Genomic DNA, 72,089 nt, shown 5'->3' with positions numbered 1-72,089 from the left:
AGGAGCAAGTTTCACCAATCCAAAATCGGAAACTTTTGCTCTGAAATCATCACCAAGTAAGATGTTTGAAGATTTAAGATCTCTGTGTATGAAGCTCCGGTGAGCCAAATTATGAAGATATTCCATTCCTCTAGCAACATCCAATGCAATATTTAGCCTCCTCTTCCAAGAAAGAGGCTCCAACTTCGAGCTCTTCCAGTGGAAAAGATGCTTGCTTAAAGCTCCTTGAGGCATGTACTCATAAACAAGGATTCTTTCATAGCCTTCAACAGAGTAGCCCAAAAGTGAAACCAAATGACGGTGCCGTACCTTTGAAAGAACTGCAATCTCAGCTTGGAATTCATCTATAGCTTTGCTGCTGATCACGCCAGACTCCATTCTTTTAACAGCTATTTTTGTTCCATCATCAAGTTCTCCTTTATAAACCACCCCAAAGCCACCACGGCCAAGCTCATTCTCCGAGGCAAAATTCTTAGTCACATTTCGAAGAACTTGAACTGATATGACCAAATTTCCTGCTTCAATGACATGAGACTCGCCAACGCCACTGCTATTCCTGCTTGCAGAACCACTCCCTGTTATTGTAGATGCGCTTCCGTTGGTGTTACTGGCAACCACAATCTTAACTGTGTTGTCTGAATCAGATGGATCTCTTGGATGAATGACAAGGGAACTTGGAGCCTGGAAGGTATCTTTCCTCTTCTTGTAACAATAGATAGACAGAGGAATGGCCAGAAGAGCAACAACTACAACACTAGCAACCGGGGCTATAATTGCAACTAAAGTGGACCGCTTGGGTTTCACTGGTTCTGAAGAATCCCCGGGACTAGAACCTGTGCCTTTGGTTGGTGATGAGGGGTTGCTGGGTGGAGAACCTGAACTTCCGGATCCAGGAGAGGGGTTTGGATTGGACGGACTACCACCAGTAAGTAGAGGATTGCCCACAGTGACAACATTCACAGTGTCAGCAAATTTTGGTAATGGGGGGGAAATGTTGTTGGTACTGAGATCTAATGTTTTCAAAGATGTCAAGCTAGTCCAGTTTTCTGGAACTTGACCGCTTAGATTGTTACTCCCGAGTTTGATTTGAATAAGAGAACCTAGCCTTGCAACTGAAGGACTCAAGGTACCACTAAGATTACTGCTAGGCAAAGCAATGGAATTAACATTACCATTGTGACAAGCCAATCCCAGCCATGAACACGGGTCATTACCGGTCCATGAAGAAACTAATCTTGAGGGGTAATTCAGCGAACCGAGAAACTCTAGAAGCGCCATAACTTCTGGTGCACAAGGGACACCTGGAGTGGATTGACAAAATGCATTTGAAGCATACGACACTTCAGTTGCTTTAAAATTTGGAATTGGACCCATTAACTGATTATTGTTCAAATCCAAATGCTCTAATGGCATTTTTGCCAGGCTATCCGGAACGAATCCAACAAGTTTGTTACCATTAAGATTGAGATCCTGCAAAACAGTCAAATTACCAATGCTCTCTGGAATTGTACCTGTGAACTGGTTCCCATGAAGCCAAAGAACATTAACTGAATCCATTGTTGTCACCACGTCAAGAGTGCCACTCAACCCACCTCCATTCTGATCATTTAACCACAGATTCTGTAAAGACGTGCTTCGTTTGAAGCTCGCGGGAATCTCACCAGATAAATTATTGCCCGAAAGTCTCAAGTTCTGTAGAGATGACAAGGCCCCTAGAAAATAAGGCAAGGGACCGGCCAAATTACAAAACATACAAGAAAGATTGGTCAATTGTGCAGAATCTTGCAAACCCTCAGGGAATGACCACCCTGTACTCGCATTGAAATTATTTTTATCCAATGCCAGGGATTGCAAGCTCACCAAACGATCAAAACAATCAGAAGGAATTGAATCAAACTGATTGAAATCCAAATAAACAGACTGTAGCTCCGATAGCCCACTTAAGGATGGTAAAGCTCCAGTGAATTGGTTCCTTTGAAGGCCTAACCTTTGGAGTTTTGTAAGCTGGTTGAGGTTTTGAGGCAAAGTACCTTTCAAGCTCATATTCTGAACCTGGATTTGTGTGACCCTAGAACCAGAACAGAAAACATGTTTCCAAGATTGACCACATGGGTCATCATCACCATCAGCAGGCCACTCTAAAAGTTCAGGGTTCTCTAACCCTTCTCTGAATGCTTTGATAATTGCAAAGTCATTGGGGTCAGTGGCACTAAAAACCACTGTAAAAAGAGAGAAGAGTGCCAAAACAAGCTTTTTGTGGTGTTTTCTCATGGCAGATCTATAAAGTTGCAATCTTTTGCTTCATGAAGAACCATTGCAACCAAGAAAGAGATACAAAAGAAGCTTCATTTCATCATTAAAGACTGGCACTTGAATCGCCCATCTCAAATCTTGCATGAAAAAAGTGGCAAAAAAACAGAAATTCAGAATTAAGACTGCATGATATGAAATGAAAAAAGGGGTGTATAGAGGGCAGAGAAACAAAACAAACTTCAGAACCAACAAGGTACCATTAAAGGTGGATCTATGAAGAATGAAGAGAATTATTCAAAAACAAAAAATAAAAATGTGGGAATTTTATTTTAGACTAATTCACTAGTAAAAAAGAAAAGAAAGAGGAGAGCACCTTCTTCTGAGAATCTACGAGGTGATCTCATCTAATCTAGAACTATCCAGGGAAGTAGATTAATGAATGCCACACAAACAGACAACGCCTTGCAGCTACTTTCCTCTCTGTTCTCTCCTCTCTCTTCTCTCCTCTCTCTTCTCGTAGTAATTAAAAGACTATGAAGGGCAATCTTGTCTTTGGACTGACAGTTATTTGTCAGAAAGGAAGAGATATGGTGTGAAGATGGGGATTGATTTGGTTTATCTTACAATGTGTGATTCAATAGTGAACATGTGGATTTTTGTCAGTGTTGAGTGGTCTAGTGATGCCCCTGAGGGCTGAGGCTCTATCCTCTCGATCGCATGACCCATGCTCTAGATATCGCGATAATCCCGCGGAAGACAGATAATCCCGGATGTTACTATGAGCCATGGAAACCTAACTCAAGCACCCAAATGAGCTTGGACAAAAAAAAAAAAAAAAAAAAAGTTATGATTTTAAAATAATAAATTTAAAAAATATTTGTATAATTAAAAATACTGTAAGATAGATTTTTGCATATAAAATAAATAAATTTCTATAAAATTAATGTTTGAAACACAATTATGTGTATAAAATAACAAAAATTATTTGACTGGTTAAATGATATTTTCTTTTTGATTATAAAAAAAATAAAAGTTATTTTCTCTAAAATTAAGATAATTGATTGTAACCTCTAGAAGCTTTAATGATTCAACAAGTCTACAACATGTATTATCAATTGAGATTCAGGTGTCTCTTCGTGAACCCAAGCAAGATAATCCTTGAACATAAAACATTGAGATCCTATGTAAGCTTAATTTTGAATTGGGTGGACCACTATCTTACATACATTTTCTCTTATTCAAAATTGATATTCTCACTACCAACCACCAGTACAAAATATACAAGCATTAAACGCATTAAAAGCATATTTGTTTTAGTTTTTATAGTTGAGGTTGAAATTAGATATAATTCAATTATGCACAAAACTCAACCATAAAAACTAATTTTTCTTGTTTTTTTTTAGTTTTTCTTGTAAATCTCACACAAAACTCAATATTATCATATTATTAATACACAACTTATAAAATCCAGAACGAGAGTAATTTTTATAAAGATTTGTTGTTTTTTTATATCGTTGTCTCTAAATGGTCCAAAATTAATGGCGGTATACATATTGATCATCCAATCCAATCTTTGCATGGCATAGACACACCCACTTTGATTCAAGTTTATATAAACAACCTTCAATCTCATGGTAAGACAAGATCTCCTTCCTCATTGTAATGTTATATATTATCATCTTCTTTCTCCTTAAGCTTTGCTTCACTCTCTGCAAACACTTATAACACAGTCTCTTGAAGTTATTTTCCACTATCATCGGTGTTAACTTGAGCATTAAAGAGTTAGTTTGCTAAACATAAAAGATGACGTGTTTTGCAGGTGTTCTTAGTTCTTCAAGACCAACACCTTATAATATTGTCCAGGCAACCATCCAGCTTTGGAGAAAAAAACTTGATATTTTATCTACGATCTGATCGAAGAGAATGGATCGTTCATCTTACAGAAATATGGATACGAGGGGATCTCATGTTTTTATTCTAGCATGAATAAACCATTGAGTATTCAACACAGAAGAAAGCAAATATTACATGAATTAAAACAGGATGCTGATAGAATGTAATAAAATCTAACTAGTTTGACATTCTCTATGAAACATGGAATCATCGTTAATAACCTGTATTAAGTGCTAAAATCAACCATAGAAGGTGCGTATAAATGTTTTTTTTTTTTTTTTTTATGATCAGAACACAGATATATACAGTGTGTTGGATAAACAAAAAGATGCCTATGTCGGTTGCATGCCATAAACATGTTTCCTTGGCACTATGTCAATAAAAAAATATATTCTCTTTTTTAATTTCTTGAATTGGGACTTTAAGCTTGATATCATAAAAAATTATTTTTATGATATACCTGAAACTGATTAAAAAATATTTAATATCGATGTTTATAAATAAAAAATAAAAGTAAATTTGAAATGAAATAAATATAATAATATAATAAGGTTCAAAATAAGTATTTTCTAGCAGTTCTCAGTTTGAATTGTTTAAATTAAAAAATGATAACTACAAAAAAATCCTCCTACCAACTAGGAGTTTTTTTTTTAATTATTTCAATTAAAAAATATTTTAAATTTCTACACTCAAAATGTAGACTTTTCACGTGACTCCAAAGTTCGTTCTAATATATTAGTGTGTGTTTGGTGATTATTTTTAAAAAATAAATTTTAAAAAATTACAAATTATGGTTTTTTTAACTATTTTTTTAATAAAACTCATACAAAACTATGATATATATATATATATGAATAAATAATTTTAAAATTATTATTACAGCAAAACATGATTTTAACATATCATACCCTTTGATCTTTAGAAATTTTTTTGCGATGTATTTAAAACGTTGTTTATTTAAAATTAATTTTTTTAATGTTTTTTATCTTTTGAATGAGTTAATATAAAAAATAAATTTTATTATTTTAATATATTTTAAAATATAACCCTGCTCTCCCAAAAAGTTCTTTAATGTATAAAAAAATAAATAATGAATAAAAAAAGAAGAGGTAGTGCGTGGAAAATCACGACGGCTTTTAAAAAAAGTAAAAGCATGATTGATAAGATTTGAATGGCAGTGTTGTAAATACGAGGTAAAATATGGAATGTGACCACATGTATGGGGAAATTACGGATTGCAGTGAGGTGAGTGGCGGAGGCACTACCTGCCCCAGCCCCCCAACATTTGACGTGTTCACTTTGTGAAATTACCAAAATGACATCCAATTTTATTTATTCACACGTAACCCTAAGGCCAGTTTAGTTATAGAAATGAATTTTTAAATTTTCATATATTTGTTTATTATTTAAAAAATTAATTAATAAAAAATATTTTTATTTAAATAACTTAATTTTCAAGAAAGTGTTTTTTTTAATGAAAAATAATTTATAGAAGTTATAAAAAATTTAAAAATATTTTGTTATTTATTGACTATATCAAATTTGATCATCAATCTTTTCATTGCTATATATTTTGTTTTGAATTATTTCTTTTAATTTTATCCATTAAAATCTAATTTTATTTTATTTTTATATAAACTTTGATCTTATTTTTTTATTATTATTTTTATCTTATTATATTTTTAATTGAAAATTTTTATCTATTATATTTGATCTCTATTTTTTTATTGCTATTTATTTTTATTTAAGATAATTTTTGTAATTATATTTTTTTAATTTCATCATCTTTCAACTTTTTTATTTATTAGATTTGGTTTTTATTATTTTAATTGTTATTTATTTTATTTTAAATAATTTATAAAATTATATTTTTTTAATTTCATCATCCAACTTTTTTATCTGCAAGATTTGATCCTTATTCTTTTAATAAATTTAAAAAATATTCATAGGTTATTTTTAACTTATTTTCCATAACTTAACCAAATACTAAAGAGTTTTTTCTAATTTATTTTTTATGATACTATCAAATATATAAAAAAATTATTTTTTAAAAAAAATTAAAAAAAAAATATTCTTCACCAAAAAAAAACAATAAACCGTGAATAAAATTATTTAAAGGTGCAATAAAATCAACTACTATCATTTCTACATGCACCTGTCAATCACCCAAATATCTTTTCATGAGATTAATCACAGAGAAGCTGCAAGAAAACCCTTAATATCTTGATGAATAATATTAATATTTTCACAATGAAATGATAATATCGTTTTAACATCGAATCTGCTACTTTTTTTTAAACATGACCACATTTACATAAAGTTACAATTATAGTTATTGAAACCAATTCGTGGTTAACCTGGTTAAAAAATCAGGTTGCGAGTTATACGGGTCAACTTGAAAAATAAAAAAAATATATTTTAAATTTTAATATTTTATATGAAAAATTAAAAAACAATTCATGTAAATATAGATTATACATGTTGTAAATAATAAAATTTAAAAAAAATATATCAAAAAGTTTTTTTATTTCACATTGAAAGATATTATGTTATCCTTTTAAGTTGAAGTATTTAAACCAAAAAAGTTTTTTATCTTATATTTAAAAAACATAATTTTTTTCTTGTGAACATAAAATATATATACTAAAAGGCTTCAAATCTCATATTGAAAAAATAATTTTTTTATTGGGAACATAAAATATATATACTAAAAGATTTCAAATCCCACATTGAAAAAATAAAACATTCTCCTAGTATTTATATAATGAACTTTGAAAAGAGTTAATAACCAACTAAAACATATGAAAAAAGAGGGGTTTAGGAGAAAAACCACATTTGAAAAAAAAAAAGAGTCTCGCCCGTGTCGCCTGGGTCATGGGTCGACCCGCCAGCTCGACCGGGTTTTGCCGGGTTTTTACACTGGCCAATATTTTGCCTTACTCGAACTAGTCCAGCCACCGGGTCCCGAGTCGACCAACCAGGTCAGTCCGGGTTTAATAACTATGGTTATAATGATATCTATCCCAAAACAAATTGTTCAGAATTTGTATTTTTTTTCCCTCGTCAGTTTGATTAATTATGCACAGAATGGGAGAAAATCACAATCAATCAGAATCATTGAATTGTAGTATTCATAATTTGTTTCGGTTTGTTTTTTATGGGGTTATCACAATCTCAAATAAACATCCTGATATTTGGTTGATAATCAATTTTGCGAGTTCTATTTTTTTTTAATCATATCATTAAGTAAAAAATAATTAAAAAATAAAATTATTAAATTCATTGAATTCCATGATCCAAGTTGTATGATTGACAAGTTAAATAATGAAGTTCAAGTTGATCTAATACGTTGTTGTCTCAATATTAAAAAAAAATATTATTTTAAGATTTTTTTAAAGTCAAACCACACTTTTAACAGGTCATTAAAGTTATTTTTGGACTCATCAAGTCGGGTTAATCATATCAAAACAACTTTTACATGATTTAATTTGAAACTTAAGTTAAACAAGAGAAATCATGTTGGGAGTTTTTAATATTTACCGACTACAACTATATTTAGTTTTATAACAAGGTCAAAATATTCCCACAACCTAAATATTTTATTTATGTATTTTTTTTTTATCCAATGTAGCGTGTACTAGAAAACTAGTATATTCTATAGCTTTTTTAAATCGTCCATGAAATGGTTTCGTAAAGGAAAATTTTGCTCCATTCCTATAAAACAACACAAGGACCAGATTACTTGCTTCTTACATGACACGATTTTGTTTTGTTAGAATTCTTTTATTACTCAAGAAGGTGGGCGATAACATCGCAAGAAATATAGGTCATCGCTGTATTCGAACAGGGAAATGGATTTTACATCGATATTCGAAACAAGTCAACGTTTGTTGGTGGAAAATTTGCCACAAATGCACTGATTTCATTGCAAGGTTTTCTAAATTCTGGTTTCTCTCAACTAAGTAGATACAGTCCAGGAATCAAAGCTGCTTCTTTTCTTGTCCTAACTGATGAGGTCTGAAAAACTTCAGAGTTGATGTAGCTATTGTCATGGCTCATTGGATACAATGTGGTGGCTTTCAGCAGTTGATGTGGTTGGAAAACCCGCAAAGCAAATCTCTCTAGGAAGCCGGATGACCCTCCAATAATTAATCCAGTGCATGAAATAGGGAATGGCATCTTTAAAATATATATATATATATATATATATATATATATATATATATATATATATATATATATATATATATGCAATACAAATATTAGAAGGTAAAATGCAATATAAGGTAGAAGAAGAAGAAAGTATTTATCCCCTTAAATCCTAGGTATTAAACTTATTTATACAGTTACACGTTTTGTTTTGTTATATGATAAGAGAGCTAAAGTTGTCTATTTTCATTAGCTGTAACCAAGAAAACATGGACCTAAAACATGGTTTGGTTTAGTCGTCAGTTGAACCTAAGGTGATATGAACTGGATGAGATGTTAGGCTCAACTTGCTTGATTTATCTATTAATTGAACCCAAGGTAACATGAATTTGACGAGATACCCGACCCAACATACTTGAATTCACTCGTTAGCTGAACCCAAAATAACGTGAACCTAAATAAGCATCTAAACTAAAAGTGAATCATGTTGGATGAATTACCATCATGCTCTTTAACCTAGGTCAGGTTACATCTCATGTCTTGAGTATTTAAGATAAGAAACATTGCTTCTAGAACGATTATATGAGTTATTCATATATAAGATAATGTTTTCTTTATATTTATAGATATACAAAAGGTCTCTTAAGAGACCTATCATATTTATTATTTCGTTAATGATATGTAAGAGATATTTATTTATTATTAATGTCATAAAAAATAAAATCTTTCTTTTATCCAAAAACAACAGTGTTTAAGGGGTTTAAATACCCCATGAATCATCCAGGAAAGAAATTAAAAACCATTATACTTCTTAAGAGCTTTCATTTATCTTAAAGTATTAATTATTTTAAAATACAAGAACAATCATTGTAGTTATTTGAATTTAAGGCTATTGTAAGTTATTTCTTACATCAGTTGTAGTTATTTGAACTTATTGGACTAATCATTAGCCTTCCATCCATCGACACAAGAAGCTAAAAAGGGATCACGCATGTATATATCTATTCTTTCTTGATATACTTTTGTTCACATTCATCGGTTCTAAATTCTGGTAAGCTCTTGGCGGTGCAAAGGTGGGTAGTGATTGAGCTTTTAAATCATTTATGAACTCTGTTCCAAAGAAAAAGATATATAAATATTTTTAGGTCATAAAACTGTAGTTATTTGGAAATATATTTTAGGTCATAAAAATTGTAGTTACTTGAAATTATTGGACCAATCATGAGCCTTCCATCGACACAAACAGCTAAGGGGGTCACGCATGTCTGTATCTATCCTTTCTTGGCATCCTTTATTTCACATTCAATGGCTCTAAATGGCGGTGCAAAGGTGGCTTGTGATTGAGCTTTTATATATATATATATATATATATATATATATGAAACCCTCAAAATGATATTGCTACGATGATGATGATACATATTTTGATTCCTTACTATTTAGGATGTTAATAAATAGATGATTTGCTCTATACGCGGATAAGGTAAAAAAATATTCAAGTAGAAAAAAAATGTCAAGATGATGCTAGTGTTTTTAAGAAAAGTAAAAAAATATAAAATCCAAATTATTGATTTAAATAGGTTAAATAAACCTAGTTAATTTAATAATATAATTTAAAAAAAATCATAAATAATATGAACAAAAAAAATAATTAATCATATTTGAAAGGAAAAGAAAGAAAAGCTTGCTGAAGACCTATGGTTGCTCTGCTGTAGACACTACTTAACCACCAAAAAGAGCTTAGCTAGATGATTAAAACATCATTACAAAAAGTTTCATGTTGACATCAAAAAAGATCGCACATGCCATTAGAGTAATGACCCAAAACTAAACTAATCAAAAAATCATGAGATGAACATCTCAATCTCATATTTAATAGATTAATTTAATTTAATTTTTTTAAAAAAGCTAAATTAAACAAAGAACAAAAATAAAAAAGATTCGAAATAACTCGGGTCATTATCAAAATTAGTAAGAAATTCTATAGAAATAAAATAAAAATAAAAGAGTCTAATCTTTAATTAAATAAATGTTGAATGAAGAAACTGAAAAAATATGAGCTTAAAAAAGGAAAAAAAAAAAAAAGAAGAAGCAAATCATAGTAAATTTCTTAAACCTGCATTAATCTCTCAAACTTGCAACCCGTGAAATTCTAGTCTTGGACTCAATCAAGAAGCACAATTTCAACAAATTAGACGTTGAAGCATGAAATAAAAAAAATAGATAATTTTAAAAAAAAATATCAAGAAAAAAAAATAACAATTAAAATAATAAGGATCAAATTGGTTGGAAAAAAACTTAAAAAGGATGAAATTGCAAAAAAAAAAACTTAAAAAGGATGAAATTGCAAAAAAAAAACTTTTAAAAAATTTTAAAAATCATCTCAAATAAAATAAGTATCAATTAAAAGAATGAAGATCAAATTTAAAATATAAAAAATTGAAGGAAGGTGGAATTGAAAAAAAATCCAATTTCATAAATCATCACAAATAAAACAAATAGTAATCAAAAGATTAGGGACCTGATATGAAAAAATAAGAAAGTGAAAGACTGCCTTTAATTTTTCTATAGCCAATATGGAAATCAAGGGGGAGAAAGAAAAAAAAAGGGTTGTATGCGTCAAACCAAAAATCAATTTGGAACACACATTGTACCTGGAAGGAAGGGAAGCCGAGACAAATTGAACGCTGGCTTGAAAGCCATCGTATGACCACATATGACGTTTCATGTGCCACCCAAAAGGTATGGGACAATTGACATGCTGGTGTGTGCGTGGCACATGCCAAACAATTTGTTTTTTAATAATATATATGCTAAGTCAATTACCGAACAACCCCTTTCACAACCAAATTATTACAAAAATACCAAAATGAAAAGACGCAAAGTGCCCTAAACCAAAGTTATAAGAAATTTAACTCTAAGGGAAAATGCGTCATTTTACTATTAAAAAAATTGAAAAAGACTATAAAGCTCCTAAAGTTAGGTTTAGAAAATTTTGCTTTTAAGAGCGATTAAATAACTTTACCGTGCTAAATAAATGTGTAAAGTCCATTTTGCCCCATTCCAATTAGTAAATGACTTTTTACCATTAGAAAAAGACTATTCTACCCCTTATGCAAGGCTTAATAATTTTGGAGCGAAGAGCAAAATGGTCACTTTATTATTATAATCTACAGTAAATTTACTCATAGGCCACAATGCCTATACGGGGTCCTTATAGTTTTCTTTTAATTCAATGCTTCCCGACTATAAACTATTGGGTTGGTGCTGAAATTACCCTTTTAAATTCATTTAATATACATTCAAAATCATATTAATTTAGGCCAGTTCATAAATTTAGTTGTGTTTATGTTTTATTTTGTTTCAAATTTAATTAAAAATAATAATCCATTGTATTAGTACTTAAACCTAGAAGCCAATCCATTAAAAAAAAACTATTGAAGGCAACGGAATTGCATGAGAGGGAGACAAATTTCTAGCATGAGACTAAGTACAAATATGTGTGAGGTTGACTGAATAACGTCCGTTAATTATATAAAACTAGCTACGTGACTCACACTTTGCTGCGGGTCAAATAAATTTTTTTGAGAAAAAAATAATGTTTAGTTGACGCAAACACATTTTAAAAAAAGAAAAAAAACCAATGTCAAATGATGCCTATTGATGAAAACCAAAAAGAAAACAAGAAAAAAAAAAGATGTCAACCCGTATTAAACCATTAAACTTGTGATCTGAGTCAGTGACCAAAATCAACAAATTTAGAAAACCTTGAAGCTCAGTTTTCAACTAATCAAATGTTGAATGATGAAATTGAAAAGGAAAAAATCAAACATAAAAAAAGATTAAAAAAAGCAATTGTAAGCCAGAAAAGGCCTAAGATCGCCCGAGTTAGCCCCTCATACCCACGAGTAAGGTTATGAGATCGGGATATCCCAACATAAAAGAAAACAAAGAAAATCACAAAGTCTGATTTTTTAAAAAAAAAAACTATGTTGAATTATGAGATGGAGAAAAAATAAGTGAAAACAATTGATGTCAACCCTTGCTAGCCTATAAAACTCATGTCCGGGGCCATTTGATCGGAAACACCAAGTATGGAAAAACCACGAAAGCTCAACAAATCAAATATTAAATGATGAATTTTTTAAAAAAAAAAACAATCACATAAAAGGATAAAAAAAACGAATAATAAAAAACCAAAAAAGGTGCAAGCCCACCTAGGTTAACCTAACAAACTCACGGTCAAGTCATGAGATTGAGATAATTTTATTAAAAGAAGAATGAAGAAAATCATAAAGACTATTTTTTAAAAAAATCAGCGTAGAGTAATGAGATCGAAAAATAAAATAAGTAAAAAAATAACGTGAACTTGTGATCCGGGCATTTGATTGAAAGCACTAAACCTAATAAAAACCTTGAAGCCCAAATTTCAACAAATCAAATGTTAATAAGAAGAAATTTTAAAAAAATCAATCATAAAAAAAGAAATCAAAAGAAAAAAAATAGCAATTAAAAGAATGATGATCAAAATCAAACAAAAAAAAAACAAATTAAAGGATGGATAATTTTGGATTAAAGGGATAACTTGAAAAGAAAAGTCAATTTCACAAAAGAATTAAAGAAGAAACTACTAAGAGAATGAGGACCAATTTTTTTATAAAAAAAACTAACAAATTAAAATTTTTGATTAAATGATGAAATTGAAAACAATTGAAAGTTTACAAAAGTTGTAAGAAGAAAATTAAGAAAAAAAATAATCATGACCAAATTTGAAAAATTGAAAAATTTAGATTGAAGGATGCAATTTTAAAAAAATAAAGTACATACAAAAGGTTCAAGGATAAAAATTAAATAATAATAATAATAATAAGGACTGATACTCAAATATTCTCAATCAAGGGGATTGGCCTGAAATTTTAAATGTCAAGCATAAGCTTCGAGGGAGGATAGAGAAAAAGAAAACGCCTCCGACAACAATCCATACAACACAACTTAACACGTGCCGTTTGTGGATGAAGAGGATGTTGTGGGTGTTAGTTTCCTGAAACACATACATGCAATAGAAACGGTAAATTTAAAATTTTTTCTAAAGTCCCAAGGATGCTGTTAAACAGATTTAGAGTTATTTAGAGTTTATGTGAAAATTACTTAAAGATCTGAACTTCTTTTCAGTTTTGAATGTATGCTTCAAGGCTAGTTGTCGCAAACTATAAGCTGTTTAATTGTTAGATCTTTAACGGTAATCCACACGAACTATTAATGAGAAATCTCCTAAACTTTTTTAGAAGAGAGAGATTGTTATACCTTAAAGTGCTAGCTCTTTTCTTTTGTGTTTAAGCGTTTCTGTATTGTATTCTTCTCACCTTAAAACTCTATTAATAAGAAATATGATACATAACTTTCTATTTATAGCGAAACCTAAAAACTCTATATATGGTAAAATATCATTTTTCCCCTTAAATAATAATGTATATATTATTTTAGGCTAATTCTATAAATTTATTTAATCAAGTCTCTACTTGATTTTTCTAGTTCTAGATTTGTAATTCCCTCAATAAATTACACTGTAGTCCTTAATTTCAACTTATTTATAATTAAGTCACACTTGATTAATCATTTCATTTTTATTTATGACCAATGGTTCTTATATGTGTGACTCATTAGGTTCTATAATAAGTTAGCCCAAATATAAATTATAGTCCTAAATAAAATAGGATTAAATAAATTAAATAAATTAATTTATTATCAATTCAACAATTGATTAATTATATTTGAAGATCAAATACAATGTTTAGTAACTTGTCATGATCCCTAAATATTAGGAAAGTCATAGGTGATTTGACTTAACCTTTTAGTAATTAGTTTCTCCATGTAATTATTATTTCTTCATCAATAATGTTTTAATTTAGATATTATAGTATGAAGAGTGCTACTATGTCAAATCATATTTGTTCTTAACATCATAGTCGTTGATTCTTTGAATAACACTCGAAACCCCTTACAAATCTCATTTCACCTTACACAATGATTTACAATAAATATTATTTAAGAACAAATAGAACATTTTTCCTTATTCATCAAGGGTGATGAATCCTTTATTGATTATTTAAATACTTTTATATAGTTTATGTTATACCTAATATCTGCTCATTTGTTACTTTTGATTAAGATAACATGTAGCATGATCAAAACATAACACTCCCTATATAAGATAACTTAGTGATCTCAAGTCTAAGGATCACTTACACAACCGTTACGTGAGCCTTTCTATAGACATAGGTGATCTCTCCATATAAAATTCTGATACAAGTTAATTCAATGAACATGTCATCTAACAAGCACATATATATTAGTTATAAGCATTTCTCGTACTTTAGCTTATGAGAGTAACTGTTTTCTTTCATAAATGAAAAAGCATAATATATATCAGTCTCAACAACTCTAATTAATATCCAGTTTTAATAGAGCATTGACCAAGAACATTTCAGGAATAATGCTTAGATGCAATATGAATCATATAATTATAATAACTTTATAATTTCATTTACAAAACATTTTTGTCTCAAGTACTTTATCTTTACTCTAGATTTATTGATCAAATATTTAATTCATTAATCAAATATTTAATGAATATTAAAGATAAATAAACCTTTATTAATAAATTAAATATATTTACATAAACAAAGTCAATGACGCATGTAACCAATTGATTGATTACAAGACATGTACACTAACAGTGAGAAATCGACCAACACGAGGAAGAAAATTTTCCACCATCAGATAACTATTCATGCGCCTCCAAAGCTTCGTGACTCCTTCCACGCGCTTCCATGTGCAAGGCTTGCGCTTGACAGGTTTGAAATTTTAATAGTTTTTAATTATTATAGAAGAACAATTTATCTTCTACCCATTTGATTACAAAGAAAACACTCATATGAAAATCTAAAATTACCCCTAAAAGAAGCTTAAATTAATTTTGGCACTTAGTAAATTTACTGTGCTAAAAATTATGAAATTTCAAAAAATCTCTTAGAAGCCAATTATCTGATTTTTTTTAATATTCTAAAAAAGGGGAATAGGTCTTTGTACCCCCAATCAAAATGAAAATAACAAATGAATTACATGAAAAGGACCATGTTAAACTTGAGCTTGGTCTTTTTAGATGATTTGATGAAGGGTAAAAGAGTTAATCCACTGTTACATGAAAAATATACTGTATCTAGTGCTATAATGAATTTCCTACACCTTATATAATTTTGGTAAATGGATTGTCATACATTAGGCAAATTTTATCTGGTATTGTTTGTATTAAAAATGAAGTTTAAAATATCTTCATGAATAAAATTAATCAAACCATGCATATTAAATATATCAGACTTATTATATGTTGGGTGTAGAGATAACTTTTACGATCGTGGTTTGAAAAAATAAATTTTAAAAAAATTATAAATTTTAGTATTTTTTTTAACCAATGTTGCAAGAGAGATTTCAATTAGATCAATACAAAATTATAGTATATATTAATTAACAAAGTACTTAAAATATGTTGTTAGGATAAAACACACCTTAAGATTATTTAGTGCATGTTTAATAATGCATTACATGATATTTTTTAAAAGTGTTTTTTAATTAAAAATTAATTAAAATTATTTTTTCATAATTATTTTACTTTTTCCATCAGCACACAAAATAATATTAAAATATCTAAATATATCAATTTAATATTTTTTAAACCAAAAGAATTTTAAATTAAGATTAAACCACGTTACCATACATATCCTCGCTAATCATACCAGTCTCCGGATTTCATAGTCTAAAGTTTGACTAGTATGCCTCCTCTTTTAAGGTGCATCCAACGTGGAGTGGTGACCAAAAAATTCCCGGGTTGTGAAAAAGCTCTAGCTTTTGGTGGTAGATAGAAGAAAAAGCCCATGAATCTGAGGATGTTGCCCTCAAAAGTACCGAAAGCATGATAATTTCCTTTTTTATTTTATTATTTGTTTTGGAGGGTGGAGAGCATGATAATTTCGTTAACACTTAACACTGTATCCTGCTTGAATTCCATGTCCATCTTCCTGCAATCACGTGAATTAAATCTATTTTTGACCATTTGAAAGTCGTGCCGAATTGCCTGCCATACAATTAGTTTTTATTAAAATACTTAGAGCTTGTTTAGTGCACATGGTCAAAATGTTGTTTATCAAAAAAAGTATATATATATATATATAAATTATTATTTTTTTGTGTTTTTATATTTTTTAATGTATTAATATCAAAAATAAAATTTATAAAATAAAAAATATTATTTTAACATATTTTAAAATAAAAATATTTTAAAAAATAATTGATATCTCAATATTAAATAATATACACTTATACAAGCAGTAAGTTAGGGTGTGTTTGTTTTTCAAAAAGTGGTTTCCGGAAAATCACTTTCCAAACTTTCTTGTGTTTGTTTGCCATTAGAAAAGTTGGTCAACGGAAAACACTTTTCGGTCAAAGAAAAGTGTTTTCCTTTTATTTTAGACAGAAAACACTTTCAGAAAGTTGTGAAAAAATTAGAAATATCATATTATTTGCTGATTATATCAAATTTGGTCCTCAAACTTTTTATTACTATATATATTTTGTTTTGAATATTTTTTTTTCAATTTCATCCATTAGAATTTAATTTTTATATTAACTTTGGTCCTCATTTTTATAATTCTTATTTGCTTTTCCCTTATAATTTTTTAATTGAAATTTTTTATCTATCAAATTTGGTCCTTATTCTTTTGATTGTTACTTATTTTATTTGAAATAATTTATGAAATGTTAATTATTATTATTTTATTTTCTTCATCTTTTAATTTTTTAATTTTTTAGATTTGATCTCTATTATTTTGATTATTATTTATTTTATTTGAGATAATTTATGAAATTATATTTTTTTTTCAATTTCATTCTCATTTAACTTTTTAATTTGTAAAATTTGTTCCTCATTATTTTAATAAACTTGAAAAAAACAAAACATTAATAAGTTATTTTCCAGCTTATTTTCCATGACATAACCAAACACCGGAAAGTGTTTTCCAACTTATTTTTCATTATACTACTAAACATCGAAAAATAATTTACTTTCCTGGAATTTACTTTTTAAAATAAAACTACTTTCTAGCAAATAAACGAGATCTTAGTTGAGGCGGCGCTATTCTTTGGCAACTTTTAGCATGAACATATGCTAAATCCTTTAATAAAAAGATGTCACGAATATATACAATCAACTTGAAAATACGAAAAGATTCTTCAAGAATTGGGACACTTACCTTTTAGGTCCATTATTATTATTATTATAATAGAAGAGGTAATGGATAAATTTCATATCCAGATAACTTGATAATTGAGAATATACCCAAACTTCTTATTGATAGCATATGAGACGAGACGAGACGAGACGAGACGTGAATTCAGAGTTTACAAGGGTTCGCTTAAGAATTGGCCTGTGTTTTTTCTGTGACTGCCTAGCATATTCACGTCACAGACCCACATGACATGTCTCTTTCTGGTCCAACGTTCGTGCCCAAGTGGCCCAAGGCCTCTTCGGCAAGCAGTGAAAAGTACAAATATGCAAAATATCATCTGATGCCATGGTGGAAGCATTATCAAGGAGCCATTAAAACAAGTTCCTCGACGGCAAGGCATTCAAAAAAAAAAACAAAAAACCCATATAAATGGCCATTGGCCAAAGCCTGTCTTTGTGGCTTTGCCTAACCCGCAAGACACGTATAGGGCCAAGTATATATATGCTTTTCTGATCACGCAACTTGGGGAGTTTTGCAATGTGACCTTTATCTCACAAAACCAGCCAAAAACTAGTACTTTGGTTAATTAGTGGCCTGCAGGTTAGGTCAAGTTTTTTTATAATGTAAAAAAGATATTCAGTTGATATAATTTAATTTGACTAACTCAGTTGATAATATTAATTTTATCAAAATAATATTGTTTTAATCAATTTTTTTAAAAAAACTCAAAATAACATCTTCTCATAAGATTTTTTAAAAATCATAACTTAAATTTACATGAATCATACAACTTAACCCGTAATTCAGGTCTTAGGCTAACCTCTCGGTGTGTTATAGGTGTACACTGTGTTGCATATAAAAAAAACGGTATGCCTTTGTTTGGTGAATCTTCACCATGTCAGCCTTGATTCAACAAAATAAAAAGAATGATTTTTTTTTTAATTGACGTGAATATCCGGGCTAACTTGCGCATACCTCGATTAATCTTACGGGCCATGAAGTTAATGACCATTTAAGTTTTTAGTGGTCATTATATTAATAATCACATGGATCAAAGTTAAAATTACAAGAGAAACAAATTTTTTATTTTTAAATTCTTACCACTAAATATTAAAAAATGATTTTTTTCATTGATGTGCGGCACAATGAGGAGTACAATTGTTTTTACCGTGCTGACATCCGAATTTAAAGAAAAACAATTACTAATCCGAGAAGAATTTATGGGTAAAGGAGTGAATGCCAGGAAGAATTTGCGGACCCAAAATAGATGTCCACCAAGTTCAAAATCTCCCGATATACATGAAAGCCCAAAGATGTTGCAGGAACCCAACCCAGCCCAACCAGACTCTTATAGGCTCAGCCCATAAGCTACGCCGATCCAGTAATTGGTCAGTTTGCAGGGATCCAAGCTTTCAAAACCCCAACCACTCATTTTCTTGTCCTGAAAACCAAAACCCCAAATTAGGGTTTCTCTTCCTTTCCTCCCTCTCACACACAAAGAAAAATAAAAAGAAATCTCTGTAAACTGATTCTGAAAGGGAATCCACCATGGTTTGCCTCCGATGAACTTATCTCTTCATTGATTAATTAAGAAGGATTTAGTTTGATTGATTGATTTATTTTGTGTAGCCGCAAGGAGATTACATAGAGCTGCACAGGAAGAGGCATGGATACCGCCTCGACCACTTCGAGCGCAAGCGCAAGAAGGAGGCGCGTGAAGTCCACAAACACTCTGAGAGAGCCCAGAAGGTGTTCTTTGTTCTTACACTTTTTTTTCTTTCTTGAATTTACTTTTTTTTTTTTTTTTAATGCGAGTGTTATTGCTGTTTTGTGGTTGGATGGGAACAGGCATTGGGTATTAAAGGAAAGATGATTGCGAAGAAAAATTATGCTGAGAAGGCTCTCATGAAGAAAACGTTAGTCTTTTCTTTCATTTTTGCTCCATCTTCTATATTATGTGCAGACCAATCTGAATTGTTGGTAGTTAAGTTTGATCGTACAAGACTACTATGTTTGTGCTATGCCAGCTTATTGCTGTGTGCTTTTTTTAGTGTTGAAATTATTACTAGTTCTTGTTCTTACTGCAAGCTGGGATAGCAGTGCAAATCAAATTTAAAGTTTTCAGTTGTTTTTCATTTCTCATTGTGATGCTTGTTGAGCAGTTTTTTTTTTCCTTCTTAATGTTGATCTAAAGGTGAAAAGTAAAGTACTCAAGCTAACCATGTGGGTATTTATCAGCTTTGCTGTATTTCCCTTTCAGCAGGGGAATTATATTTTATAGCTGTGTCCTTTTAGAGTTTTTGGCAAAGCTTTTGTGTTTACCTTTGAGCGTACTTCTCTCGCTTTATCCTCCATTTTTCTGTTTCAAAATTTGTTGAAGTTTTGGTTGGAATACATGCAAAAGAAATGAATTGGTGTAGTTATATTTGCTTGTCAAATTGGTTTTTTCCATATATAGTTTGTGGTTATGTAGTTATGCAGCATTGGGATGTCAACATTGTCTAGGTACTTTTTACACAATCTCTTCTTTATGAAGCAAGCAGTTATCGACAGTTTTGCATGTGGATAATTTTGTATTATGTTAACAGATTGGCTATGCATGAGGAGTCAACATCTAGGCGCAAGGTGGATGATGACGTTCAAGATGGAGCTGTTCCTGCCTATCTTTTGGATCGTGAAAACACTACACGAGCAAAGGTAAAGTTCTTGATACTTTTTGGCTGATATGACTATAAATCATCTCTCTTGTTCCTACATGTTCTGATATAAAATATGTGACTTGGTGCTTTAAGTAGATTCTTAGCAACAGTATAAAGCAAAAGAGGAAAGAGAAGGCTGGAAAATGGGAGGTCCCTCTACCTAAGGTAAGATGGAGTTCGATTTTTTCCTTAGCACCTCCATAATGTGCTTCTCTGACTTATTCTCCATCATGAGTTATTGTTTGCGTATGCTGTTGTTCGTTACTTTGAATTATTATTAGTATCTCACTGGAAGGCCTTTTCTTTCTTTAGGTGAGGCCTGTTGCAGAGGATGAAATGTTTAAAGTTATTCGATCTGGGAAACGGAAGAGTAAGCTTTTCACCAAGTTTTTTCCTTTCTACATTAAGCTCTTCTTATTAGACATTTGCAATTGCACCTGAATGTGGTAACATTCAATTCAACTTACGGTCAGTTAGGAATGTGGGTTTACAAACTATTGGCTTGTAGATAAACATAATTTGATACCTGAATTTGTATTATATGCAATGAAGGCTGTGGTTAGTTAGGGAAGTGGGGTAATAAACTATCAGTTCACAGATTAGAAATAATTAAGTAAAAGAAATCCTGCCTTCTGTCCCAAACACTTTGTAAACATGTTTTTTTCCCATCCATGAGGCTTGTGTTCATGTGCTTATGGTACAAAGATAATGTTTTCACATACATTTGAGGATTAGTTTTTTGTATTATGTAAAAACATCCTAGGGATGATAACCTAGAACCACCCTAATGTTGCTGGCTTTCTTTTGCAGCCAAGCAGTGGAAGAGAATGGTCACAAAGGCCACATTTGTGGGACCAGGTTTTACAAGAAAACCTCCCAAGTATGAGCGTTTTATTCGTCCTACTGGGTTGCGATTTACTAAGGCTCATGTTACACACCCTGAACTCAAGTGCACCTTCAACCTTGAGATCATTGGAGTAAAGAAAAACCCTAATGGTCCTACGTACACATCTCTTGGTGTTATCACTAAGGGCACTATCATTGAGGTAAAACACACACCAACATATCAAATGTCATTTTATTTCTGTGAGCCCATGATATAGTTATATTCCTTGTTTGGGGAGTGTGAACTTATTTTTCATCATTCTAAATTTCAGGTGAATGTTAGTGAATTAGGTCTTGTCACACCAGCTGGTAAAGTTGTATGGGGTGAGTCTGGCCTGTCAAACCTGGTTTCACTGCAGATATTGTTTAAGTAATCACATCTTTCAACTACTTTTGCTAATTTGGCATTTCTATGGTGTTGATGCAGGGAAGTATGCTCAAGTAACAAATAACCCAGAGAATGATGGTTGTATAAATGCAGTTCTACTTGTTTAGGAGATCAATAAAATAGAAAGATATGGTTCAATGTTGGAGTCTTTGAAGTCTTCGAAGGAAGCTTCTAACTGTTATGTTTTGCTGATATCCAGATGCTGTGCTTCGTATTTAATGTAGTTGATCCCTCATTGCCCTTTGGGATATATATCGAGTTGAAGTGTTGTTTGTAATATGGAATATATATCCCTTGCGGTATTTCAATTTTGTATCAGATTACTGATTATTGCCAGGCTGCTGCTGGGTGGTTTAGTATATTTTGATTGCTTTTAACAAGGCCAAGATTTCGTCTCTCTCTGGAAAAATAACGGGAAAGACGTCAGTCATCTCTACAGAAAAGAGGCAAGCATTCTGCTCTTGCGTGATGCATTTGTTGCTCCTAAAACAGGGCCACAGGTGTATCACACTGGTTGGTAAACGAGCAATTGAAAGTTTGAACCCTTGCTGCTTGAATGAACATTGTGCCTTCACAGAACTTGCAAAAATACCGAAGTGAGAGGAGTTCTGATAATGTTTTCTGTATATAGGATCCATCCCGGTGTAAACAATCTTTCCCTTGAGTTGTGTTCGATACAAATCATTTCCATTGCCCTTTAGTCGTATTTTTGTTCAACAACAGCTTAGCAGTTTACAACTAAGGATCGAGCAGAATCCCTAAGCTACAGAATGAGAGGATACAAGCTTCGTAGCACTTCCTAAAAATGGAAATCGCCGCATTCGAGTAGAAAGTGCAAGAAAACACAAAACATAGTCATATAGGAAGCCTCTTAAAACGGCAGACACTATATTACAACATACATGTGCAAGGATCAGACAAAAGCTGGCTTTTAATCAGCGTTTCCGAATCAGTGCTTACCATGGAACAAATTGTCAATGTTACAGCGTTTTCTAATTTAGTGGGATCCTCAAGAGTCCCAAACCATTTATTGACCAGATCAAGAATACGTCGCTTGGATTGGTGCCGCTGAAATTTGGGGTTCAATCACCTGGAGAAGGCCTGTTGCAAGCCTCCTTGTCAAATCCTCTGCTGACACCTTCACTACATCCCTCCTCATGCCAATATCAGCAGCATACCTGCTAGCGCAATAAACCCCGACAGCTGTTGCTGCCATCCCATAAATATTGGTGGTCACAAGACGCATTGGTGTAGATAAAACAGCTGCAAGAGGCCCCCCTATGATGGATACTGCTTGGCCACTCTGTCCCATTGTTCCTTGATCCACAATAAGCAGGCTAGTTTTGCAATAAATAGCGAAATCTTCACAGTTGTTCTTGAATACATTATAACAACCAAATCCGTTTTCAAGAAGGTATTTCGCTCGATGGACCACAATGTCATTTGAGTCTGAGACAGCAAGAGTACAAGTTCCACCTCGCACTTTTGCAAGAAAGAGAGCAGGGCTGACAGTATACTCAAACCGATACAAGATGCCACCAGCAAGGAAGCAGTTCAGGCATGAGAGGATGACCCCATGACCATCTTGCTGCATAGTGCAGTTGGAACAAGGCACAGTGGAGCGGGCTGGTCCTGAGCTCAACAAGAGGACATCCAGCACAGTCCCTGTTCCTACTTCTTGGCCGCGCCTGGTAAAATGAACTACTTTATCATCCCCAATGTAGATTCCTAAACGAGAACAAGAAAAATAATTAGAAAAACCCTATTGATAGCATGGTATCATTTTAAGAGTATTAAGGCTCATTATCAGGGGAATCAAATTGCATTTACAGAACAAGAAAAAAGAAGTATCAAGTGGTGGATGAAAAAAGGCAGATGTAAACAATTTTAGAAACTCGACATCAGCTAGAACTACTTCTCTGCATACTAGCAAAACACCTCTCAAAAGAAGACATTTCTAGATTTTTACATATGAATATAACATTCAAAAGAACAAATTCTACACCATCGCATTTACTGAGTTCCTATGCAAACCATCCATGCAACTGTTCATGATCTCAACCCAACTAACTCAGTAATCAGTCACCACAAAGTTACTCTGCCTGTATCATCCACAAGTTGAGTAGGCTGTAAAAACTTGAAAGAAAACAAGAGCAGCGCACCAACTGATGCTGTGACCACAAGAAAAGATTATATAGCAATCAGAAATGATGGCAACTAGCAATTGCAGATAAATACTATTCTGCAGTCCACTATTTTATTTTGCTTTTGGTCATGCAATGCAGTCGGCGCACACTACAAAATTCTATATCAATATTGGTTAATCAATAATGTCATGGCATAGAATGTGATGGCATGCAATCATGCTCCCAAAGCTACTTTTGCAGGTCATAGCTTTTACACCACTTTGGTGCATTTTGGATAAGAACAAAGAAGAATGTTCAATAAAAACACTATAGTAATTCATCTTAAACATTACCAATTCCAATCATGTTTAAAACCCATTTCCCCATCAATCGTTCTGGTTCTTTAGATACATATATAAACAATTACCAATCAGCATATGCTGGTGGTATAAAAATCCCAGGAGAACTATACATTGTTTATTTTGCGGCTAAATTTAAAAATGGTTATTGATTATTGGCTGCTAGTTTTGTCACCAACGCATGAAAAAGAAACAGCCTTTTCCAATTCATCACAGGATCACCACCGAAACAAGAGAGAAAAAAATGACGAGAGCAAAAAGAAAGCTAACCCAATCGCAACACAGCAAACCCCCCAGCCCCCCTCTATAAAAAAACCTTCATAACAAAAGAAACAAGAAGATGGAGAGGGAGTACCGTGATGGGCGTAGATATAAGCAGTCCTCCATGAATATATATGATCTCCTGGTTTCAGGCTTTCCTTACTAATCCTGTATTAGTTTGTTTTTTCATAACCCAGTATTTGTAGATCAGAAATTTAGTAATATAACAAAGGAAAAAACGAAAAAAAAAAAGGATCAAAGAAACCAAACCTGTTAGAAAGCAGCCCCATGTCTCTCTCTACCTCTCTTCCTTCTCTGCAATTTTTTTTTCCTTTCCAAAAGCGTTAAACAAATTGCAAAAACAGAACAATGGTTCTTTCCTACTGTTTTGCTCTATTTAAAATCTTCCCTGTTAAGCAAAGAGGTGTGTACGTGGCATTATCTTAACACCTGTCACCATTGCAGGCCGTATGCTGGGCGGCGCTAATAATTCCATTACAGATCACAAAATTACAATTATATATATATATATAAACTAAAACCAGGTATTTTCACTCAACTCATTGTTCACTATTTATAGCGTGACTATGTTTTTATCCTTCCCAGAAAAACCAATGACCTTAGTGTTGTCATTAAAAAATTAACTCTAGATATGAGAGTCTTTTCAATTTGTTTTATCATAATAAAATAATTTAATAACTCTTCGAATAAGAATCTTTAAAAATATCTTAAAAGGAGTACTTTTTTTTTTCTTTTCATTTTTTAAAATATAATAGAATGAAAAGTTTATTCTTGAAATAAAAAAAATACGCTGAATGAATTAATACTAAAATAAAAAAAGTTATTGGTGCATGTGTTATAAGTGTCAGCATGTGGGAGGAGCTCATGCATTTTGAGTGGCATGCGACATCTTTTGGTGGAAAAAAAATGTCATTTCATCATGTTTTTGAAAGTGTTGACACATTCTTTTCTAGTTGATCGGTGCGAGTCGGAGGTGGTGGAGCGGTTTGTTGCTGGTGGATTTTTTTTATTTTTCATTCATTCCCTAAAAGTTACAGGTTGGCCTTATTTGTTTTTAATATTTCAATTTTAGTCCTTATTCTTTTGATTTTTAATTTTTGTTCTTGGTTTTTTATAAAAGTTCTATTTATTTTTAATTTCATCATTCAATACTAATTTGTCATTTGTTATTTTTTTATTTGTCCTTCATTCTTTTAATTTCTTATTTTTTGGGCATTTTGTATAAGTTTTACTAGTTTTCAATTTCATCCTCCAATCTAAATTTATAGTATATTATTTTTTTCGATATGGTCCTTGTTTTTTTAATTGTTTTTTTCTTTTGTTGAAATTATTTTTATTTTTAATTTAACCATTTAATAAATAAATTATAGTTTCCCTTTAATTTATTTTTTATTTCAATTTTCATCCTCATAATTTTAATTCCTATCTTTTTTTTATCCTTTTATGTAATTGATTTTTTTTTTCAAATTTCATCACTTAACATTTAATTTGTTAGGGATTGAGCTTCATGGATTTTCTATGTATGGTACTTCCGGTCTAATGACCCGAGTCACGGATTTGAAAAGTTAAAGAGGGTTGACATCTTTTTTAATCTTATTTTTTTTAATTTCATCGTTCAACATTAGTTTTTTTATTTGGCTTTGTGGCTTTCTTTGATTCATTTTCTGTAAGGTTATCCCAAACTCATGACTTGCGACGTGGGTTTGGCGGGTTGACCTGGGCTAGCTCGTTTTTTATTGTCCAGTTTACATGTCTATCATACTAACTCGGGTGGACTTACGCTGGTTTTTTTTGTCTTTTTTTATCCAATTTTTTCGTTCCATATTTAATTGTTTGAAAATTAAACATCATTGTTTTATTGCACTTGGAAAAAAGTTTTTTCCTAGGTTACCTTGATTTTTTTTTTAATTTTTTTTATCTATTTACTATAATTGCCTATTTTTTTATCATTTGATTAAAATAAAACCTGCTTATTTAACATGTCAAAGTTATAACTCGAGCCATTAATTTGTTTTCTTAAAAATACACTTATAACATCTAAATATTATTTTTTATAGAAAAATAGCTCGAACTTATAGCATAACGCGAGCCCTCATTTAGTAAAAACAAAATCTTCTAGGTATTTTATCGTGAAGCCATGAACTGTGGAGCTCCTAATAAATCCTTATTGATTTTTTTTTAAAAAAAAATTGGTCATCAAACCTTTTTTTTATTGATTGTATCATTTTGTGTAAAACCCAAGCCTAAAATTTTAAACCAGTGCTAAATGGGATATTTCTCAACAAAAAAATAATAAAAAAAAGATAAAAGAAAATTTTGTGATTGGTGGTGAAAATTCTCGATAAACTGGTGTTTTAAGCCTCGTGATAAATCATGTAAACCTAACTAGAAAGAAAATAATGAATTTAAAGGAAAATACTTTTTTTGTGACTGGAGATGGAAGTCTTTACAAAAGAAATTTAAAGTAGAATCTTGGATAAAATAAAGAATAAAATCGTGCATAGAGAATATTAACGGTTAGAGCAAACCTCCTATGTAGAAGTTTCCTTCCCCATTAAATAGAAGAGGCTGACGATTTGGAGAGACAATTTGCCTTGAAAAACTCATCTTCTCTTCCATTTTTCTTCATTTCTCAAAGATTGAAGCGAAGGGAAATTGTCTTAGGTGGATTTTTATCAAAGAAAAAAACGAAATTAGAAAACCTAGAGAGAGGAGGGGGGGGGGGGGGGGGTTGGAAGCATAGAAACAAGAGCGAGGAAGACTAATTTAGAAGAAAGGTAGATTTGTGGAAGGACATACCTTTAAATCATTAAATTGAGTTTAATTATTGCTGGGTAAGATGATTTTTATCACTTTATTGCCTTTAATGGAGTTTTTATTGAAAGGGAAAGAAAACCCCAAATTTAGATTTATTAGGGTTTATGCTTGATTTTTGAAAATGATAATTTGAATGGTTTTTGTTAATTTGTGATGTAATGACATGTTTATTAAGCAAATTGAAGGGATTTTGGTCAATTATGGGGTTTTATCACGTTAATAGTTTAGATAATTAGGGGAATTTCAAAAATTACCTTTGATTTAGGTTGTTATTGTGATGATTTTTGTGTTTAATTGTGATTGTAATAGCGGTGAAATTGATTTTTTGTATGTTTGAAGTAATTTTATTTTTTTAAATAGTTATTTATTTTTTTAGCTGCATGATATTTGAAAAGATGGGTTTGATTTCTATAAAGTTTTTATAAAAACAGAAATCATTTTTTATTAGTGACAAACTTCTAAAATAAAATGAATGTAAATATTTAAAATAAAAAAAATAGTCGGTGTAAAAAAATTTGAAGGTGCATCTATTTTTTATTTTTATGATGAATATAGTTTCTCATTTTAATATTTAATTAGTGTTAACAATTTTTTTTGATTTATCAATTCATATATTTCTTAATTTATTTTATAAAAAAATAAATTTCATATTTTTGTTTCTCAATTAAAAAAATTATGTTAAAAATTGAGTTTTATAATCTATTTCAATTTGCTTTTTATAAGATTGATGCACATGGGTTTCTACTTAATTTTTCAAGCATCTTGTTTTTTATTATATGATTAAATAAAAAATATATTTTTTAAAATAAACAATGTTATCAAACTCAGTAGAGTCTATAAATTCTTTTAAAAGCTCAATTACACTTTTACTAGTAATTTAGGTTGACTCTGAACCTTTTAAGGTGAGTGAATTACTTAGTGTATTATAATTATCTAGTTAACAAAACACTAAAAGAGGTGGTGCTTTCACTGTGCACCACCTTACAAAATACTATTTATTTTAATAGTATTTTTTTAATATATTTTTTTAAATTTAAATTTTAACCTTTCATATTTGGTTTTTTTAATAGAACTTCATGATTTGTTTCAGTTTGCTTTCTATGAGGTTATCTAAGTCTTACGATTCTGGTTATAAATTTAACAGGTTAACTTGATTTACTCTATTTTTTTTTTGTTTTATTTGACTTTTCTCCTAATTTCATCATTCAACACTTTATTGAGTAAGAATTAGACTTTCTTATTTATTTTTATTTGTTTTCTATGAGGTTAACCTAGTTTATGACCCGAGACACGAGTCTGGCGGTTTAACCTGGGTTGACTCGGGTCAATTTTTAATCCTCTTTTTAAATTATTTTTTTAAAATTACCATGAGCATCCTATAGTTTACTTTAGTTTACACTTTACCTTCATTGTTTCATAACTTACATAAAACACCCTAAACTGTTTTCTGGTGAAAAAAACATCCTCAACTTTGTATGTCTTTCAACAACGCCAAAAAGCAGACCAAAAAAAAAATTCTAATTATTTATGGGTTTGTCATTATTTTTTATTTAAAGATTAAATAACTCTTAGTGCAAAAAACCTCCTATTATTTACAAGTTACCGTTGAAGTTTCTTTTTTTTTGAAAAAGTAATTGTTGATTCCCAAACTTATATATAATTTGATCCGGTCAAAACACACATTTTCTTCTTATCAAAACTTGCAAATTTCTTCGTATCAAAACATATATTTGAGCTTATCAAAACACATAAATATTCTCATAAAAAAAACACCCTTTTATTCTCATCAAAACATCATCCCTTCTTCTCATCAAAACCTGTAAATTTCTTCATATCAAAACACATAAATATTCTCATGAAAATATTAACCCTTCTTCTTATCAAAACAACACCTTATTTTCTCATGAAAACCTGTACCCTTTCTTCTCAAACACTAATTTCTCATCAAAACAATACATCTTCTTCTCATCAACCATTTATTCTTATTATAAAAAAATCTTTATAAATTCACAAATTCAAAACATGAATTCATCTACATCAAACATAATAATAGCATACAAAGTTGTAACAATTATGAAATATTGAAAAAAATAGTTGTTAGGATTTTAGAGACTGAAGCTAGCAAGAACAAACTATTCTATAGATGTAATGATAGGTCATCTGACAACACATTCATTGATTGATGCAAACTTATAAATGAAAGTGAATTAACTATGAAAGAGTTTACATGTGTTAATGATATTAAACTCACCACCTAATGATGTGAATCGATATAAAGATAATTGACTACAAATCCATTAAATATTGATTTTGTAGAATTTTAGGTTAAATTGAGATGAGTTTTTTACAAATTTCATAGAGCTTTTGTTTAGTTTAGAAATCATATCAGAGAGAGAAAATGTGGGATAAGGTTGTGTTTGTCTTTTGTTAAGTTTTTGGATATAATATATATGGGGTTAGTTTGGTTATTTAACGTGATTTGAGATTTTTTGATGAATAATGATGTTTTTTGTAATTTTAAAAACAATGGAGGTAAAGTACAAAACAAAGTAAACTATAGAATGCTCAGGTAAGTCTCTTGTTTCTTATTATTTTTTCTTTCACTTCTAGAAAATCGACAATAATCATTACACGCTTATTCAAAAATTTTGCTTTCCTTTGAAAAATTGATTTTTTTAAAAAACTAGCATCTTAAAAAAGAAAAGGTAACAAAGACAAAAGAAGATTTTGAAAATAACATAGCTAATAAGTTGTTTGGAACCAATTCTCTATTATAACTGAATTCAATTGATAAATAAGTTGAATTCACATGTTTAGTTGAGATAAAATTCAATTCATTTTATTTTTTATATTGCCCTTATTACCTTCATCTTATTTTTTCAAAGATTTCTTAAAAAAAGATGGGTAGATGAGTGTTTTGGGAAAGTTAGTTTTAACATTATATTTTTGTTTTTTGGAATTGTAAATCAGAGGGGTTGACATCTTATTTATTTTGGTAGTATTTTTAGAGATTATATTCTATTTGGAATTCAATTTTTAACACTAAAAAATATTCCAAACATGCTGTAAGAGAAATCGTTGTTGGGAAGAGCATTTTCTCAAAAACCGTTTTTCTTAACAACAATTTTTTGAGAAAATGCTCTTCCTAATAGTGCTTTCTCTTAGAATACTTTTTTTTTATTTTACAAAATAAAAAAACAATTAAAAAGAGTTTTTACAAAATAGGAAACTTAAACATGTTTTTTTAATTCTAGAAAATAATAAACTGGTTTTTAAATAGATTTTGTATTTAATCAAAACTTTTTTAAAAATTATTTAAAATATAAATCAAATCCTTCTTAATAAAAATCACTAACAATTAAGAATATCAATCTAGCCAAGTTGTTTCCCCTTGATTACTTTTTGAATTTTATAAAAGAATAAATAGATTTTTTTCATTCAAAAAACAAATATAGACTTAGTTTTTAGATTAATTAGGAGGTGTTTTGGAGTTGAAAATGAGATTATTAAGGTTTCTAGGTGTTTTTGTTTGTATGAAAAAAGATTGAAATTTGAGTTTCGTAGTTCAAATTACTTGGATCCAAATTTTCTGACTAACTTGGATGTCCAAAATCTGTTGGAATGGATGATATGTTATTTGCTCATTTTTGAAAAAATAAAAACATTAAGGGGTCAACATATCATATGTTTAAGTTAAAAGAAAAAGATGAGCGAACAGAGATAGACCATTCCTCTCTTTTAATGTTTTCTAATTTACAAAATATTTTTTTTTCAAATAAAATAATAACAATGATATTTTAAAATTATATGACGACACCATACTTTTAAATAAAATTAAAGGTTTTGAATGATAATGATAGCAGTTTTTTATTAATGATTATATATGTAACTAATATGCATAATTGTTTATAAAAAACATCTCTCTTAGATATTTAATAAGAATAAAATGCCTTGTTTTTGTGTGATCTTTTATACAATTTTCTCAAATTAACTATTCCTTTATTTTTTTCATATAGTAGATAAAAATTATCAAAGTATATATTTTTTATTTGAACTTTCTCTTCAAGTCATGATAAGTCTTGAAAAAAAAGTACATGTTTTTATATAAAACAACAAATTTTTTAGATAGAGAAACTTTTCAAAGTAATTAATAGAAAAAAAATATTTTGCCTAACACAATTGTGCCTGGATAGTTTATTAAATAAATAAATAAAATCTTTTTTCATGTTAGAGACACGTTGATCTCAACTTTGTTATGAAAAATGTTTTATATAAATTAAATAAACCGGTTTGTGTACATATACCAATTTTTTTTAATACAAAAATTTAAAATTAAATGACTATTTATTAATTGAAATAGAAACTCATAACATAGTGTGTACAATTAAGCTAGTGTTCTGTAATTTGGTTGAAGAGGGCCGATGCTCATTAGTGATGGCTTATTGTTAAAGATCACAGTTGAAGGATTCATTTCTTAGCGTATATTATTAATTTAATCTATCATTGTTTTTACGAAAGATTAAAGTGTTTTTTACTTATAAATATATTAAAATAATATTTTTTTATTTTTTAAAAATTATTTTTAATATCAGCACATCAAAATAATCTAAAAACATTAAAAAAATATTAATTGAAAAAAAAAAAATAAAAAAAATTTAAATTGTTTTAAAAATATTTTTAAAACATAAAAATAAATAAGAGGAATCAGTCACCCCTCTCTTGTTACCCAACCAAACAAAAGTAATATTAACAAAAACACATTCACTGAAGCCCTTGCACGGTTTGTCATCTCGCAAACCACTAGGGATTGAAAATTTGAAATAGTTAATTCACTAAGGCCCTACTAGATTCATGCGTTGAGAACGAAAGTAATTGTTCACGACTATTCTGATTACAAAAAATAATCAATATTAGTGTAAATAAATTTTATATAATGAGGAAAGTTTTATCTATATATATATATATATATATATATATATATATATATATATATATATATATATTTTAAAAATATTTGTTAAGGTAGATTTGATTGCAGGAAGAATTTCGGGGTCTTTGAATTGTTTTTTAACATCATAAATAGATTTATCAAGATTTTTAGAGTGTTTTTAAATTGAAAAGTGGTTGAAAATGATTTTTTTATCAAAAAAATCAAACCCCTGATTTTCTGTTGAGAATACAATTTCACTATTTATTGTCAATGATTTACTTTTGTTATTTTAGCCCCACATGCCTATTATAGTTTTTTTTTTACTTTTTAAAAATATTTTTCATACAAAAATTAACATGTGTTTTATTATCGTATAATTAAATAAAAAATAATCTTTAAGATAAAAAAATTATTGAATCTGATAACGATGACATGCATGACTTTTATCGCTAGTTTTTTTGATTGACTCGAGTTTATTTTGTTTTTTTAATTAAATGTTGTTTTTTAACGGTTTCATCTTTCTTGAATTACTTCAAAATTAAAATTTTTAATTTTTTTTTAAAATTATCCATGTGAGTTTTACATATTAACTCAAGTTAATTCAAATAAATCACATATTTTTTTAAAAAAATATTGTTTATTTCATGATTAAAATCTGTTTTTTTTTTATTATTATTTTAAGAAGACATGATCTGATGATGATAGGAAGTTTTAGAGAATTGAGTTAATTGATAAACTTCAGAATAGTATATTTTTCATACTTTGAATAATACAACTGTTAACATACACACACACACACACACACACACACAGGATTGCAGGTTTGAATTTAAAGACAAAGCTAGGATTGCGTCTTAGCATTTACACTGCATTTACATTGAAGATTTATTTGCCGTTACAAGCTTGATATTAGGCTTGAATGATGGTTGCACAATCCTGTGCAGGAGGTAAGGGATTATTTGCTGAATCTGCGGGGATTTCCTTTATACGCTCCCGCAAGATGGATGAGCCATCAGCTAAGCCAATCTTGAGCAGTAAAGAATGCAGACGTTGGGAAGACAGAGGCTTTGTTAGAAAATCTGCCAGTTGGTCATGAGTGTTGACATGCTGAACATTGAGAATCTTCCTCTGAACCATATCACAGACAAAGTGGAGGTCTATCTGAATGTGTTTCATTTGGGAATGCTGAACTGGATTGAAGCTAAGGTGTGTAGCTCCCAGGTTGTCACACAACAGTCTTGGTGGAGAGGGAATTGGGAGACAAAGGTCTTTGAACAGGGACAACAACCAAACTGTTTCAAACGTAGTAGTGGCGAGTGAACGATACTCAGCTTCAGTTGAGGACCTGGCGACAGCACGTTGTTTCTTAGAGCTCCATGAGATGGGATTGATCCCAAGAAATGTAATGTAGGCTGAAGTAGAGGTGTGATCATCATAATTTCCAACCCAGTCAGCATCAGCAAAGGTGGTAACATCAAATGAAGACTGACGATTTATATGAATGCCAAGGAAAATGGTTTTCTTCAGATAGCGTAGCAAACGTTTGGCAACTGACCAGTGAGTGACTATGGGTTGATGCATGAATTGTGACAACTTATTAACGGCGAAGCAAATGTCAGGACGAGTAAGGGACAAATATTGTAAACCACCGATGATACTTCGAAATTCAGTGCTGTTGCAGGGAGCTGTGCCATCAATAAGCTTGAGCTGGACTGATGTGGACATAGGAGAAGAGACATCCTTAGCACCTTACATGTTGGTTTTGAAGAGAAGGTCCTGTATGTATTGATGTTGCGATAAGAACAATCCGTTGTTGGTGGGTATAACATCCAGCCCTAAAAAATAATGAAGTGTGCCCAGATCTTTTAATGAGAATTGGATGCCAAGTTGATGAATCACGTGAGTCAGGAAGGATGGAGTGTTACCAGTGATTACTAGATCATCCACGTAGACCAGCAGATAACACAGAATAGTTGCACTGTGATAGATGAATAGAGAAGGATCGACTTTTGAGTTGTGGAATCCCAGTTTCAGAATGGCCTGTTGCAGAGCAGAATACCAGGCACGAGGGGCTTGTTTGAGGCCATAAATTGCCTTGTTTAACCGACAGACATGATGTGGAGTTGTGGTATCTTGGAACCCTGGTGGCTGTGACATATAAACTATTTCATGCAGGTTCCCATGCAAAAAAGCGTTGTTGACATCTAGTTGCCGCAAGGACCAGCCTTGCATGACAGCCACGGTGAGAACTGTTCTGATGGTGGCATGTTTCACAACAGGGCTGAACGTTTCACTATAGTCCAGTCCAGGTTGTTGATGATATCCTTTTGCAACCAAACAGGCTTTGAACCGAGCTATGGAACCATTAGGATGTCGTTTGACTCGAAAAACCCATTTGCACCCAACTGGTTGGCAGTCAGGAGGAGGCGGTACCAGTTCCCATGTACCATGCCTCATGAGAGCTGTGAGTTCCTCAGACATTGCTAATCTCCAGTATGGCTCACGGAGAGCCTGTCCCACACAAGTTGGCTCTGCAGTATTTGGGAGGGGATGTTTTGTGGTGGTGTTAACTTGTTTGGGTTTGTAAATGTTATTCATGGAACGGGTGACCATTGAGTGAGCCCGGTTAGGTGTAGGATTTGAGGGATGAGGAGGTGAGGTGGGGGAAGCTGCACAAACAACTGATGAGGGTGGGTTACATAGATCTTGCAGTGGAGATGAGGCAGGCTAAAAAATACGAGGAGCAGAACATGCTGGAAGAGAAGATGAAGATGTGAGTTCACGTGAAGTAAAAGACAGAGTGGGGGATTCATTACCTGAGTGAGCGGTGAGAATGGGTATCCTTGCCGAAATCACAGGAGGAAATGAAAAATTTCCATGAACAGGGGAGGCACTTGTCGGGCTAGGTGTGGAAAGTTGGCTAGACTAGAGGAGATACCATTTTCATTTTCATGAAAGATGACATGGCGTGATTGGTATAGGCGGTTTGTCAGGGGATCAAGACAACTGTATGCATTTTGTGTTAAGGAGTAGCCTACGAAAATACAAGGAATGGATTTTGGTTGTAACTTGTTTGTGTTATATGGCCGGATAAGAGGAAAACAAAGACAACCAAATTTTTTTAGCTTTTTATAATTTGGAGACTATGTAAATAAAATTTCAAACGGTGATTTATGTTAGAGGAGAGGTGTGGGCTGATGGTTAATAAGGTATGCAGCGGTGGAAAAGGCATAGGGCCAATACTGTAGTGGAAGGGACACATCATGTAGTAATGTGAGACCGGTTTCAACCAAGTGATGACGACGTCGCTTAGAAACACCGTTTTGTTGCGGTGTATGAGGAGCTGTGGTGTAATGACTGATTCCATTTGTTGTAAAATAGTGTTTTAAGGCAACAAATTCACCACCATTATCAGAGTAGACAGATTTAATTTTTAATTGAAACCGGTTTTCAACAAGATTTTTGAACTGGGGAAAAATGATGCGGACACTTGATTTTGTTTCCATAGGATAAAACCAAATGTATTTCGTGAAATGATCAACAAAAATTAGATAGTAACGAGCCCCAGTGATGCCAATTGTACTTGAGGGACCCCACACATCAGTATAAAGTAAGTCAAGAGGAGCATGACTCAAGAGACTATTTTGACGAAATGGTTGACGATGAGCTTTATTAATAGAACATGATGAACAAAGAGAAATATTTTTTTTGTTGATTGTTGGAAGGGAAAAAGAGTTGATAAGGTGAGTAACCAATTTAGGGGATGGATGCCCAAGGCGTTTGTGCCATCCGTCAATAGAGATTCTTTCATGCACGTTAGCAACAATGGTAGGAGAAGACTGCACCATTGACTTCGAAAGGGTGTATACACCATTCTCACACGCTCCTCGGAACAGAGCCGCTCCCGTGATTTGGTCCTTAACAAGAAAGAAAGAGGGGTGAAGCTCAATAAAAACATGATTTTGACGAGTAAATTGATGAGCAGATATGAGATTTTTTTGTATATTAGGAACACAAAGGGTGTCATTTAAATGGAAAGTACGGTTGGGAGATTGAAAAAGGAAGGAGCCAATATGGGAAACAGGCAAACCTGAACCATCACCAATAATAACTTCGTCAGTTCCATCGTATTCTGAATGAATAGATAGATTAGCAAGATCACCAGTAATATTATGAGACACAGCGGAGTCTATAAGCCATTTTGTATCCTGTGCTGGTGAGGTGGAATTATAGTTTGCTGTTGGTGTGTTGTACTCAAAATGACTGTAGTGTTTTGCAGTATGACCCATGCGGTCACACAGTTGGCACTTGGGAGAAAAACGACGTGGTCCATAATTTTTGTTGTTGTCTCTCGGATTGCCAGGCTGGCGATAGGGAGCTGGAGGTTTGTTTCTTTGGCCATATGACCTGTCAAAGAAGTGGGGCTTTGGGGTAGATTTAAAAGACTGATTGTCTTGACCATAAGAAGCCCGTCTGTGCGTGTAGTTTGCAGAAGCAATCAATGGATGGGAGGAGGCTTTAAGGCGACGAAGATATGCATCATGACTGACAAAGAGATCATGAAGTTCCTCAAAAGTGAGTGGTCCTTCTCGGGCGCGAATAGGACCTGCAATTTCATGAAAATCAGTTCCCAGGCCATTTAGGATATAGAGCGTTAGATCATCTTCAGAGATTGGGTGATCTATGAGGGAGATTTCATCTGCCAATAATTTTACAGAGTGAAGGTATGTTTGAATTGACTGATTGCCCTTCTTTATCATTGTGAGTTCTTCCTTAAGTTGTATTGCTCTGGTTCTGGACTTGCTTGCATACAGAGTATGTAATTTATGCCATGCATCCTTTGATGTCTTGGCCATTGAGATGAGAGGAGTGATGACGGTAGATGTAGATGCCAAAATGGCACTGAGGATAAGCTTATCTTGCCTTATCCAGTGAGTTCGTTGGACAACACAAATTGATGTGCTGGTGGGTATAAGACAGATTGTTTCTCCAGTGACATAGTCAAGAAGATCATACCCGATGAGTAAGGCTTCAAATTGAGCGCGCCATTAAAGAAATGTAGAGGGGGTAAGTTTATCATTTATCTGGGATGTGATGTTAAGGGCAATCAGGGGTGTTTCAGTTGGAGTGGGTGGAGTTGAGATTGGATTATGATTGTGAGGGATCGAATTCTCGTTGGAGATTTCTTGCTCTGATACCATGATGAAGATAAGAAGTTTTAGAGAATTGAGCTAATTGATAAACTTCAGAATAGTATATTTTTCATACTTTGAATAATACAACTGTTAACATATATATATATATATATATATACACACACACACAGGATTGCAGGTTTGAATTTAGAGACAAAGCTAGGATTGCGTCTTAGCATTTACACTGCATTTACATTGAAGATTTATTTGCCGTTACAAGCTTGATATTAGGCTTGAATGATGGTTGCACAATCCTGTGCAGGAGGCAAGGGATTATTTGCTGAATCTGTGGGGATTTCCTTTATATGATCCCACTGGCTAATTTATTTTTATTTTATATTCCGACTCTGAACATAGTGTAAACCAATAGGCTAGTGTACACAGTACACAATGATTTGATGTAACAGTGAAGTCATTAAAGCATAAGTATCTTTTGTCATGACATGCAAGGTGAAGAACACAATAAACAAAACAATGGTGGGGTAACATTTTAATGAGTGTTTATTTTTATATTATAATCTGTTTTTTAAAGTATTTTTTTTTAAATATTAAATTAATTTTTTAGATATTTTTAAATGATTTTAATATACTAATATTAAAATTAAAAAATATTATTTTAATACATTTTTAATTTAAAAAAACTCTTAAAAATCACATTTCTCCCTGTTATCAAACATATACCAATAAATTAGCCGACAAACACAATTGGGATACAGCAAGCTGCTTGAGCCTGTGTGAAGTGTGAACTTGAATGGGTAGTTGTTTAAGTCTTCAAATTTGTCTTTAACGTAAACTACACTTTACAAATGTGATTGAAAAGCTCGAAACCCTAATGGAAATGTCTTTGGCTGGCTAACGATCGAGCATCTTTGCCTTTGAAGAGTCTAAGCAAGCATCATCAAATGGACGACTTGATTGTTCATCGTTCTTGTCGTCAATAAGACTGTATATTTTTGTTTCCTTCTTTCGGCTACGTGAGAAAATTAAGTTGCCTTGCTTCTTTGTATACGCAAGGGGCCACGTGGCGAGCACATGTAAATTAGTTATCGTTTTATACGGTTCAAACTTCAAGCTGATTGAATTTGAATTCGCACAATAATAATAATAATGTTGACGAAAATCACATGCCAATCCAAAATAATAATAATAATAATAATAATAATTAATTCACCTAAATGCATACGACAAAATGATAATGATTTTCTAATTATATAAAACATTTGATTAAGCTACCTTAAAACTATGTTTTAAATGACAAGAATATGATTTATATATCTATTTTGAGAATGTTAATTTTATTAAGCATCAAAAAACTTTCCTAAACATTTAAGTTAGTTATTAGATAACCTTAAAAAAAGTGTTAGTTGTTCAAACATTTGTTTTGTGTGTTTTGTGTCTATATATATATATATATATATGTATGTATGTATGTATGTATATATATGTATGTATTTCAAATTTATCTATAATTTTTTTTAAATTTATTTATGATATCATCACATTAAAATAATTTAAAAATAAAAAAATTAATTTAAAATAAAAAATTTAAAAATATAATTTGACCGCAAAAATAAATATTACTTACTATAGAAGTTTCTAAAGAATTCAATTCTATAGAAAAGAGTTTCCAATAAATGTTTTTTATTCTTACATATTTCTATTGTGTTTTCAAATTAATTCTCCGTATATATATAATTCAAAAAAATATGTGAGTGATTTATATGCTAATTTGAAGGGTGCACACATCAACCTCCATGCAACCTCACACACGTATACAACTCAATATCACTCCAAGTCTCCAACGCAGCATATCCTTTAATATATTCGTATGAGCTAACAAGATCATTCGCAAGAGAATCTACCCCACCCAATCTTTCCGTGCCACCTCCTCTTCCCACGTGACTCTTCCACGTCATCACCCGCCAAAACCCCCCCGACCTCTTCAATCGTACACGTGCTTCATTCCAGAACCTTATAGAAATATAAAGGAGAATTACAATTCAGTATCCCAATTACATTGATGTATTCAATCGAGTATATATCTTCCAAAATCGAACAATTTCTACCCTCTAAATAGAAATATAAAAAAAACACTCAATTAAATAATATTTTTGATCGGTCCAAGTCAACAAAAAATATAAGATAATATTTCCTTATTTGAAAGAGTTTGTTTTTTATTGAGGAAGAATAAAAAAAGGATAAAATAAGAGGATGGAGAAGAGTGACAATAGATAAACGAAAATAAATTTACACTATATTTAAAATATAAATAAATAAATAAATAAAAACCAAATAATAATATTAAAAAATAAGAATCCTTTCATTCCATAATGCTATAATAGGCATCTAGCCACCACCGTATGCCAAACAAGAAAATAATCTTATCCATCCCTTCTCATTAATTTCCCTAATCTGTCTCTCCTAAGTAACCAAACTCAAGAGTCCAAATGAAATAGTATACATAATTGGGGTACTGATATGTAGTTTCACCAGATTAAAAACACGCCCCCCAACTCTCAACCGTTAAAACAATTATTAATAGTAATAATAATAATAATAATAATAAAGAAACCCAATAATAATAAAGAAACCCACTCCTTCCTCATTTCTCTGCATCTTTGCCTATCTGCATTGTTTCTCTTCCACGAAAGAACTCTCTCTAACTGCCAAAATTTCACATATTAAGAAACCCATATTATACAAATTTAAGCATGGAAACCACTTCAACATCAACGAGAACCAACAGCAACAACACGCCTTTCTCTTTACTTTCACGAGGATGGAAAGAAGTCCGTGACTCAGCCGACGCCGATCTCCAACTCATGAGAGCACGAGCCAACTCATTCAAGAATTTAGCCAACTCATTCGATCGCGAAATCGAAAATTTCTTTAATTCAGCTTCAATTGCATCCTTCTCTGTACCTTCACCGCTCAAATCCTCTACTTCACCTACAGAAGTTGATTTTGTGAAGAAGCTGCGGCCAAAATTTTCCGAAATTCGGAGAGTTTATTCGGCTCCGGAGATAAGTAAGAAGGTTTTAGAGAGGTGGGGGCCGAGAGCGAAGTTAGGGATTGATTTGTCGGCGATAAAGAATGCTATTGTGGCGGGGGAGAAGGAAGGAGAGGAGAGAAGAGGGGTTGTGGGTCTTGATAGGAGGAGGAGATTGGGGTTTAGGGAGTTCTGGGGGGAAGGGAAGGAGGGAGGAGGAGGGCAATTTGGGGAATGGAAGCCAATACGGGTTTTGAAAAGGAGGTTGAGGGAATTTGAGAAGAAAAGTGAGTTCGGTGAGATATTTGGTGGGTTTAAGAATAGCGAGTTTGTGGAGAAACTGAAGTCTAGCTTGGTATGTCTTTCTGTTATTACTATTATTTTGTTTTTATTGGTGGCTTCGTTTATTTAGCAGTTTTTTAGATGAGAATATGAGCAATTTCGTTTTTATAGGATTTTGAGTTTTATTGCTTATATGAGACTTGGGAATTTGGGGATTTTGTTTGGAGTAGAGTCTTTTTTAGTTGATCGGTTTTATTGGTCTCTTTATTTATTAGTTGGACAAAGCTAGATGACTTTATGCAGCACTACTCAAATGTTTATTGGTTGTCAATTTTTATATTTAAGATGGTACACTAGCTTAAGGAGAAACTTTTGCTAAAGTATTTGAAGCATTCGAGGGGGACTGTAATGGTCTTGTGTAAGCTGAAATATGCTGGGAATGATGAAGTTGGTGTTTAAGTAATGAGAAAAAGGCTGATGCTTTGGTGTCCCTAATAGCATTTAGACATTAGTAAGGTTATAATTAGCTATAGGACCCTATTTTCATTGTGTAAATTTTTAAGTTCACCATTTGGCTGCTGTGAGTTCGTCTATGAAGAGCTATGTCAACATGTGCACCACGGTCTGGTTTGTTGTGCTTGTTCAAGTTTCAGATTTGTTAATCATTATGAGATTTTCTCTCATTTAGGAGTTCATGTAAACATGTCTGACATGAATACGGTAGTCTGGGCCGGGTGACATAGATGCAGGGCTTGCTTTCAAATCTGAAGGAAATGTGTTGATCCTCATAGAGACATTCTTCCACAGAATGAATTAGATTGACCTTTGATTGCATACACACACCAAAATATTCTCCCCTGGTTTGATGTTTGATACTTAAGCTTAGTAGAATCTTACACTTACTGCACAATATAATGTTTTGAAATCATCAGTGCATATTTTGCATTCATTAATATTCATTAGATGATCATTAGCTGCGTTCATTCTTTTAACAATGTAAGGAGTCTCATTCTGTCTACATTTTTGCAGAAAGCAATCCACAAGGAGCCTCAGGAGTCAAAGGTTAGATGTTTGCCTGTATATGCTTTTGCATTCTGTCACCAAAATCTCCCCTAACTCCAGACAGCGAGACTCATTTTTAGTTTTGCACCATTAGACTAAAGCTCAAGTCACAATGAATTGTGCAAGTCCAATATCATCTAAAAACCAGTGTCCCATCCAAATTTTGTGACCTTAGACTTGGAAGCAATTGATGACATTGGGTGTTGAGACCACTTAAACCTGTGGTAAATTACTTGGGATTGTTCAGAATCAAATTATCTATCTAAGGGGAAAAACAGAGAGAAAAAGACAGTTTTAGTTGTGGCTCTGATGTCCTCACTCCACACAGGAGGAATGAACTTAGTATCTATGCTGCTAAAATATTCTTGTGAAGAATTATCTATATGATATATTTACAACTTTTGAAATTCAATCTTTCTTTATATGTCATTTAATGGTTGTAAATATAAAAATATTGCAGGTTGATTGTCCTTGCCTTAGTGAACAATTTTGAAGTTTCTGTGCTATAGCTGGAGGGTATACTACACTTAGTCTTCCATTTTTATTTTTTCCTGATAAATAAAAGCAAATAGGTAAAAAAAGGCACCAAAGGGTCGCCACGCATGGTGTCTTCTTGATTTGAAATTCTAAGAGCACATAAATTCTCTTGATCAGGTTGCCTCCTTTTTTATTTTTTTGAAGATCATAGACTGCCCAGGCTGAACTTTGAGCCTGTTTGGAAAGCTGGAACCTTACTAAGCTTGGCCACTTCTTAACCTAGGACTCCATTATTTACAGTGTACTCAAGCTGGCTGGCTTTCTGATCGTTCATGGAGGAAAACATAAATAGAATTATTTATTGTTATTATTACTATTTTTTAAGATCTTTTCTTGAATAATAAATATGCCAAATGTTTGCTTGTGTATGCCTGATGCAGGAAGTACCACCACTGGATGTCCCTGAACTATTGGCATATTTGGTCAGGCAATCTGAGCCATTCTTGGACCAACTTGGTGTCAGAAAAGGCAAGCAACTTGAGTTTTATAATTTTCTAAACTTACGCTCCGGGTGCAAAGTCATGATTATATGCATGCGTGTTCTCTTGTGAATGTAATATTTTTGTCAATACTGCTTCATTAGCTGGACTATTCTTGAATGTCGATCTTTTGTGTACCTGAAGAGATCTTTATATTTTGTAGAAGGCATGGCCTACATTTATTTCATGCTCTTATGTGTGGAAAATTTATGAACCAGTTGCAATTTTCCAGATGGCAATGAAATACGAAGGGAGGCTGTTACTTGAATAATCCTCATCAGATTAAGATTTTTCATACCAATGGCACTGTTGACTTTGTTGGATAGAACTGGAGGTTGTTTATACAATTTAAGCATGATGACTATGATTCAGTTCCACCATGGATGCTAAATTGTAATTCTTGATGCTTAAAAAAGTTCAGAATGTTGTCTTGTGAGAAATATTGTAGTAATAGGTTAGGGTACAATGTTTGGGGGGAGGATAGTGAATGGATGGGGTGGATTCTGTTCATTCTGAGGTTTTTTCTTTATAACACACCAGGCTGAGGTTGTGATATTCATACGTGTGATTGGATGTTTCACAGCTATGAGCAAATTGAACCCCTGCCTCATACCCTCCTGTGATTTTCTCTAGCATGTTGATATTCACTACTGATAATACCAGATGTGGAAGGATACACCATCCATTTGCATCTCTTGAAGAAAAGCATGTAAATCCATTTGTCAATGGTGACTGTTGTCAAAAACTACTGTTATCGGGAAACTAATATAATATCACATCTTTCAAATATTTGTTTATGTGACTAATGCCTTTCCTCTTTCCACCAAACATGCTTATTGTATGTTGGTTGACCTTTATGCAGTTTTTGAGTTTTGTGATGTTTTCATTATGATTCAGATGTTTGTGACAAGATAGTGGAGAGCTTGTGTAGTAGTCGCAAGAACCAACTTTTGTTACCCTCGCTGTCTTCAGGAGAATCGACCCTCCTTGACGAGAATGCAAATGATGAACTGGATTTAAGAATAGCCAGTGTTCTTCAAAGTACAGGGCATTGTTATGATGGAGGCTTTTGGACTGACTTATCAAAGCATCACCCATCTGATAGGAAGAGGCATGTTGCAATTGTCACAACTGCTAGTCTTCCATGGATGACTGGGACAGCTGTTAATCCACTTTATCGAGCAGCATATTTAGCAAAGTCTGAAAAGCAAAATGTTACCCTGCTGGTTCCATGGCTTTGTAAGTCAGATCAAGAGCTAGTTTATCCTAACAATCTCACTTTTACTTCACCAGAAGAGCAGGAGAATTATATACGAAACTGGCTTGAGGAAAGGATTGGCTTTAAAGCTGATTTTAAGATCTCGTTTTATCCCGGAAAGGTAGCTGATTGATAATCAAAATATGCACCATCTTGTTGATAGTATTGAAGTGTAAAAGGATAAGTGATAATTTTGTTCTTATTGTTCTCTAGTTTGCAAAAGAAAGGAGAAGCATAATACCTGCTGGAGATACTTCCCAGTTCATTCCATCAAAAGATGCTGACATTGCCATCCTGGAAGAGCCAGAACACCTGAATTGGTATCACCATGGAAAGCGTTGGACTACGAAGTTCAATCATGTTGTTGGTGTTGTCCACACAAATTATCTAGAATATATCAAGAGGGAGAAGAATGGGGCTCTCCAAGCATTCTTCGTCAAACATATAAACAACTTGGTTACACGAGCATACTGCCACAAGGTAAATTGACTAATTTCTTGGATACACTGATCATTGGATACTAAAGGTGGCTTCACCTAAACTTTGCTTTCTATAGCAGTGTTAACCATATAAATGGCTGGTTTTTGAAATGTTCATCCTATTATCTAGATTAAATCATTTCGTGTTCACTTTTCAGGTCCTTCGCCTTTCTGCTGCCACCCAGGATTTACCGAAGTCTGTCATTTGCAATGTTCATGGTGTGAATCCAAAGTTTTTGAAAATTGGGGAAAAAGTTGCAGCTGAAAGTGAACTTGGGCAGCAAGCCTTCTCAAAAGGAGCATATTTCTTAGGCAAGATGGTATGGGCCAAGGGATACAAGGAGTTGATAGATTTGTTGGCAAAGCACAAGAATGATCTTGATGGCTTCAATTTAGATGTTTTTGGAAATGGAGAAGATGCAAATGAAGTTCAGACTACAGCTAAAAGATTGGATTTGAATCTCAACTTTCTGAAAGGAAGAGACCATGCGGATGATTCTCTTCACGGGTAAGGATTTTATAGAAACTGTCTTTTGGTTTTTTACCATATGAGCAAGTTGTAAATCGGAAGAAATTTAATAATAACTCAAGAACTATAACTTCGAAAAAAAGAGACTAAATCCTAATGATCGGGTAGAGCTTTTTTTTCTGAGCTAGCCTACACTTTCCAGCTGTGTGATTGGCAGTAAAAGGACACCAGTGAATGAAGCATGTCTGTGTTGTTTCGTTTTGAAAGATTTTTGTCAGTTCTTGAAGACACTTAGGTTTTAGTAAAATCATTGTGGCTGTGTTTTCACTATCTTTAGGCTTTTAACATTTTCTTCTCTGCTTGAAGGTACAAAGTTTTCATAAATCCTAGTCTCAGTGATGTGCTCTGCACGGCCACTGCTGAGGCACTAGCAATGGGAAAATTTGTTGTATGTGCGGACCACCCATCAAATGAGTACTTCAGGTCATTTCCCAACTGTTTGACTTACAAGACATCTGAGGACTTTGTTGCAAGAGTCAAGGAAGCATTAGCAAATGAACCTCATCCTCTTACTCCAGAGCAAATTTACAACCTCTCATGGGAGGCAGCCACCCAGAGATTTATGCAGTATTCGGAGCTTGATAGAGTCTTGGATCCTGAAAAAGATGATGTAAAACTGAGCAAAACTAATGGGAGGAGCATCACAAAAGCAGTTTCAACGCCTAATATGTCAGAGATGGTTGATGGAGGGTTGGCGTTTGCCCACTACTGCCTCACAGGGAATGAGCTTCTTAGACTCTGTACTGGAGCCATACCCGGGACACGGGACTATGACAAGCAGCATTGTAAAGACCTCCATCTCTTGCCTCCACAAGTAGAAAACCCGATCTATGGATGGTAAGTAGATAGAACTGTCGATATCGCAGATCTCCTGTATAATAATCACGCACAGTATGTAGGATCCTCCTAAACTAGCTAGTTGGAAGAAAGTTTTCTTTCATTACTGATGTATTTATATCTGAAGCATACGTATTTCTACAGCCACCTCCAAATTTTGTTTTTATTTCTTTTCAATAGATACAGGTAGATGCTAAAGTATGTATGTAGTGGTGATTCCAAGTGCAAGTAAACTGTGCGTTTATGTAAGAAAGTATCAATGATAAATGTCTCTTAAGTTGGAAGTTCATTTTCGGCATTTCTCTGTGGTCTCTTCTGTTTGTTTGATTTCTTACGTTTTCTTTTGCTTTTGCTTATTTCTGATAATCCACGTTTTACAGATTTACTAGCCATTTAACCTGTGCTATGCGGCTGTTTTTGTTTTTTGTATGTTTTTTTTTAATATTGGATATATGGGCTCCTTCAAAATGTTTATTAACATAAAAAATTATATCAAGCATCTAACTAAATCAATAACTAATTATATAAATAAATGAAAAGTATTGTTAGTAATAACAGAAAAAAATAAAAAAAATTAAAAGATGAACGTAGATAAAAATAATTTACCCATATATGTTCATTGAACTTGTTTATTAAAATTAATCAAAGATAATATTATGAAACTGAGTTAATACAATAAAAGGAAAAAATATACATGGCCAAATATATTTGAAATATTATTTCAAAATAATTATTTTTTCTTCCAAAACAAAACTTCTCTATAAAATAAAATTAAAAATTAAAATAAAAAATCTGCAAAAATTAATTACAAAACAATTTTAAAAAAAAACTTAATAAAAAAGACTTACAAAACTCGTGGTTTAAATAATGGGGTCGATACAAACTAATTGAATAGAAATTAAAAGTAATCACAAATTATTATTTTTTAAAATAATGTAAAATGATTAAATCATAAAAAAAAAAAGAATTCATAACTATATTAACACTTAAAACTTGTGACCTGTATGATTAAGTCAAAAGCATGACATATAGAAAAACAGTGAAATCTAATTTTGAAGAAATCAAACACCAAAAGATGTAACCAAGAAAGAAATTGATCATATAAAAAATGTACTTAAAAGAATGAGAGTGAAAATCAAAATAAAAAAAAAACTTTGAAAACATCTAAGGATAATTAAATTAGATGGCATCACAGGTGATAAAAAAACCAACTTCCTACTGTTTATTTTTTTTCTTTGTCTCAATTCTTTTAAATTTATATATTTATAACACTTTACATCATTTTTAAACCAACATAAAAAATCTAATTATTTATATGATTCTCATTATATTTTATTTAATAATTAATTTTTTTATATTAAATATTATAACTTTGACATTAAGTTAAAAAAACCCATTCCACCATCCTTATCTTTTCTCCTCAACCCAAACCTCACAAATCATACTTTTTCTTAATTAATTCACTCAAAAATATTTATAAATCATAAATTAGCTGGTTTTGTGGTTGAGTTTGATCAATCCATTCTCCTTCAAAACTCAAAGTTATGAAAGAAATCCATCATATAAAAAGTATAATTAAAAGAATGAAAATGAATCACAAGCAATAATTAAAAAAAAAACCAACCTTCTACCATTTACCTTTTTTTTTTGTCTCAATTCTTTTAAATTTATATATTAATCATAACATTTTACATCATTTTTAAACCGACACAAAAAAAATCTAATTATTTATATGAATATTATCATTATATTTTATTTAATAACTAATTTTTTATATTAAATATTATAACTTTAACATTAAATTAAAAAAACCCATTCCACCATCCTTATCTTTTCCCCCTCCTTAATCAGGCAACCCAAACCTCACAAATCATACTTTTTCTCAACTAATTCACTCATAAATATTTATAAACCATCTATACGCTCTTTAAATTAGCTGGTTTTGTGGCTGAGTTTGATGAATCCCTTCTCCTTCAAAACTCAAAGTTATGAGAGGCGAATGAAATCCTAAGTTTCTTTGCCAATTGCGTTCTTTAATTATTATTGGCAATATTGATAAACGAATTTTGTGCTTTTGATGGAGTGAGTAGTGAAGTGAAGAATTGGTGAAAATGTCATTTTTGCTTTGTTTATTTTTGGAATTGCAGAAAGAGAAGAAATTAAAGAACCTAAAACCCTAACAACGTCAACAATTAAACCCCACCCATCATGTTTTCCTAAGATCTACTGACCCGAGTTTTGCACTTTGAGAAGAATCTGAGGGAAATTTCTACTCAAATTTGATAACCCTATATCCACTAATTGAAATCACACAAAATTATACCCAAAACACACTTCTAAGACACAAAATTGAAGAGCAAAAGATTGTAAAAGCATGAGACGAGACAAATTATTTTTGAATCAACAACGTAAGTCACTAGAAGGAAAAAATTGATTAAGCAAAGCTTGGTTTTGATTTCAATTTGGGTTCCAAAATATTATCTAGAGAGAGAAATCATGACTTGAGGAGAGTGTGTGTTTAATCTGTTGTTTATTTGATTTTCTCATATATATTATATATGCATATAATTTAATTATTTTATCCAATTTAAAATGTAAAATGTAATTTTTGAAAGAAGTACAATAAAGTAAATAAAAAAACATAAACCACGCTAGGTTTTTTTTTTGTTTTAATTATACCTTATCATATAGATTTTTTATATCAAAAAATTTGGAAAGGAAAACTATGAATTTGATTCAAGAAGACAAAATGTAATGCTGGCCACTCACTTTTCCGCCTGTGTGCATCATGTGCGTTCTTAAATTTTCATGAATTTACATGCCAGTAAAATTAATGTAATTGGGTTCACAATGACTGAAACGATTCTCATTTTAGCATGTGAACCCCATTGACAGAGATGAAAAGCATTGAGCACTCTTGTAATGAATGTACTAGAATTCTCAAGCCCAGTTGGGGAATCTAAGTCATATATGCTCATAAGTACTGATAATCTTCTTTTCAAGGAATAAAATACCACCAGTAGAAAAGATTAGTCAAAGAAAGCTGGCTGATGCTTTGATACAAGTACTTATTAGCCACTTGATCGTGGATTCGTATCGTTAGTGGTAGGGTTCTAAGTGCAGAATTCTGAGGATCGTGGAAGAGATTTTTTGGCGTTAATATTTTGTGATCATGCTTTAGCTAGCCAAAAGAGAGACTATATGTACATGGATGTATGGTGTGTGCAACCTGTAGTTGAATATAATTATATAATACTTACCAGCAGGTCCAAGCTAATTACATATATGATCAGTCACCTTCCCGTTCAGATTTCCTTTCTGATAATTTTATTTTGCCATGCATGAATCTGTCTACTTTAAGCTGGTCTTGTTATATCGATCGATGCTGTAAAAAGTTCAGCTTTTGAGTGTGGTTAGGCTATGGGATTGCAGCCACTGCTCATTCTGATAGTTTTAATGGGAGACAGAAGAGAAACAACCATTCAGATCCATATTATATCCCGTATAGTATATATAATTTGATTCTTCCTCTGCTGACTCGTAAAGACTGGAAAACCTGACGCGCAGAGGAATGTTCAGCTTTCAAATCGGGATTGCAGACATTATATATTGTTGTTTTCTTCTGTGAGTCCTTGTCAATTGTCATGCATATGCTACAACTGAGTCACATGCTTTAGCAATATTTTAAAGTGCTTAAAAGCGCATATTCTATGTGATTCTGCAATTTGTACCGAGTGTTTTACCTTTTAAAGTGTTGTTTTGGTGCCCCTTCTTTTTGTCCATAAGTGGAACAAATGATTTCGAGTGGCGGACCTTGTTAATGTCATCAAAGGAAGCCAGGACCCTTGCTTTTGAAGGAAGGAAAGCAGGGGAAGGAGAGATCAGTACTTGATGGCACTGAAAACCCTAAATAAATTTTTATGTTCAAATTTATTTATATATCTTGTGCATGCAAGGGAATCTTATAATCAGAGAGAAATGGAATGAAGCACGCCCTTATCTTTTATGTCTGCTGCACGTTTATGCTAATGTACCTAACATAGAACCAAATTTTGTGGTCGGAATTTGTAATTTTGTAGCAGAATGGACAAACTTTGTTCCAATTTTTTCGTTCTCAATAATTTCCATATTGTATGTGTTGGGTTTCGAATATCATATACATAGAGAAAATTATAAAACAAAATTATTCAGGAGTTCTTAGAATTCTGTTAGACAAATCTAGAGTTGTTTAGAGATTTATTATCCGGAGATCTAATCTTTTTTGGCTTTGAATAATTTTTTAAAGGTTAGGTTATCACAAATCACTAGCCGTTTAATTGTCCAGCTTTAAACGGTGATCCACACGAATTACCCGTGAGAAATCTCCTAAATCTCTATTTAGGAGAGATAGATTGCTATGCCTAAATTGCAAGCTCTAATTCTGTGTTTTTGTAGTTTTTCTATCTAACATACAACAACTAAAAAATAAAAGGCATAATTTACTATTTATAGGGAAATCTAATCTTATAAATTGATAAAATATTAATTTGCCCTCTGAATTAATATCTATAATTTAAAAATTAACTCAATCAAGTCATTACTTGATTTTTTCAGGTTTAGAAATATAATTCCTGTTTAATAATATTCTAGTATTTAATTTCTAAAATATATTTTTAATCAAGTCATACTTAATTAAATCGTTTCAGTTTAATTTCTGACTAATGATTCTTAATATGTGTGACCCATTAGATTTATAATATGTTGACCCAGATATAAATTATAATTATAATTAAATAGAATTAAATAAATTAAACAATTTAATTTATTATCAATTAAATAATTGATTAATTTATATTTGAAGATCAAGTGTAATATTTAGTAACGTGTCATGATCTTCTAAATATTAGAAAAGTCATTAGTGGTTTGACTAACCTTTCAGCGATCTGTTTTTCAGTGTAATTAATATCTTTTCATCAACAATGTTCTGATTTAACATTAAAGTATGAAGTATGTTTGCCATGTTAAATCATGTTTGTTCTCTATATAATAGTCATTGATCATTTGAATAAAATTTGAAAGCATTACATTCTCTATATAAGATGACTTAGTGATCTCAAGTTTAAGAATCACTTATACAACTGTCACGTGAACCTTTCCATTGACGTAAGTGATCTTTCTATATGAAATTTTTATGTGGGTCAGTTCAATTTACATCTCTTATAATAATCACCTACATATTAGTTCTAGGTATCCCTTATATTCAATTTATGAGAACAATTGCTTCATTTTATAAAAAAAATAACATAATATACCAGTTTTTACAGCTCTAAAGAAAATAACAATGCTTTAATGCAATAAAAATACCTACATATTAGTTCTAGGTATCCCTTATATTCAATTTATGAGAACAGTTGCTTCATTTTATAAAAAAAATAATATAATATACCAGTTTTTACAGCTCTAAAGAAAATAACAATGCTTTAATGCAATAAAAATATCATAATTATAACAATTTTATAATTTTCTTTGCAAAACATTTTTGTTCCATGAACTTTATCTTTCCTCTAAATTTATTAATATATTATTATATGAATATTAAAGATAATTAAACTTTTATTAATAACAAATATATATTTATACGAATATAATAAAAATACATATATTTAATTACTCTACTACCAAACATAATAAACTAATAACATGATAGAGGCTACAAACAAGATCATTGCCATTACTAGAACTAGCAGACAAAAAAATGTGACAAGAACGTGCTCCTTGGTTTGTGTGTGTGGATTTCTATCAAACTAGTTTATGGATTTGAACTCGTTGTTTCTTTAATTAATTTTATTATTTGATTATTCTTTTAGGATATTCAACAATTAATCTTTCATTTTCTTTATGGGAAGACATTTTCTTTTGCGTTCTTAAGCAAAGGTAATTTTTAGTACAAATATTACTACTCTCCGAATGCGCTATTATCCTCACAATACTAGCTTAGCTGAGGTTATTATGAATTTTTTGATGATTTTATTGCATTAAAAACAGCCTGAAATCATTTTTTTTTTAATGTTATTCAAGTATTGCTTCTAGAAAATTGACAATTGAAATCAAATTAGGACCACCAGTGATCATGTCTATAAATAACCTTTTGTCTTTTTTTTTTTTTAAATAACCTTTTGTCGATATTCCATTCAACGTGCTTAAAGTTGAATTAAACTGGCCAAGGAGGCCAAGAGTACGAGTACGTACTACGTACAACTTGATGGGATTGGCTAAACTCCTGGCTTCTGTCAATGTCTCCTCAATTGATCTGGCTGCCAAACTCAATTGGCTGATCAGAAAATCCAAATCTTCATGCAACAACATCCACTTCCTCTTGAATAGTGGGAAACAACTCGAACGTTGATGTCAAATTCACGATATAACAAAAATTCAATACGTTATAGATAACTGATTAATTTTTTAATTTAAATAATTTGATTTTTTGTTTTAACTAAGATATATGGTAACTTAATACAAAAATTTTGATAAATATAGAAAATTTCAAATGTTTAAAACAATAACTTTATAGAGAAAAAATATAATGATATTTTATAGAGATAGATTCTAAAAATATACTTGTTATGATGAAAAAATTATATATGAACCTGAAATTTAAAGAATTTATAGTGTATTTATAGTTCATGAGTTTTGTTTTTTTATGAAGATAATAGACTAAAATATAATTTCATCATTATGATATTTTGAGTTATATTCTATTCAAAATAATACGTATTAGATCAATATAAAATACTGATATACTCGCGTGAGGTCCTAGAAAAATTTCTAAAGATGAGTTTGGTTTAGGTAAGTTGACTGAGACTATTAAAGATAAAAAAAAAAATAGATTCAAGCATATTGTCTGACACAAGCCTACAGAGTTGGAATCTTCTCATAAGACGAGTCATGAAGTAAGGCTCCTCTTCTAGAGCGAGTTCAAGGAGTTGTTTACGTTGAAAGAGATTGTTTGGAGGGGTTTTTGAATTCATTAAATTTGGGTCGATTACAAATCCCATTAGTCTTCATGCTTTTTGTACGCTCGATTGTCTTTGTTGTTCAGAAGTAAGCCTCTGGATATCTATTGAGAACTCGCAGTGCTCTTGGCCCTAAAATACAAGGGAGAAAGGAAGAAATGTCCATCTTAAGTTTGAGCCCTGCTCCTGCCACCTTAAGAATAAAAACATATCCCAGCTTTGTGCTTTTCTCGTTTTTGCTAGAGCGATTTTTTTCCCGTGTCAAATTTATTTCAACGGCGAGTAGGTGACTTCTTTTTTTACTCGAAAAATTAAATAAATTAAAGTACTCCCAATGGAGCCGACAATACTTGCATAGCTGACGAAAAAGAACACCACTTCCTTAATATTCTTCTGTCATTTCATTTTGATTACAACTCGTCACAATAGAATTAATGCACTAGCTAGTAATACGAATTTTTTTTGGTTAATAATATTAATTTCCGTCACACTAGATTACATGCACTACACCATTAAATAGTTTTACCAATAGATTTATTCCGTTGGTGTAAGGCACGCAATTCATCGGTAAAATTTTTCCCGATGACCTCACCGACGAAATCTGTCCGTCGGAATATTGATCGTCGGTAATTCCTCGTTCCGTCGCTAATTCTATCGGAAATAAAAAAGCCAAACACCGACGGTCTTACATACGGTGAGCGCGCCAAAAAAAAATAATTTCCGCGAGAACTTTACCGACGAAATAATTCTGTCTGTATTTTCAACGACAGAAGTAGAGATGAAATTATATCCGTCGGTAAAAATTACTGATGAAAAAATTTTGTCATTAATTCCGTTAGTTTTCGCTGATTTTCTGGTAATGATGCATGTTAGTGAAAATTTTTTACAGCTCCACATGCTGGCTAAGCTTTGGAGCCTGAGGATTCTCACATTTCATAGAATCTTCAGATTTCCCATGTATTGTAATAATGGTCAGTGTCACCTTCTATAATAGGTATTATGCTTCCTGGGTGAAGAAATTGCGATTTCTCTAGTGACACAGTAGGTTCCACATTCATGAAGTGTGCTAGCTTAGAGAGCTGGTGTACTGATTCAGATATTTTTTCCACGCATTTAACAATCTCAATTAGTATTGAAGCAATTGTTGTAGGTGGTAATATTGCTAAAAGGTCTTGATCATGCTCCAATGAACCATACCAGATACCAGAAAATCAGAGAAAACCAACGGAATTACTGATAGAATTATTTGTCAGTAATTTTTACCGACAGATATAATTCCGTCTCTAATTTTTTTCTGTAAAAAATCAGCGAAAACCAATGAAATTTTGAATTTAATTTAATTTACCGATGGAAATACAGACGAAATAATTCTGTCGGTAAAGTTTTAGCGCGAATTTTTTTTGGCGCGCTTTGTCCGTCTGTAAGACCGTCGGTGTTTTTTTTTTTCCGACGGAAGTAGCAATAGAAATGGGAATTACTAACGATTAATATTCTAACAGACAGATTCTGTCGGTGATGCAGTCGGTAAAATATTTTCTAATAAATTATATGTTTTATATTGACAAAATTAATCCATCAATAAAACTGTTTAATGGTGCAGTGAAAATAGTTTTAAGAGCAATTTTGAGGTCCTTGAGGGCAGTTTTGGAGTTCTCTATGCGCATTGACATTTGCCGAGGATGGAACAGTCATGGTTATGATAACTGAGGCCAATGGTTTCAGTGCCTTGCCGCATTCTGTACTCATCTTTGTACACTGTTCTTGGATTTTGCATCTGAATTCTTGTGGTGCCTGAAAAGAGCAACATCATATATTTTAGCCTTTTACCTTAAACATTCGCCATACAAAAATATCATTTTCTTAAATTAATTGTCTTCATTGAAAGTGATGAAGTCTAAGAAAAAGTTCACAAAAAAATAGGTTTTTTATGGCTAAAAAGTAGATAAAAAATTTAAAAAGATAAAAATAAAATGATGTTTTATAGAAAAACAATATGTGTGAAGAGACCTTTTTATTCTTTAATGGAGAGGTGACCTGAGTGTTGTTGAAATGAACCATCCTTTTTATTTTTTGTTAAACCTGAGAATATGTAGTTTATTTTGAAAAATACCTGAAGCAGCTCACCATGAAATGTAATATTTTTCACTGTGATAGTTCTAGCTGAAGTCGCAGCTGAAGTCATATATTGTATAATACTATTTATTAAAATATTAAAATAGATGAGCCTGAAATAATACTATTTATTAAAATATTAAATAGATGAGCCTTGATATAGTACTATTTATGGAAGAGGCTGGAATAGTACTATTTATTGAAATAATAAATAGATGAGCCTTGGTATAATACTATCCATGAATGAGGTTGAAATATTAATATATATGGATGAGTTTCTCGGATGAGTTTGAAAGAGTAATTCATGGGAGAATCTTAAAATAATACTATCCAATTTAGCATTTTATCCTTGGTCTTTTAATTCTTTTAATTTCAATAATTTCTTTTCAATTACATCCCTTATAATGCATCTCAAATAAATTTTGAAATTTTGTCATGTCCAATTTGTTTTTTGTTATTATTAGTTAAAATTTTTTACAAGCTTGATTAATTTGAAAATGACTTTGAATATTTGTTTTCTTTAAAAACATTTTTTAATATTTCTAAAAATTATTGCGGGGGGTTAAAAATGAGTTATGATAAATAGAAATCTTAACTAGTTTTCAAAGTTGTACTTGAAGAACTTATTATGTAATAAGAGAGATAACTATCACCTTATACTTCATATCTAAAGTAAATTGTATTGTTTTTAATGATAAAGGTACCTATTGTGTTTTTTCTAATCTTTTTTTATCTAAATTAATACCAATCCTAAAATAGTAATTTTGGACTTAAACCGGATAGTATGATCCAATCATCACGTTTAGAATACAGGCGTTGAACCCAAAAAGATGATGAATGATAAATTAGGTTTGAGCCTGATTTTTATATTATGCCTAAAATAAGCTTGAAAGCCTTCACTTACATTCAATAAGTCTTTGGTGAGGTCAAATTGACCCAACATAATTCTACTCACAACTGTGGGATAAAACATATTACAAGACTTAAATATTCATTAAAAATGACCAAGTTATATTTACAAGAAAGTAATCGTTTTCTTTTTATATATAGAAATATTGAAGTCTCAACTTCACAATGATATAACATTTGTTTTAAGGATTTTACAATACTCGGGTTAATTATTTGATAAAAACAAAAAAAATATTTTTATTGTTGTTTTTCAAAGACAACAAACTCTTGACTTCTAGACCTTTTAAATATTATACCATCCTCGAGTTGATTCTTTGATAGAAACAAAACAAAACTTTTTATTTACATTTTTTAAAACAATAAAGTCTCGACTTCTCTAGTATAGACCTTTTAAAGATAATACTATCCTCAATTATTTGATCAAAATAAAATAAAAATTTTATTTATATTTTTAAAAATGAGAAAGTCTCAACTTTTCAAGGACATAACCTTTTAAATATTATACCATCCTTGAGTCAATTCTTTGACCAAAACAAAATAAAAATTTTATTTATATATTTGAAAATAGCAATGTGTTAACTTCTCAATGGGATAACTTTTTAAACATTATAACATCATCGAGTCAATTATTTGATTTAGAAACATAACACAAGAGGGAATCAGAATCCTAAACAATCACAATGTCACAACACGAATCTCACAATAACCAATGAACACATACACTCATGAAAATTGATAGCATATTACAAACTCAAAATAGATAAATCAATGTATTAGGGTTTGAAATTGACCTCTAGAAGTGATTGGGGTTGGTTGGAGGCTACTAGAACTGGTCTGATAGTGTCAAAAACTACTGAAATGGAAGTGGCAGTGGAAGTATATGGGTTGCACACGCAAACAAATAATGTGGACTACAGAGCATTGTTAAACATGTCGTCGAGACATGGAGGAGCGTGAGTCAGTGGATCATGAATTCCTCCTCTTCTTGTTTCTTTCCTTTCTCGATCTACTCTTTTTTTTTATGATACCATGAAGATTGTGGTTGCTGCCATGAGTTGGGAAAGATGGTGTTGATCAGTGATTTAATCTAAATGAAGATGGTGGCTGTTGCCACGAGTCGGGGAAGAATTCACAAGCTTAAAGGAGAGAAGAAAAGGATGGTTTTGGTTTGTAGAGGATATGAATGATAATGGAGGCCAAGTTTATATGGTGGTAATGTCTTGAGAGATGTAAGAAAGAAGGCTAAGTTTGAGTTATTGTTGTTGTTATTATAATCTAGTTATGAAAGAGAATAAGGAGAATAATGGTGATGATTTTTTTTTGTAGAGAGGGCTTCCTTTTATTCTTTTTTTTTATCTTTTTAATCTTTCTATCCTTTTTGTCCTATAATGATCATTTTTTTAATTCTCTTTATTCTCTTAGAATATTTCCTCTATTTCTCTTAATGTTTTTGTGATTTCTCTCTTGAATTCTTTTCTTAGTCTTTTTGCATGTTTTATCTTTGGTTTTTTGTTTTTACTCTAATCACTCTTTTTTTTATTTAATTGATTGTCTGGTCTATGTATAGGTTATTCTCTTTTTATCTTTTCATATATTATGAAATTTTATCTCTTTATCTCTTTTCTCCTATCCTTCGTATCTCTATCACAAAATTGTTTTGGAGAGAGTCTTAAACCCTTGCTATTTATTTTGGTCCCTATTTATTTTTTTGATTGTCGTTTCGCTCCCTAATTTTTATTTTTTAAAAAAAATAAGGGGTCAAAAATAAATTATAATAGTGATCACATGAAATATTCATCTAGAGAAAACAAGTCCATCTTCTTGATTTATCAAAAAAATGAATCATCTTTGATTAAAAAAAAGGTTAATCAACAAGAAATTAAGGTGCTATTATTATCGCAGAAGTGCCAAAGCAGTAGGCTGTCATTTAACCAAAAAGCATAAAATCACATATTGATTTTTGCATTTAATTCTTCTCTCTTCTTAATTTTATTCATAAGTTTTTAATTTATCTATAGACTGTGTCTAAATCTTAATAGTATGGTTTAGACATAAACAATATTAAGAGTTTGGTTGATAGTCTAAGCAAGAATAAATATATTATTCCTTGTTGGTGCTTCTAACTTTCTTAAAAAAAAGCCATTAGTTCCATATGCAGTTTCCAATTAGTCAATGTTTTTTTCTTTTCTCTTTTCTTTTCATCATTTCCCGACATAAAATCCTTAGCTTTGCTACCACCATGATGCCTATAACCTTTTTCTAGAAAGAAATTACTATTTATTGTACTAAACAAAGTACAAATAAATCACTAAATTCATATTATATCCAGAGAAATTACAACTTGTTGTTTGGAAAAATATTGACAATATAACAATATATGATAATCTTAGGCAACAACTAGTCATTTCAATAATTTAAACGACAAAGAAATACGTATGAAATTCCCAAATGTAGGCTGCCTATATAGTAACGAATTGTATCTCACGCACATTGATGAGTTTGAGTTACAGTAAATCAATGGGGACTGGGCTGCACTACCAAACCTTGTTGATAGTACCAATCTCCTCCATCCAGGTAGAAACAACCACTAGATATATCTTTGTTCAAAAAGAGAAAACACCCAATAAGAGAAGAAAACATGTAGTCTATACATGATCATATAGATCTAAATACACGATCTTGATTTATTGATACAAAATAAAAACCAAATAATTTAAAACAATGAATAAGAAAAAAAGAGAAAGAAGTTGTCGCCAAGAAAACTACCATTGCCAACTAAACTCTAGAAATTAAAAGAATAGGTTTTAAGGTTCTTTTTAAAAGCATCATGTCTATAACCTATTTGTTAAATTTGTATATAATTGATTTTATATAGAATGTGTCTCTCTTGGCCAGTTCTAAAATAGAATTTTTTTTTAGAATTAAGTTGTAAAAATAATATTAGTTAGAGGAGGAGAATACAAATATAGAGAAAGCAAAATTATGGAAAGATATATATATATATATACCTGATATAAAATGCTTTATTATTAGAAATAAGATTAAAACTATTTTGTTCTTAGAATTAAGATTTTAAACTACCTTATTTTAAGAAAAACTCAAAAAATTAATATAAAATTGTATATTTTTGAGATCTCAAGACTAAGTTTTAGGTTGAGTGGAGTAAACCTCGTAAACATTGCCCATAAAGGGTCCAACGTGTGCCATTATGATGCAAGTATACCACTAATTACAAGCTCTCCAACTTCTCCATGATCAGTATGTGATGGAATATCCCTAAAGGCAAAAACTGTGCACCTGCTAGCTGCTGCTATCCAAGGATTTACTTCGTAAAAAAAACAAATAGAAAAAAAAACAGTTTTATGAAGACTTTTCCAAATTAACATGCATCTTGGGTCTATTGCATATATATTAATAATGTGGGTATATGCAAGTTGTAATTAGCTAGTGAATATGAAATTATTTTTAAAATTCTATATTATATCGGATTTTTTTTATTCTTTTTATCGCACCAATTAAGAAAAGAAAACACTATCAAAATACATTGCGTCCCAGCAAACTGGCGGCATGAGGGCCTTTTCACCATAAAATGCAGCATCACCTTTTGGCTGCACAATGACGCAACATCACCCGATGGCTGGTCGCAGATGCAATGGAATGAGATGGTTTTTACTTCACATTTATAGCTGAAGAGAAGGAGCAATACTTTTTTAATAACCCTCTGCCATTTCTAGCTCTCTTAGTAGAACTTGTTGCAAAGGAATCCATGAAGTCATGGAAAATTGTTTCTAACAATATTATCAACCCTTCCCTCTAAAATAGCCCAACGCTAGAATCTAGCTACACGATTGTCAGTAACAAATATTTACAATTCTACACGTTGGCCAACCTTTGGTGCCTTAGGATTCTCATTTTCTTGAGAATCTGTTGACGTTTCATGTATTGTAATAACGACATGGTCACTGTCACCTTCTAAAACAGGATTTATGGCTCCTCGGTGAAGTAATTGGGGTTTCTCTGGTGACACAGTAGGTTCCACGCTCTTAAAGTGTGCTAGATTAGAGAGCTCGTGTACTGATTCGGATATTTTCTCCACACATATAACAATCTCTACCAGTATCGATGCCACTGTTGCATCTGGCAAAATAGCTAAAAGTTCTTGATCATGCTCTAGCGAGACAGCTTTGAGAGAAATTTTGAGGTCCTTGACCGCAGTTTTGGAGTTCTCCACGTGGACATTTGCAGAGGATGGAAAAGTCATGGTTTTGATAGCCGAGGCCAGTGATTTCAGTGCCTTGCCGCATTCTGCACTTATCTGTGTACATGATTCTTGGATTTTGCATCGGAATTCTAGGGGTGCCTGGAAAGAGTAGCATAATATATATGTTTAGTGTTTTACAGCATTAGTCATTCATTTGATAAGCTATAGAAAGAAGAAAAGAATCCATTTATCTTTTTGTTTTTCATTTGTTTCTTTATAGAACCTGCCTATGTGACGCTCTTAGTGGAAGTATCTTTAAAAAGCGGCCTTGTAGGGTGATTTCATCAAAACACTATGGATGGTGTGCGTACTTATGAATTGTAGTAATAAATAGAGGAAGTAATTATTTATCATAAGTATGGCCCCCTTTTGTCTAATGGAATTAAACCAGGGATCTTGGCTATTAATTTTCTTTTATTCCTGTAAACGTCAGAGAAATTTTGTGATAGATTATTACTTGGTTATCAGAGTTAATGTAGCCATTAAGAGTTTCAATCTGGTAAGCACATTGACGCGAGAGCGCTCCAATCTTCAAGTATTGTTTCCATGGATGCCGGAAACCAAAGCGGCCGTGTCCAGGTTCCCATGTTGCAAGATTTGCCTGCAGTAATGTTTAGGAGCACTCATTGATTAGTACTTTAGCACTAGCCAGCAGAAATCGTACTGCAAGCTGGCATACATATTGGTAAAGAGAGCGCCCAACCAAGGTCAACAAAAGTGCATAAGTTAGTGGCATTCATGCAAGACAAAAGGGCAAGTTAGTGGAAGCTGTCCTTACCATGGTTTCTTCTGTGGGTTTTGAATTGAGGACTTTTTTATATCCTTGGAGAAATGATCTGTCGCTATCGGAACCTTCACCGGACTGAAAATATTCACCTCCAAAACCTGTGAGTTTATTTGTTTATTTTTTAAGGGTGACCTTTCCAGTTAAAATAAAATCTAGATGAAACAAAACGAATTAAGTTAATGGTTTTCAAGTCACCACACTAACCTTCTAGGTAGCTTGCAAGATTTTCTATATTGGAAGCAACCGAGTTATGAAGATTTTCACCTGCCCAAACAGGACAAATACAGATGGACACAACTATGCATATTGCCCCTCCCACTAGTATTGTTGATAGTCTTTGACTTGCCAACACCAAGAGTTCTTCAACTCGATACCCAGAAACAGATACCAAACTGAATGTTAATATAAATATCAAGACTCCATAGTCATATCTAGCTTTGATTCGCGGGAAAAATCGTGTGAATGTAGATGCTGCAGCTGCATACAGTACCCGGAGTGACTTGGATTAATACAGATTGTCTTACCAGAAGTGCTTTTGTCTGTACATGTATAAGCAACATACCTAATAAGAAGACAAGAATTCCAAGGACAATGGGCTGCCCTTTCTCTCCAGAGAGACTGGCCAGGTGTTGAGCTCCAAGCCCTAGAGCTCCAGCTAGTAATGTTGCGAAACCTCTATTCAAACTCTTGCTCAATGTTCCACCTAAACAACAATAAGATGAAATACATTATTCGACAACTTGTGGAATCGTTTTGAGCTAATATAAAGCAATATTCAAGTCCTATCAATCGACTTACCTACGGTGAATTCAAAAATTACCACCACTGTTAGCACAGCCCAGATTCCTGCTTCCCCAAAGCTCTTATAGAGAGGCTTCAAGTAATATATCGAGGACACCAGTGTGAGAGCTAGTCCCACTTTTAGGGAATGGATGATTCTTCTTGGGTCATCTTGTCCAAGTTTTCTTACGCTCTTTGCAAATCCTATAACCTCGGCCTCGGCCTTGCCAGGCAAGGCCTTGAGCAAGCCCCGTGCACGAGTCAAAGGCCTGGCCTTCTCTTGAGTTGCTGATTGATCAATCTCCATGCCTTGAAGATATATGTTGTGGGGGTGCCAAGTATATGCACGAGAGAGAAACGGTTATTACCAAGGGACTAAAGGCTTGAACCTTCTGAAGTTGATTACCTGCTTCGAAGCTATATATTAGTTGCTTGAGAATAAATTGCTTCAGATTGTCAATTGATGGCCTGTATTCATAGGAAGATAAAGTAGGCTCAAGAATATTAAATTGATGCATGTGTTGGTGTCTATTGTAGGATGAGAGGACAAATTTTTTGTTTATCAAAAAGCTTTTTTTCTCTCCAAAATGTAGCTGACGAGGCATGGTTTGAATAAAAATTATTATAAAACTTGGATAAGAGGTACCTTTTAGAGATAGAATCAGCCCATTAATTAATTATGACTCTTTTGAGTTTCCGCCAACTCTTTGCAGAACAAAAATAGCAAGGGAAGTTTTAGCCCACTAATGATCTAGGAGCTGCAGTCCGCAGTAATTTCCACGATATAGCTGTAAAACTAGTTTTGGTGCTCTCCTTCTCATCCACAAATCCCCACCATGGAGCCACTTCTCAAAACCATATACGCTGATCAACAGCCATGAATTCTCGCAGTAAAGTTTATGGTGTGCTCTGTATTCCAATACCTCAAGGTTTTGCAATTTCTTCTGGGAACTTCCATGCCTGAAGTTTATTGAATAAACTAAGCATTTTAATTAGTTGGTTCATTTTTCAGACGCCATTCTCTTTTGTTGGAAGACCATTTCGAACTCTCAAAAGATGCAAATTGATTGAAGAGACTACAATTATACAAATAAATTTTTTTATATAGAGTTTTCATAGAAACTACGTGCGGTATTAGTTTTTTCTTATTAAAACAATAATTATTTATAATTTATGAAACTTATATTTTATCACTTGAAGATTGACATATCAATTTCTATGAGAATTCGCGTACAGGTAATTTATTTGTAAATTATTTTCCTAACTTAAATTAGGGAAAAGGAGGATGCGTTTAAGGGTAAACACGTATGATTAAATTATTTTCTTAGCTCTTGTAACTTCAGAAATGTTCGACTTTGGCCCCTGTAGATTAAATTTTCTCAATATCAATTCTATGATTTTCAGAAACTCCCATCCTGACCCTTTACGATCAAATAGCTAATGTTTATTTTGTTTCAAATTTTCTTTCATTGCTCTTATTTTTCTCTATACAATGTGACAGTAATCTACAAGAACTCTTTCAGATTCCAAAAGTACTTGCAAAAATGGGGAAAATGGCCATAATGCTAGTTGTTAGTTTTTTTACAGGCAATACCACACCGTAACCTTTTAAACTATAAGACCCGTAGTGTAATGCTGCGTATTCCACAGGATTTGGATGTAGCTCAACACTACATAATCGAAGCAACACAAAGTTCTAAGAGAACGTCATCCTGCCCTATTAAAGCTGCTACACAGCACAAGCTTAGAAATTGCCATCACTATGTTCTTAATGGAAGGAAAAGAAAAGTAGATTTTACCTTAAAAAACTAAGGCTGTTAAACTTGCTTCAACCATTATCTAACTAGTGGGACTCAGTGCTTCAAAAGATGGAGATATCCCTCAATTATTTTCATGGGCTCGGTGATTAATTATCCACGACTTGTAATTAAAGTTACATATTAGTACTAATTAGGATAATTTATGAATTAGTGTTGAGGCACTGGAAAGAGTGTGAATATCACTAGGAGTTCATGAACTATTATATTATTAAATACACTAAAAGAGGGCGTAGGGAGTCGAACAAAACTTAGTGTGTACCACCCCTGTATTTAATACCTAACAAAAAAAAAGGGTAAGAACTCGGCACCACTATCCGCTGCTAAATGCTTCGAGAGTTAATAATAATAGCATCTCATTTAAATCATGGTGACGGCATGATGACAATGAAACGCAGGAAAAAGTAAAAAAGAAATGATGAATCTTAGGCAGCACAATATAAAATTGTTGCTTACAATAGACCCATGTTATCTTCTACACTTTTAAATTAATTTGTCTAATTAATTTGTCAAGTCCGAACTTTGATCCGATAGGTTGACTGGAATTTAATCTTGGTTGGATTTTTAGTTCAACCATACCCTAGAATATAGTTATAAATGAACTTATAAGCATATTGACTTAATGAAACCTCATAACCAAGTATCCTATATTTTTTAAATCAGGTGAAATAACTACTTTAAATTTGTATATTGAGCACAAAGAAATCTTCAAAATGGTTCATATTTATAATAAAAAAAAAAGTACTGGATTCTTCAGGGATTATAATAGCAGAATTATATTTCTGGCCTTTAAAAAAAACTCAATGAAATGGCCTAGAAGGTTATATTTGTGTTTTCACATAGATCATTTGTTATTCTATAATTGTTGAGGGGTATCTTTGACTTTTTCTAAATTTTTTGTACAATGAATTTACTTCAATACCCTTAAAAACAAAATATCACTTAACTATTGCTAAGGGCATTCTTGTTTTTTCACTTTTTCAAGCATAATTTAATAACTCTATCGCCTTTAAAATCAAAATTCTCAAAGCATCTTTGTAGGGGATAATTCATCATTTCATAATGGTTTTTTCACAATAATCTTTTGGTCTTGAGGGTAATGTTGTCTTTTGATACAGTTAACACGTGCATGGCATGCGTCAGCGTGTCAGCCACTCCATCATATTTGGGCGGCGCATGTAGATAACTTTAGTGGTAGAAAAAAAAATTCTACCATGTCATTTGATTCGTTTTAGCGTTCTCTATCTATCTAGGCAACACGTGTATAGTGATTCTGTCTGGTTTGATGCCACATTGATTTTCTTTTTTCCCCTTAAATTCTCGATCTTCTACGTCGATTTACGCGCTACCTATGGAAAAAATCACAACAACCCTTCAATTTCTTTTTTGTTTAGATTTAGCCCCTTTTCTTTGAGTTGCAATTGTTTTATTTGAAAAATTCACTTTAAATTGGAGTATTTTCTCAATTTTATCCTTCTTCAGTTTTTCATCTTTCAAATTCGATCCCCAACTCTTTTGATTTAATTTTTGTTTTGAGATGGCTTATAAATTTTATTTATTTATTGCGATTTCATCCTCATTATTTTTTTCATGTTTGGTCTTCGTTCCTTTTATTACTATATTTTTTTTCTTCCAATTCTATCATTTAAAATTAAATTGGTTGAAAATTGAGCTTTTTGCTTGAGCCCAATCTAAGATTTCACGAGTTATGATTTTGAAAAATTAACCCTGGTTTAGAGGATTTGTCCGGGTTTGCTTGATTTTTCATGTTATTAATTTGAGGTTGTTTATATATGTGTGTGTTATTAGATTAACTAAACTTATTAAACGCAATCTACTCAATGACTCGAGTTTTGAATTTCTCGTACTTATTTTGAAATTTTGGTGTTTCCTTAACTTTTTTTCTTTTTTAGGTTAAATTGTTTCATCCCAAGACATTGTGCCAATCACTAATATAAGTTTATTCAAGTCGGTTTATTTTTACCACATTTTTTGAATTAATTGTTTTTTTGCACTTTTACCTTCAATATTTGGTTATAATTTGACTTCTTATTATGTTTTGCTATTAGTTCCATGCTTTTATCACTATCTAATACTCATATTGCGGGTTTTGCATGGTAATTATAGTTGGTTCGAATCAATTCAATGTATTGCCATCTCAAAAAAAAATTTAAAAAAAAATATCATGTAATGTGTCACCATTTAAGTATTTTAAAAGTATTTCATGGATCAAAACCTTAATTTTCTAATATCTTTATATATTTTTAGACTGATAAAAATTTTTTTGACTCTAGGGGTGAAAAAAACTAATACGCTACTAAAACCCCAATGTTTTGAACATTTGTGAATAAATATACTCAGCCATCGATCGATCTGGTATATATATATTATCTTAATTTATATGCTTGATAACCTAGAAAAATGTTCGTCATGTCGATTAGCAGAGTCAGCAATCACTAGTGAGTAGGATCTGACGCGATCGTGTATTTATAACATATCAACTTTTACTTTCTTTTGATTTTCTACCCTTGAAACAAAAATTGCAAAACCAAAATTAGGATCTTTTATGGAATGGAAAAGGCATGGCAGACGCGCGCGCGCGTGTATGTTAGTTATACCACAGAATTTTTAGCAAAACAGAAATTAGATGGCGTTGTTTCTCTTTTTTTACTCCATGAAAAAAGCTTCCAAATACACCAAGTTATGGCACAAGTGTGTCTCCAGCTAACTTATGAAGAGGGAAACAGCAAAGCAAGCCGATGTTTGAATCTACTCTAGAATTGTGCTTTGCCATACTCACACCCAGTCCTCATCTGCATTCTATTTCCTTCTCAAGCATTAATGAAGCCTAAACAATTTCGGGAGTCCCTGTACGGAATAAATCACATGTCCATGTAGAAGGAGGGGACATGCTTTTGTTCTTTTGGAGCTTCGTTGATTTTGATTGATGAAGCTTTACGAGCTCTCCATATATACTGCTAGACAGTAAGATACTAGCTAGTGTTTATTCTCCCACACACTTGACTTCTATAATGCAACACTCTTCCTTTGTGGTATAACATTCGGCCCTAGTGTTTCATTGATATATCATTGTTTCTTAAACTATTTAATTTTTGCTTAGTAATAAGAAGCTAAAAACTTTCTTTTTATCTAGAGATTTGTTCGATTTTAGACCATTATAGATTTATGTGCCGTGTTACGCATGGGCCATAACTTTTTTAACGGGTAATTTAAGTGTATTTTAAAAAAGTAAAAAAAAAATGATCTAGGGCATTAACCTAATTGAGAAGAAAAAAACTATTATAATTTAATGGGATGATAAAAAAATAACCAGTCTATAATTTAAACAAAATAATCATTGAACCAGCAAAAAAAAAACGGTTATTAAAACAAAAGTTGTAAAGAAAACAATCTTGAAAAAAATTTAAAAATAATAATATAATATATTAAGTGATTTTATTATTCACTAACCAATACCCTATGACAATGCTCAATGACAATGTATTTTTCATAGGTAGGATATGTGAACAATAAAATCATTAATTCATTACAAAATCATTTATAAAATAAGAAGGATTTGAGAAGAAATTGTGGCATCTATAAATGTAGTATAAAAAACTAGTCTTAGTGTTCGCACTTCGCTATGGGGCCGAACTATTTTTTGTATAAAAATTAATGTTCATGTTCTAAAATGAGGTAAAAAGATATAAAAAACTAGTTATGACAAACTTGTAACAACGCTAAATAGGGCTAAGCCAACTCAGGATATCATATCAAACTCATAACCTAGATCATATGATTGAAATAATCCAATAAAAAAAATCAAGAGAATTATAGGGCTCTTTTTTCTAATAAAAAAAATATGTGTTAACTTTTTAAACTTATGACCCGAGTCATTAGACCTGAAGCACTCGATATGGAAAAACTATGAAGTCCAATTTCTAATCAACTATATATTGAAGGATGAAATTGAAAAAATAAATTCAATTATACAAAAGAATTTAAAAATAAAAATTAAAAGAACGAGGATCAAAATTAAAAAGCAAAATAAATTTTAAATTTAATTGAAGGGTGAAATTAAAAATAAATCAATTTAGTAAAAGGATAAAAAATAAAAGAATGAGGCTCAAAATTAACATAAAAATAAAAATAAAATGTTTTAATTAAAGGGTGAAATTAAAAAGAATAATAACTTTTATAAAATGGCTAAGAAACAAAAATCAAAACAATGAGGACCAAATTGAAAAACATAAAACCATCAATTTGAATTGAAGGATGAAACTGAAAACCAATAAAACTTTTACAAATATACCAAGGCAAAAAATTAGAAATCCAAAGAATAAGAACCAAATTGAAGAATATAATATTTGTTAAATTGGGATTTAAGGATGAAATTGAAAAATAATAAAACTTCTACGAAAGGACCAAGAATAAAAATGAGAAATTAAAAGAATAGGGGCTAAAGTTGAAATACCAACAACCAAGGGGGTCAAGTTGTAATTTTCGGGGGAGGGGAGAGAGAAAAAGAAAAAAACAAAAGGTTCATAAGTGACAAACTAGACCACTAACGCAGATACGTGTCGCGCAAAAAGAAAGAAGAGACTGCGACGTTTCTAATGACATAATAAAAGTGTATTTTTGGACTTCAGGAGTCGTTGCATACGTCGTCTGAAGATCATGGACGCCTTCCACGTACCCCCGAGTGTACCACATGTCCACGCCCATTTTTATTTTTTTATTTAGATAAATACAAAAGTGACCCTAAGTTGACTTTTTAATTATAAAAAAAAAATTATTGTGAAAAAACCCAAAACACCCATTTTGGGTGAGGAGGTAAAATTGTTATTATACTGTTCAGTGAACAATATTTTTTAATGGGAGCTAAGGTGTTTTCCTAAAGGGTTTTAATCTTTTTTTTTTATTATTATTATACAGGAAGGGAAGGTATTAGATAGTGAGAAAACATTGTAGCATTTACTAGTATAGTATCACAAATTACATAAGAAGAAATTGTATTAAATACTACTAAGATGTTGAAATAGGGGTGGGCCATCATTACTACCTTTTAATATTAACAAGGCCTTCACCAAAAAATTCATTAGTAATGTTCGCAAGCAAGACGAAAGCAAAAGGTGGGACTTGTAGTGCTGCTATGGTTTCTTCTCACGACTTGAATTAAATATTTTTTTTTATTTAAATAAATGTCAAGCGCCAATCCTCTAAATACTATTTATGTACTTTTGTTTTGTTATTCCAATTTGATGATTTAACTGCGGTGATTTTTTAAATTCTAATTAACATAAAACGAAAGAAAGAAAATAAATCTCAGACCATAGTTGTCATAGTAACTCACTTAAGTTATTAAATTTTATGTTATTAAAAAATAAATCTCAGACATCAATTTAAGTACTAAATTTTCAACTCACTTTACTAAAAACAATAGTCATTGAATGCTAACAAAAATCTAAAGGTTGTAGATAAAATATTGTTCAAGCTCTCATATTTCATCATGGATTCATTGTTCAAAAAAAAAATTATTTTCATTTTAATCTTCAATTTTTTTTACGTGATTGTATTTTTTTGGGCTAAATTAAAGGATAATTGATTTTAAATTTGTTGACCAAGGACAAAATTAAAAGAAGAAGGATCAAAGTACAAAAGAAATAAAAAAATAGGTGACGGGTTTATAGTTCTCGTAAAAAAATAAATTTAAACCTCAAAATTTTCAAATTATACCTATTCAGTCCCTTAGTTTACTTGCAATTTAATTTTGGTACAAAAATTTATTTTTATTATTTTTAGTTTTTGATTTGGGAGAATAGAGAGAAAGAAAGATCGCTAGACTTTAGCGTTTGAGAGAGAGAGAGAGAGAGAGAGAGCTGGATTAAAAGAGAAATCGTTAGATTTCAACATTAGATTTATTTGGTCAATGTTAATGTCAACGAGTTCTATTTGGTGAAGAGAGTTTCACTGAAGCATTTTTTTTCACCTTAAAATTGCCTAAAACACCAAACTAAGCTATGAAAGATTTTTTTTTGTTTTGGGTTGATTTAGGGTTTTGTGTAGTTTTTTAAGTTGTTTAAGGTCCTTTATGGGTTATCAAGGTGTTTAAGATTTTTTTTTCTATGTATTTTGGGTAAAACAAAATTAGGTTCTAAGCCAAAACAATATGAATCCTGATTTTCCGGCCACTGTTTGGGAAAATTAGACAACGCGTTGTCTGACTTTTTTTTTCAAAATAAAATTAGGATGGATGACGTGTTATCCACTCCATCAGCTTAAAAAAAATAAAATAAAAGCCCATATGCGAGCCCTTTCTAGATGAGCCAGGTGTGCTGGCCTGGCTTGTCAAGCTTATAACGTTTGTCTCTTTCTTTTTTCTTTTTTCTTTGTTTCTTATTTAAATTTATATTTAAATTAATACTCTTTCTTTGTAATTTTTTATTTAGCTTATTTAGCCTTTTTTAAATGGAGGTTATTTTTATTAATTTATTTTATATGTATTTAATTTTTAAAGAGATCATTAAGATTCATCTATAATTTTTTTAAGTTTTATATAGATGAACTTTATATTTAAAAATAAAGAATATTTTTTTGGATAATATTCTAATATGTGCAACCTTACATAATATTGTTTTTATTCAATTAATTTTATATGTGTGTCTCTTTCTATTATTATTTGATTTAAAAAAAATACTTTAATAAAAAAATTCATTAAACATAACTAGGTAAATGATCCGTGTTACGAGATCAAATATCTTAATCTACATCTATCTCTCGATTTTTTTAATTTTGGTTTTAGTTATCGTTAATAATTAACTTTTATTTATTTATTTACACAAATAATTCTTGATTTATTTAATTAGATGCATGTATAAGTTTTTTTATTTATATTTAGAATTTTTTATGAAAACAAAGTGTCAAAAAAGTATATATGTATATTCACCTTTTTTTTATATAAAAAAAATATCTGACCTGTGATGGATAACCGTCAAAGCTACTAATTGCTAAACTATGTTTCTTATGTAATTGATAAAAGCAATTTAAAGAAACATGACACGACCAAAAGATTGATGTCTTCTCCCAAGTGCAGGAGTGTCGAAGTAATAAATAACCCGGCAAGACCGGGGTCGAACCACAGAGAGGTTAATTGTATAAATTATAGTTAACAGCAACACAATAACAACAACAATAATAATAATAATAATAATAATAATAATAATAATAATAAAGAAGAAGAAGAAGTTGATGAGAACTTTGAGATGGAAGATTAACGTAAGGATTAAACAATGATAACAACAAATGTCAAGGTTAGAGGATCCACTAATGGTATTTCAAACAAGTATAGTATAAACTCTTTTTATTCAATTGGAAACCACACACAAAGGAGGTTCCAATCAGATTATAAATTGTTAACATGATTACATTAGTTATCTTATTCGAATAATGCTAATACTTGTAAATGTTGTCAGGCATTCATGATTATAACTTATGTTAACAACAAATCAAGTTCCTTTCATAGCTCAGGTGTCGGTTATACCATACAGTATGTGCTATGAAAGTGCCAAGTATTTGTTGTACCAAGTGTTATACAACATAAATCTAGATTAACCATTTAACAAGCAAAGTATTAAAAAGTGAACAAGATAACAAATATAAAGCGTGTTATTATCCAACATTAAGGTCCATGTTAAGTTTATATTATACTTATTCTTACACCATTAGTGTACCCTTTTCACCTTGACATAATTAACTTAGCAACACATAATGAAAGAAAGAAACATAAATAAACAAGGAAAGGAAATGAAAAGCATAAGCAAGAAATTAATATAAGCAAAACTTAAGCATTACAAAATATAAAGAGAGAGCAAGAGCATGATCTTGATCTGAAAACCAAGATGCCTAAATACATGGCAAATGCCTCCTTTTATAGGCCAAAATTCGGAACTATTGATTTGTTGACTAATTGATGAGTGGGTGGCCACATCTTGACTTGGTGACAATTCTTATCTTCTTGTCTGCCAAAAACGTCATTGATGACGTCATAATTTGAACAAACTTAAATCATGAAAGTTCTAGAGAATTGTCTCATCTTTCCAGGGTAAAAATTTGAGATCATTTGGACTTCTACAACTCGAGATATGGGCTGAACACTAAACAGTGTCTGGGCTGCAGGACAGATTCGGACTTCTTTGTTGTTGCTGTAATTTGGACTTGAAAACGGCCTTTTTAAATCTTGGGCTCCACATGAAAGTTGTAGGCCTATGTCTTATCTTTCCATACATATATAATAGACCTAAATCCAAGATCTACAGCTCCAGATATCACCCGATTACCAAACAGTGTTCAAGTTTGGACTACACCAATCATCTCTTTTCTAAGTTTGCCCATCTCTTTGTCCTTTCAATTTCAGTACTTCAACTCATCAATCAATTCTTTCATTTATGTGATAGGCCTGCATTTAAGATGAACATTTACCATAAATTAAAGGTATCTTATATTATTAGATATGTTATTATAAAACATGCTTTAGTTAAGGAGTTATTGATACTTCAAGTGCAAAATGACGATATAAAACCTTGATAAAAATGCACTTTTAAGTACTAATCACACCCCCCAACCAGCTTATTACTAGTCCCTAGTAATCAAAGCGTTAAAATAGAAAAACAATTTGCAACTTTCACAAAGCAAGGCATTCATCATTCAACTTCTATTAATCTAT

At 31.6% G+C, this 72,089-nt stretch overlaps 5 protein-coding genes across 7 annotated transcripts in view; 2 read left to right on the top strand and 3 right to left on the bottom strand.

The window, feature by feature from the left end:
• LOC7484697 (receptor protein kinase TMK1) overlaps positions 1 to 2,786 on the bottom strand; it is a 4,096-nt gene extending 1,310 nt beyond the window's left edge. The window contains exons 1-2 of one of the 2 annotated variants that reach the window (XM_002309214.4): positions 2,627 to 2,786; positions 1 to 2,390 (exon numbers count right to left, since the gene is read on the bottom strand). The exon at positions 1 to 2,390 is cut by the window's left edge and continues 67 nt beyond it. In XM_002309214.4, coding sequence (XP_002309250.2) covers positions 1 to 2,271 — 2,271 coding nt within the window. In that variant the 5' untranslated portion in view covers positions 2,272 to 2,390; positions 2,627 to 2,786. Of the gene's footprint in view, positions 2,391 to 2,510 lie in introns of both variants that reach the window. The other variant, XM_024603489.2, reaches the window with a different exon arrangement.
• A 16,189-nt stretch (positions 2,787 to 18,975) lies between these two features.
• LOC7484698 (uncharacterized) lies at positions 18,976 to 21,928 on the top strand. Its single transcript, XM_002308283.4, has 9 exons — positions 18,976 to 19,127; positions 19,206 to 19,325; positions 19,425 to 19,492; positions 20,165 to 20,273; positions 20,372 to 20,440; positions 20,588 to 20,645; positions 21,086 to 21,321; positions 21,433 to 21,484; positions 21,588 to 21,928. The coding sequence occupies exons 1-9, from the start codon at positions 19,125 to 19,127 to the stop codon at positions 21,653 to 21,655; spliced, it is 783 nt and encodes a 260-aa protein (XP_002308319.1). The 5' UTR covers positions 18,976 to 19,124; the 3' UTR covers positions 21,656 to 21,928.
• Positions 21,929 to 22,381: 453 nt separating this feature from the next.
• Positions 22,382 to 24,775, bottom strand: LOC7497643 (protein LEAD-SENSITIVE 1). The gene is made up of 3 exons (XM_024604065.2): positions 24,565 to 24,775; positions 24,389 to 24,462; positions 22,382 to 23,276 (listed from the first exon to the last, which is right to left on the bottom strand). Exons 1-3 carry the CDS (start codon positions 24,582 to 24,584, stop codon positions 22,588 to 22,590), a joined length of 783 nt encoding a protein of 260 aa, XP_024459833.1. The 5' UTR covers positions 24,585 to 24,775; the 3' UTR covers positions 22,382 to 22,587.
• Positions 24,776 to 39,839: 15,064 nt separating this feature from the next.
• Positions 39,840 to 46,007, top strand: LOC7497644 (digalactosyldiacylglycerol synthase 1, chloroplastic). 2 transcript variants are annotated; one of them, XM_002308285.3, is made up of 7 exons: positions 39,841 to 40,601; positions 41,558 to 41,590; positions 42,508 to 42,595; positions 43,504 to 43,985; positions 44,078 to 44,344; positions 44,502 to 44,851; positions 45,179 to 46,007. In XM_002308285.3, the coding sequence occupies exons 1-7, from the start codon at positions 39,969 to 39,971 to the stop codon at positions 45,711 to 45,713; spliced, it is 2,388 nt and encodes a 795-aa protein (XP_002308321.2). In that variant the 5' UTR covers positions 39,841 to 39,968; the 3' UTR covers positions 45,714 to 46,007. The 2 variants fall into 2 exon arrangements, with proteins under 2 accessions (XP_024459440.1, XP_002308321.2); XM_024603672.1 differs by lacking the exon at positions 41,558 to 41,590 and having other exon boundaries at positions 39,840 to 40,601.
• Positions 46,008 to 59,471: 13,464 nt separating this feature from the next.
• Positions 59,472 to 62,027, bottom strand: LOC7497645 (aluminum-activated malate transporter 8). Its single transcript, XM_024603598.2, has 6 exons — positions 61,569 to 62,027; positions 61,333 to 61,473; positions 60,975 to 61,247; positions 60,762 to 60,868; positions 60,441 to 60,584; positions 59,472 to 60,082 (listed from the first exon to the last, which is right to left on the bottom strand). Exons 1-6 carry the CDS (start codon positions 61,855 to 61,857, stop codon positions 59,588 to 59,590), a joined length of 1,449 nt encoding a protein of 482 aa, XP_024459366.1. The 5' UTR covers positions 61,858 to 62,027; the 3' UTR covers positions 59,472 to 59,587.
• Between the last annotated feature and the right edge of the window lie 10,062 nt (positions 62,028 to 72,089).

This window comes from Populus trichocarpa, chromosome 6 (assembly GCF_000002775.5).
Source record: "Populus trichocarpa isolate Nisqually-1 chromosome 6, P.trichocarpa_v4.1, whole genome shotgun sequence".
NCBI classification, from domain to species: domain Eukaryota; kingdom Viridiplantae; phylum Streptophyta; class Magnoliopsida; order Malpighiales; family Salicaceae; genus Populus; species Populus trichocarpa.
The sequence above is the reverse complement of the archived record's forward strand: the minus strand, read 5'-3'. Positions and strand labels throughout refer to the sequence as shown.

Coding starts and splice junctions, on each gene's coding strand:
- LOC7484698 (XM_002308283.4), top strand. Junction 19,326..19,424: donor ACTCTGAGAGAGCCCAGAAG/GTGTTCTTTGTT, acceptor GGATGGGAACAG/GCATTGGGTATTAAAGGAAA. Junction 20,274..20,371: donor AAAACACTACACGAGCAAAG/GTAAAGTTCTTG, acceptor TGCTTTAAGTAG/ATTCTTAGCAACAGTATAAA.
- LOC7497643 (XM_024604065.2), bottom strand. CDS start 24,584: ATGGGGCTGCTTTCTAACAG. Junction 24,463..24,564: donor ATGGGGCTGCTTTCTAACAG/GTTTGGTTTCTT, acceptor AAACTAATACAG/GATTAGTAAGGAAAGCCTGA. Junction 23,277..24,388: donor TTATATCTACGCCCATCACG/GTACTCCCTCTC, acceptor GTTCTCGTTTAG/GAATCTACATTGGGGATGAT.
- LOC7497644 (XM_002308285.3), top strand. CDS start 39,969: ATGGAAACCACTTCAACATCAACGAGAACCAACAGCAACAACACGCCT. Junction 41,591..42,507: donor AGGAGCCTCAGGAGTCAAAG/GTTAGATGTTTG, acceptor TGCCTGATGCAG/GAAGTACCACCACTGGATGT. Junction 42,596..43,503: donor CCAACTTGGTGTCAGAAAAG/GCAAGCAACTTG, acceptor ATTATGATTCAG/ATGTTTGTGACAAGATAGTG.
- LOC7497645 (XM_024603598.2), bottom strand. CDS start 61,857: ATGGAGATTGATCAATCAGCAACTCAAGAGAAGGCCAGGCCTTTGACT. Junction 61,474..61,568: donor AATTTTTGAATTCACCGTAG/GTAAGTCGATTG, acceptor ATTGTTGTTTAG/GTGGAACATTGAGCAAGAGT. Junction 60,869..60,974: donor TCTTGCAAGCTACCTAGAAG/GTTAGTGTGGTG, acceptor ATAAACTCACAG/GTTTTGGAGGTGAATATTTT.